The 72089-nt window shown below is 42.8% G+C and overlaps 1 protein-coding gene across 3 annotated transcripts; it reads left to right on the forward strand.

The window, feature by feature from the left end:
* Positions 1–20081: 20081 nt before the first annotated feature.
* On the forward strand, positions 20082–45600 carry LOC139561878 (uncharacterized). 3 transcript variants are annotated; one of them, XM_071379255.1, is made up of 9 exons: positions 20082–20222; positions 22695–22804; positions 26167–26251; positions 30266–30461; positions 30751–30819; positions 30926–31962; positions 32185–33008; positions 35087–35263; positions 39951–45600. In XM_071379255.1, the coding sequence occupies exons 1-9, from the start codon at positions 20125–20127 to the stop codon at positions 40199–40201; spliced, it is 2847 nt and encodes a 948-aa protein (XP_071235356.1). In that variant the 5' UTR covers positions 20082–20124; the 3' UTR covers positions 40202–45600. The 3 variants fall into 3 exon arrangements, with proteins under 3 accessions (XP_071235356.1, XP_071235357.1, XP_071235358.1); XM_071379256.1 differs by lacking the exon at positions 30751–30819; XM_071379257.1 differs by lacking the exon at positions 22695–22804 and having other exon boundaries at positions 20097–20222.
* Positions 45601–72089: the final 26489 nt, after the last annotated feature.

The following is a 72089-nucleotide window of genomic DNA, read 5'->3' on the forward strand; positions in this document are numbered from 1 at the left end:
GATTACAAAGGGAAAACCAGCCACGTCGTGGACACCGACGTCTTGCGCCCCGACAAGCTAAACACCTCTTGAGAATAACACAGAGCCACTGACGCGGGCCGCTCTCGAGGACTGTGGGCTCTTGTTCTCCATGGCAGACGAAATACATTTAACCCTCGCAAGGCTGACGGCCCAGGCGGCATCCTAGCCGTGTCCTCTGTGCATGCTGGAGTGTTTATGGACATTTTCAATCTCTTCTTATCCCAGTCTGCTCTCCCCATCTGCTTCAAGATGTCCACCATTGTTCCTGTACCCAAGAAAGCAAAGGTAACTGAACTAAATTACTATAGCCCTGTAGCACTCACTTCTGTCATCACACTGCCCTATCCCATCTGGACAAGAGGAATACCTATGTAAGAATGCTGTTCATTGACTACAGCTCATTCTTCAATACCATAGTACCCTTACCCTCTGAGCTCATCATTACATTTGGGGCACTGGGTCTGAACCACACCTTGTGAAAATGGGTCCTGGACTTCCTGACGCGCCGTCCCCAGGTGGTGAACACCGACACTACGCTGATCCTCAACACAGCGGCCCCACAAGAGTGTGTACTTCCTGTCTCCGTCCTGTACTTCCTGTTCACCCATGATTGCGTGGCACTCCAACTCAATCATCAAGATTGCAGATGACACAACAGTAGTAGGCCTGATTACCAACAATGACGAGACAGCCTACAGGGAGGAGGTTAGGGCCCTGGCAGAGTGGTGCCAGGAAAATAACCTCTCCTTAACGTCAACAAAACAATGAAACAGTTTGTGGACTTCAGCAGAGGGAGCATGACAGACCGCAGTGGAGAAGGTGAAAAGCTTCAAGTTCCTCGGCGTACACATCACTGACAATCTGAAATGGTCCACCCACATAGACAGTGTGGTGAAGAAGGCACAACAGTGTCTCTTCAACCTCAGGAGGCTGAAGAAATTCAGCTTTGCCCCTAAGACCCTCACAAACTTTTACAGATGCACCATTGAGAGCATCCTGCCGGGCTGTATCACCGCCTGCTACGGCAACTGCACCGCACACAACCGCAGGGCTCTCCAGAGGGTGGTGCTGTCAGCCCAACGCATCACCGGGGGCACACTGCCTACCCTCCAGGACACCTACAGAACTCAAAGTCACAGGAAAGCCAAAAAGATCATCAAGGACATCAACCATCCGAGCCACAGCCTGCAATCTCGCTTTCTGGATGATAGCGGGGTTCACTACAGCTGCATAAAATCTGGGACCGAGAGTCTGAAAAATGTCAAGGCCATCAGACTGTTGAATTAGCCATCACTAGCCGGCCTCCACCCAGTACCCTGCCCTGAACTTAATCACTGTCACTAGCCGGCTACCACCTGGTTACTCAACCCTGCACATTAGAGGCTGCTACCCCATCTACATAGTCATAGTCACTGGTCACTTTAATAATGGAACACTGGTCACTTTAATAATGTTTACATACTGTTTTACTCATTTCATATGTATATACCATATTCTAGTCAATGGCATCCTATTCAACTATTCTATACTATTATATATTATTCTGACATTTCACATTCTTAAAGAGACATGTCATGCGTTGTCTGGGCTGTGTGCTCAGGGTCGTTGTCCTGTTGGAAGGTGAAGCTTCACCCCAGTCAGGTCCTGAGCTCTCTGGAGTAGGTTTTCATCAAGGATCTTTCTGTATTTTTCTCTGTTCATCTTTCCCTCAATCCTGAATAGTCTCCCTGTCCTTGCCGCTGAAAAACATCCCCACAGCATGATGCTGCCACCACCATGCTTCACTGTAGGGATGGTGCTAGGTTTCCTCCAGATGTGACGCTTGGCTTTCAGGCCAAAGAGTTCAATCTTCGTTTCATCAGACCAGGGAATCTTGTTTCTCGTGGTCTGAGAGTCTTTAGGTGCCTTTTGGCAAACTCTAAGCATGCTGTCATGTGCATTTTACTGACGAGTGGCTGCCGTCTGGCCACTCTACCTAAAAGGCCTGATTGGTGGAGTGCTGCAGAGATGATGGTCTTCTGAAAGGTTATCCCATCTCCAGAGAGGAACTCTAGAGCTCTGTCAGAGTGACCATCGGTTCTTGGTCACATCCCTGACCAAGGCCCCTCTCACCTGATTCCCTAGTTTGGCCGAGCGGCCAGCTCTAGGAATAGTCTTGGTGTTTCCAAACTTCTACCATTTAAGAATGACGGAGACCACTGGGGAGCTTCAATGCTGCAGAATTATTTTGGTACCCTTCCCCAGATCTGTGCCTCGATACAATCCTATCTTGGAGCACTCCGGACATCGTCGCCGAAGGAACCAGATCGTTCCTTGTAGATCGTCGTAGGGGACTCCGGACCGTGGATCGTCGCCGGAGGCTACAGACCGTGGATCGTCACCGGAAGCTCCGGACATACCTGTTTATATAAGGTCCCTGTCACGCCCTGACCTTACCGGTCCTACGCATCAGGCCTCAAGTGCGCCTCCAACGAGCTGGAGGCTCTGGACTGCCGACCGTCGCTGGAGGCTCTGGACTGCCGACCGTCGCTGGAGGCTCTGGACTGCCGACCGTCGCTGGAGGCTCTGGGCTGCCGACCGTCGCTGGAGGCTCCGGACTGCCGACCGTCGCTGGAGGCTCCGGACTGCCGACCGTCGCTGGAGGCTCCGGACTGCAGACCTTCTCAGGAGGTTCCATACTGCGGACCGTCTCAGGAGGTTACGGACTGCGGGCCGTCTCAGGAGGTTCCGGACTGCGGGCCGTCGTTGGAGGTTCCGGACTGCGGGCCGTCGTTGGAGGTTCCGGACTGCGGGCCGTCGTTGGAGGTTCCGGACTGCGGGCCGTCGTTGGAGGTTCCGGACTGCGGGCCGTCGTTGGAGGTTCCGGACTGCGGGCCGTCGTTGGAGGTTCCGGACTGCGGGCCGTCGTTGGAGGTTCCGGACTGCGGGCCGTCGTTGGAGGTCCCGGACTGCGGGCCGTCGTTGGAGGTTCCGGACTGCGGGCCGTCGTTGGAGGTTCCGGACTGTGGACCGTCGTTGGAGGTTCCGGACTGTGAAACGTCGCCGGAAGCTCTGGACTGGGAACTGTCGCCGGAGGCTCTGGACTGGGAACTGTCGCCGGAAGCTCTAGACTGTGGAGGCGCACTAGAGGCCTGATGTGTGGGACCGGTAAGGTCAGGGCGTGACAGGGACCTTATATAAACAGGTATGTGACTTTCCAAATCATGTCCAATCAATTGAATTACCACAGATGGACTCCAATCAACTTGTAGAAATATCTCAAGGATGATCAATGGAAACAGGGTGCTAATAAGCTCAATTTAGAGTCTCATAGCAAAGGGTCTGAATACTTATGTAAATAAGGTATTTCTGTTTTTTATTTTTAATACATTTGCAAAAAATATATTTTAAATACTGTTTTCGCTTTGTCATTATGGAGTGTTGTTTGGAGATATTATTTGTAGAAAATATTTTATTTAATCCATTTTAGAATTAGGCTGTAACGTAACAAAATGTGGAAAAAGTCAAGGGGTCTGAATACTTTCCAAAGGCACTGTATTTGACAAATTGATGCAGAAACCATAAAGTCATTGGATGACAAAGCTATCTTCTGTCACACCCTGATCTGTTTCACCTGTGATTGTCTACAACCCCTCCAGGTGTTGCTTATTTTCCCCAGTGTATTTATCCCTGTGTTTCCTGTCTGTCTGTGCCAGTTCGTCTTGTATGTTTAGTCAAGTCAACCAGCGTGTTTTTCCCGTACTCCTTTTGCTATTCTCCTTTTTCTAGTCTTCCCGGTTTTGACCCTTGCCTGTTTCTGGACTCTGTACCCGCCTGCCTGAACATTCTGCCTGCCTTGACCACTGATCTGGTTTTTACCTTTTGCCTGTCCACGACCATTCTCTTGTCTACCCCTTTGGATTATTAAACATTGTAAGACTACAACCATCTGCCTCCTGTGTCTGCATCTGGGTCTTGTCTTGTGTCTTTATATCTTCCTGCCCTTGGTGACACTGTGGCCCAATGTAGGCACGGTGAGACCACCAGAACACATCAAGGTAAGTAGAAAAAGAAAGATGGACCTCTTGGAAGTACTTAGGAAGAAAATAATAATGCGCACCAACGAAAAGTCTAGAGAGGACTCCAGCGAAGATGAACAAGTGGAACCAGAATGAAGCAGAAGACTAAGTGTGGGAAACAAGAATGTAGCCAGGAGCACTCGAGCAGTTGAGTTGGGATGGATCCATAACGGACAAACAGGTTAGGACCAGAAGTGGTGGAGGAATCACGATGGGGTTTAAAAATTGGTAAAAGCCATTCCACTAAAGGGCCAGAAAGCGATTTCTCCTTCAAAGTCTGGGACGTCAAAGAAAAGAGATGCCTCTTGGCAACTGAGGAAATAGATAAATACTATAACACATCTGATGACAGTGAGGAATCAAGGTTGTTTGGAGGCAGAGGAGTATGGGAAAGAGGAGAATTCTGCAGGTGAATAGGACCCTTCTGTAGAAGAGGCATCTGTGGATGAAGAAGAGCATTCCGCAAGTGGAGAGGAAGCTTCTGCAAATGAAGAGGTTAATGTGGGTGGAGAGGAGGCTTCTGCAGGTCCCATATCTTCTGAATCATATGTAGTATCTGATGATGATGGTGCAGATGATGAGGTACAATTTGGCCCTGTAACTGATGGTGATTACACCTCCAAAACCACTGTTAACACAAGTAACAATTGTCCTCCAGACATTCCCAGGTACTCACTAGTGCGGGACCAAGACTCAGTACCTGTGCAATCACTCGTGTCTCCAGAAATTACAGTGAAGAGTCAGAAATGGAAACTATTGTGGCAGACCAGGGGGTTTCGTCAAAAACGTTTACACAGATCAGACAGAGTAGGATTAGCTCGGTTTCAAGGGTGTTTATTTAAATAACAAACAAAAAGAAAAGGTCTCCCCTATGAGACCCTCTCCGGGAGACTGCCTTCTGGGTTCTGGGTCTTGCTGTATCCTGTGGGGAACAAAAACTCGACGGGCCAGAGAGCCCTGGCACATCCAGCAGAGGGAGCCTCCTGATGTAGGACTCCGTCTGTCACCAGGCATCGAAAAGTCTCCCCCTGGTGGCTGACCTGCTGCACACCACACTATGGGAAGGCCTACATCCCAGTGTTAAAGAGAAACAACCTGAAACCGTAGTTCTGAAATTACGAATGGTCAACATACTGAAAGACAAACTTCATGAATTCCAAAATCCAAACCTAGTGAACAGTCTTCTAGCGGTGAGGTTTATTGACGAGAGCGGAGTGGATACATCAGGTATCACCAGAGATGCATTTGCAGCCTTCTGGGAAACTTTTTCCCAAAACTGTTCAGAGGGCTAGATAGATAACATTCCATTGCTGTGTCCTGACTATGGACGTGAGCAGTGGGAAGCTGTTGGCTGCATACTAGTTAAAGGATGCCTTGAATTCAGCTACTTCCCCATTAATCTGTCTATGTCCTTCATGGTAGCTCACATACACGGAGAAGCTCATTTAACCCCAGAGATAATGATGGAGTCCCCCCATAACATCCTTTCATCCCTACATACAATCATACAACCTGAAGAGTAACAATACACCTCTTGAGTTGTTATGGCTTTCAAAACCTTAATGCTCTTTTTCAATTGGTGCATCACTCAATTTGAGAGAGACCTTTTCTGCAGCTGGGTGTGACGAAGATTAACAGCCAGATGTTCTTTCGAGAATGGGCAGCCATTCCATCCCAACTGAGTGAAACATGAAATAAGCCATGGTCTAGGTGGCGCTTAAGCAGCTGATCCAAGAACCCAGGTATGCTGTTGGACATGATGGCCACCACAGCCCGACCCACCATGAAGACCGCTCCTGCAAGTGTAGCTGACATAAAACACATGTATGCAGTGCAAAAGCCCACCAACAAGAACATGGTCGACTTACTCTCTGCCAACGTAAAAGATGCAGCTCAAAATCACTTAATGCAGTTCAGGAAGTTGTTGGTCAAATCACTGGACAGTGAGAGGATGACAAACATTTTGCAATTTGTCACTGGCTCAGATGTGGTGTGTGTCAACAAGTTGAATTCACAGACCTGAAGGGACTTCAAAGATGCCCTGTGGCCCATATCTGTGGGCCACTCCTGCAAGTGCCAAGTACCTATATAAACTACACAGCGCTCCACCGTGAGTTCTGCAACGTCCTTGGTGGACAATGCCTGGCACTAAACATTCTGTAGGCGTAATGACTTGACATTGCTCTCCCACAGGCATAGCAACACGCCCTACATGTGGGCTATTTCCTTTTTGGTGAGACTTTATGCTAACATTTTGATAATTTAACTGACTGGCACTTCCTATTCCTATATGAATGCACATTAACTATATGAATGCACATTAGCTGACTGGCGCTTCCTCTTCCTATATGAATGCACATTAACCAAATGTTAAGTTACAGGACAAACTATTAAAATCCAGGTTTCGAGCACTGTCAATGTTGAAAGATTGTGCGTCTGAATATGCCAGTATAGTTAGGAGGTACTCACTTTTTATAATTAATTTAATAATAACCTCTATGTGCAGTGGACATTCTTTTTATAAATTTATGCAAGGATGTGAACTGGGATCCTCATCTCTCCCAAGTGGACATTCTCTCTTTCTCCCCTGACCCATCTGTCTATCGCCTCCTTTGAATTCCATGCTGTCACAGTTACCAGCCCTTTCAAGCTTAACATCCTTATCATTTATCGCCCTCCAGGTTCCCTTGGAGAGTTCATCAATGAGCTTGACGCCCTGATAAGTTCCTTTCCTGAGGATGGCTCACCTCTCACAGTTCTGGGTGACTTTAACCTCCCCACGTCTACCTTTGACTCATTCCTCTCTGCCTCCTTCTTTCCACTCCTCTCCTCTTTTGACCTCACCCTCTCACCTTCCCCCCCTACTCACAAGGCAGGCAATACGCTTGACCTCATCTTTACTAGATGCTGTTCTTCCACTAATCTCATTGCAACTCCCCTCCAAGTCTCCGACCACTACCTTGTATCCTTTTCCCTCTCGCTCTCATCCAACACTTCCCACACTGCCCCTACTCGGATGGTATCGCGCCGTCCCAACCTTCGCTCTCTCTCCCCCGCTACTCTCTCCTCTTCCATCCTATCATCTCTTCCCTCTGCTCAAACCTTCTCCAACCTATCTCCTGATTCTGCCTCCTCAACCCTCCTCTCCTCCCTTTCTGCATCCTTTGACTCTCTATGTCCCCTATCCTCCAGGCCGGCTCGGTCCTCCCCTCCTGCTCCGTGGCTCGACGACTCATTGCGAGCTCACAGAACAGGGCTCCGGGCAGCCGAGCGGAAATGGAGGAAAACTCGCCTCCCTGCGGACCTGGCATCCTTTCACTCCCTCCTCTCTACATTCTCCTCTTCTGTCTCTGCTGCTAAAGCCAATTTCTACCACTCTAAATTCCAAGCATCTGCCTCTAACCCTAGGAAGCTCTTTGCCACCTTCTCCTCCCTCCTGAATCCTCCTCCCCCTCCTCCCCCCTCCTCCCTCTCTGCTGATGACTTCGTCAACCATTTTGAAAAGAAGGTCGACGACATCCGATCCTCGTTTGCTAAGTCAAACGACACCGCTGGTTCTGCTCACACTGCCCTACCCTGTGCTTTGACCTCTTTCTCCCCTCTCTCTCCAGATGAAATCTCGCGTCTTGTGACGGCCGGCCGCCCAACAACCTGCCCGCTTGACCCTATCCCCTCCTCTCTTCTCCAGACCATTTCCGGAGACCTTCTCCCTTACCTCACCTCGCTCATCAACTCATCCTTGACCGCTGGCTACGTCCCTTCCATCTTCAAGAGAGCGAGAGTTGCACCCCTTCTGAAAAAACCTACACTCGATCCCTCCGATGTCAACAACTACAGACCAGTATCCCTTCTTTCTTTTCTCTCCAAAACTCTTGAACGTGCCGTCCTTGGCCAGCTCTCCTGCTATCTCTCTCAGAATGACCTTCTTGATCCAAATCAGTCAGGTTTCAAGACTAGTCATTCAACTGAGACTGCTCTTCTCTGTGTCACGGAGGCGCTCCGCACTGCTAAAGCTAACTCTCTCTCCTCTGCTCTCATCCTTCTAGACCTATCGGCTGCCTTTGATACTGTGAACCATCAGATCCTCCTCTCCACCCTCTCCGAGCTGGGCATCTCCGGCGCGGCCCACGCTTGGATTGCGTCCTACCTGACAGGTCGCTCCTACCAGGTGGCGTGGCGAGAATCTGTCTCCGCACCACGTGCTCTCACCACTGGTGTCCCCCAGGGCTCTGTTCTAGGCCCTCTCCTATTCTCGCTATACACCAAGTCACTTGGCTCTGTCATATCCTCACATGGTCTCTCCTATCATTGCTATGCAGACGACACACAATTAATCTTCTCCTTTCCCCCCTCTGATAACCAGGTGGTGAATCGCATCTCTGCATGTCTGGCAGACATATCAGTGTGGATGACGGATCACCACCTCAAGCTGAACCTCGGCAAGACGGAGCTGCTCTTCCTCCCGGGGAAGGACTGCCCGTTCTATGATCTCGCCATCACGGTTGACAACTCCATTGTGTCCTCCTCCCAGAGTGCTAAGAACCTTGGCGTGATCCTGGACAACACCCTGTCGTTCTCAACTAACATCAAGGCGGTGACCCGTTCCTGTAGGTTCATGCTCTACAACATTCGCAGAGTACGACCCTGCCTCACGCAGGAAGCGGCGCAGGTCCTAATCCAGGCACTTGTCATCTCCCGTCTGGATTACTGCAACTCGCTGTTGGCTGGGCTCCCTGCCTGTGCCATTAAACCCCTACAACTCATCCAGAACGCCGCAGCCCGTCTGGTGTTCAACTTTCCCAAGTTCTCTCACGTCACCCCGCTCCTCCGCTCTCTCCACTGGCTTCCAGTTGAAGCTCGCATCCGCTACAAGACCATGGTGCTTGCCTACGGAGCTGTGAGGGGAACGGCACCTCCGTACCTTCAGGCTCTGATCAGGCCCTACACCCAAACAAGGGCACTGCGTTCATCCACCTCTGGCCTGCTCGCCTCCCTACCTCTGAGGAAGTACAGTTCCCGCTCAGCCCAGTCAAAACTGTTTGCTGCTCTGGCACCCCAATGGTGGAACAAACTCCCTCACGACGCCAGGTCAGCGGAGTCAATCACCACCTTCCGGAGACACCTGAAACCCCACCTCTTTAAGGAATACCTAGGATAGGATAAAGTAATCCTTCTAACCCCCCCCCTTAAAAGAGTTAGATGCACTATTGTAAAGTGGTTGTTCCACTGGATATCATAAGGTGAATGCACCAATTTGTAAGTCGCTCTGGATAAGAGCGCCTGCTAAATGACTTAAATGTAAATGTAAATGTAAAGACATGTTTGTTCCAACACTTTTATGAAGTTGTGTTTTTGCTAGTGTCTGTTGTCATTGCAGTCTCAAACAGTTAACAGAGGTAACTCCATTGGTGGTGCATTGGATGTTCTTGGCATATGAGGACGGAGAGATTTATATTCTGACACTTTAATAAAGGTGTGTTTTTGCTATTGTCTGTTGTCATTGCAGTTTTAACAAGCAAACCATGTGGCTGTAATTTGATGTAGGCTATTACTCTAATCTCACGTTATTATCAGGTAACAGCTATTTTACACCGCTGTATCTCAGAAATTTGATAAGATGTGATTTGAAAGAGGCTAGTGCACACATAGAATCAATGGCAGTTTAAGTTTATTTGTTAAGCTTTTGGTCTAAAAGACCTCATTAGAACATACAGCGTACGTACAGCACACCGCCACTTTCCCGGGACTCTATAACACCCGCGGCTATTTTCTTTGTGTGTTTGGGATCAGTTTGAATGTGATATCTTACTATATGCTATTAGTTCAGTAAACAGGAATGGGTTATTCCTTTTCGGTAGTTTATTCCATCAGTGCACTGGGCGTGACCTACAGGGTGCCATTATATTCCTGCAGATGGCAGTATTGTCTCAAGACCTGAAGGAGTGACTCCATACTGCTTTCTGAAGGAAGCTAACGAGATTCCAACATAGCAAAGTACTCTATTACATTTAAGTTGGGACCAGCACACCGTCCAGTAGGATAGTGTCACAAGGCTACATAGTCAAAGACTTACATTTGACCACTGCTGGGGGGAATACACAGCCATCCTTGATTGCGAGCTAGAATGAAATGTTGAATGAAATATGTGAGACACAAGAGGTAAACAATGGTTTTCCATCAATAGAATCAATGTAGGGAGGTCACATGATATCAAAAGGGAATCGCTTAGACCACACTTACCGGTAGGACTAGTTATCTTGTGCTCTGGCAGAGAAGTAGCCTATGTGAGCGCTTTTACCGTAGCCTAAACATACAGTTAAAGTATCCATCACCAACAAATGAATGAACTTCCGAGATAATAGGCTGGTTTTTGCTGATATTGAACAACATGCGTAACTTTTTTTTGTAAGATTTTAGTAACAATATTTTTTTAACAATACAAAACGTACGCATATGCAAACAACATACAGATACACACAAACATCCATAACATCACCCATGCCTAGACCCACTTGCTCATACTCCAGCGCTTTTCACTTTTAAAACCTGCACACATTATCCAGACTGTTAGCAGTTGATGTTATTCAGTGGAAGAAAAATAGGTTTCTTCAAAGAGAACAAAACATAGTAGTTATGCTGGGAAGTAGATGGTCGATGTTCATTCTTCCCTGTCCTCAATGATTCTCCACAGAACAAAGCGACAGGATGTAATTTATAACCCAACCCTAGCCTGTGGTTGACCAATTAGAATTCCATACAGTAAAATGTCAGGCTCAATATATAGACCATTCGAACCAATGAGAACTTGAGTGAGTCCAGGACTGAAACCCCTACACAGATTCTAAACAGATGTTGAACTGAAAAACAACTATTTCCATTGATCATTAATTTCCTATTGACCTCTAGTCTTCTGTGTTGTGTTTAAAATATTCTTACAAGACTGTGCCACTACCAGTTGGGGAGAGGAAATCACGTGCAACCACCTCTAGCGATACGAAAAGTACAGTTGAAGTCGGAAGTTTACATACACTTAGGTTGGAGTCATTAAAACTTGTTTTTCAACCACTCCACAAATTTCTTGTTAACAAACCATAGTTTTGGCAAGTCGGTTAGGACATCAACTTTGTGCATGTGTCACGCCCTGGCCTTAGTATTCTTTGTTTTCTTTATGTTTTTTAGTTAGGTCAGGGTGTGACATGGGGAATGTATGTGTTTTTGGAGTGTCTATGTGTAGTGTTTGTGTCAGCACTATTGGTTGATATAGCTTCACGGTCGTCAGTTTGTTATTTTGTTAGTTGTGTCTAGTGTTTGTTTCGTGTGTTTTTTCTCTCTTCAAATAAAAGAAGATGTATTTTGCACACGCCGCGCCTTGGTCCTCTCTCTCACCCATAGACGATCGTGACAGCATGACACAAGTAATTTTTCCAACAATTGTTTACAGACAGATTATTTCCCTTATAATTCACTGTATCACAATTCCAATGAGTCAGAAGTTTACATACACTAAGTTGACTATGCCTTTAAACAGCTTGGAAAATTCCAGAAAATGATGTCATGGCTTTAGAAGCTTCTGTTACGCTAACTGACATCATTTGAGTCAATTGGAGGTGTACCTGTGGATGTATTTCAAGAACTACCTTCAAACTCTTTGCTTGGGAAAATCTAAATAAATCAGCCAAGACCCCCAAAAAATTGTAGAGCTCCACAAGTCTGTTTCATCCTTGGGAGCAATTTCCAAGCACCTGAAGGTACCACGTTCATCTGTACAAACAATAGTGCGCAAGTATAAACACCATGGGACCACGCAGCCATCAAACTGCTCAGGAAGGAGACGCGTTCTGTCTCCTAAAGATGAACGTACTTTGGTGCGAAAAGTACAAATCAATCCCAGAATAACAGCAAAGAACCTTGTGAAGATGCTGGAAGAAACAGGTACAAAAGTATCTATATCCATAGTAAAACAAGTCCTATATCGACATAACCTGAAAGGTCGCTCAGCAAGGAAGAAGCCACTGCTCCAAAACCGCCATAAAAAAAGCCAAACTACATTTTGCAACTGCACATGGGGACAAAGATCATACTTTTTGCAGAAATGTCCTGATGAAACAAAAATAGAACTGTTTGGCCAACATGACTATCGTTATGTTTGAAGGAAAAAGGGGGAGGCTTGCAAGCCGAAGAACACCATCCCAACCGTGAAGCACTGGGGTGGCAGCATCATGTTGTGGGGGTGCTTTGCTGCAGGAGGGACTGGTGCACTTCACAAAATAGATGGCATCATCAGGCAGGACAATTATGTGGATATACTGAAGCAACATCTCAAGACATCAGTCAGGAAGTTAAAGCTTGGTCGCAAATGGGTCTTCCAAATGGATAATGACCCCAAGCATACTTCCAAAGTTGTGGCAAAATTGTGGCTTAAGGACAACAAAGTCAAGGTATTGGAGTGGCCATCACAAAGCCCTGACCTCAATCCTACAGAAAATTTGTGGGCAGAACTGAAAAAGCGTGTGTGAGCAAGGAGGCCTACAAACCTGACTCAGTTACACCAGCTCTGTCAGGAGGAATATTCACCCAACTTATTGTGGGAAGCTTGTGGAAGTTAAACAAGTTAAACAATTTAAAGGCAATGCTACCAAAAACTAATTGAGTGTATGAAAACTTCTGACCCACTGGGAATGTGATGAAAGAAATAAAAGCTGAAATAAATAATTCTCTCTACTATTATTCTGACATTTCACATTCTTAAAATAAAGTGGTGATCCTAACTGACCTATGAAAGGGAATTTTTACTAGGATTAAATGTCAGGAATTGTGAAAAACTGAGTTTAAATGTATTTGGCTAAGGTGTAACTTCTCAAATCAAATCAAATTTATTTATATAGCCTTTCGTACATCAGCTGATATCTCAAAGTGCTGTACAGAAACCCAGCCTAAAACCCCAAACAGCAAGCAATGCAGGTGTAGAAGCATGGTGGCTAGGAAAAACTCCCTAGAAAGGCCAAAACCTAGGAAGAAACCTAGAGAGGAACCAGGCTGAGGGGTGGCCAGTCCTCTTCTGGCTGTGCCGGGTGGAGATTATAACAGAACATGGCCAAGATGTTCAAATGTTCATAAATGACCAGAATGGTCAAATAATAATAATCACAGTAGTTGTCGAGGGTGCAGCAAGTCAGCACCTCAGGAGTAAATGTCAGTTGGCTTTTCATAGCCGATCATTAAGAGTATCTCTACCGCTCCTGCGGTCTCTAGAGAGTTGGAAACAGCAGGTCTGGGACAGGTAGCACGTTATCTAGTCACTTTTACCCCTACCCACATGTACATACTGTATTACTTCAATTACGACAACTATCTTGTACCCCTGCACATTGACTCTGTACTGGTACTCCTTGTATATAGCCACATTATTGTTTTTATTGTGTTACTATTTCCATTTTTATATTTTTTATTTGTCTTACTTGTTATCTCTGCACAGTTGGGAATGGGCTCGTAAGTAAGCATTTCACTGTAAAGTGTCACTGTAAAGTTGTAAACCTGTTGTATTCGCTGCATGTGACCAATAACATTTGATTTGATTTGACCAGCATGCAAAGAGCCTTTTATTACACACCAGCCTTCAAGGCCCCTATTTACATTGACCAGCCTTGCTCGGAGCCTTTAATTATTGTCACGACTTCCGCCGAAGTGTGGCAAGCTGTCCAGATCCTGAGGCAGCAAAGCAGCCTCAAACCATGATGCTCCCTCCACCATACTTTACAGTTGCGATGAGGTTTTGATGTTGGTGTGCTGTGCCTTTTTTCTCCACACATAGTGTTATGTGTTCCTTCCAAACAACTCAACTGTAGTTTAATCTGTCCACAGAACATTTTGCCAGCAGCGCTGTGGAACATCCAGATGCACTTTGCAAACTTCAGAAGTGCAGCAATGTTTTTTTTTGGACAGCAGGGGCTTCTTCCGTGGTGTCCTCCCATGAACACCATTCTTGTTAAGTGTTTTACGTGTCAAAGACTCGGCAACAGAGATGTTAGCATGATCCAGAGATTTCTGGAAGTCTTTAGCTGACACTCTAGGATTCTTCTTTAACCTCATTGAGCCTTCTGCTCTGTGCTCTTGCAGTCATCTTTGCAGGATGGCCACTCCTAGGGAGAGTCGCAACAGTGCTGAATTTTCTCCATTTATAGACAATTTTTCTTTCCGTGGACTGATGCACATCAAGGCTTTTAGAGATACTTTTGTAACCCTTTCCAGCTTTATGCAAGTCAACCATTCTTAACCTTAGGTCTACTGAGATCACTTTTGTTCGAGGCATGGTTCACATCGGGCAATGCTTCTTGTAAATAGCAAATTCAAATTTTGTGTGTGTTTTTTATAGGGCAAGGCAGCTCTAACCAACATCTCCTATCTCGTCTCATTGATTGGACTCCAGGTTAGCTGACTCCTGACTCCAATTAGCTTTTGGAGAAGTCATTAGCCTAGGGTTTCACATACACATTTTTATAACCTACACTGTGAATGTTTAAATGATGTATTCAATATAGACAAGAAAAATACTATTATTTGTTTTTATTAGTTTAAGCACACTATGTTTGTCTATTATTGTAACTTAGATGAAGATCAGATCAAATTTGATGACCAATTTATGCAGAAATCCAGGTAATTCCAAAGGGTTCACATAAGAAGCCTTTTATTATACACTAGCCTGCGAGGCACCTAGTTATCCTTACCAGCCTGTGAGGAGACTTCAATTATACTCAAGCCTGCGAGGCAGCTATTTATCCTTACCAGCCTGTAAGTGCTAGTAAGATGAAAATACACTGAGTATACAAAATAAGAACACATTACATAGACTGACCAGGTGAATTCAGGTTGATGTCACTTTTTAAATCCACTTCAATCAGTGTATATGAAGGGGAGGAGACAGGTTAAAGAAGGATTTATAGACATGGATTGTGTATGTGTGCCATTCAGAGGTTGAATGGGCAAAACAAAAGATTTAAGTGCTTTTGAATGGGGTATGGTAGTAAGTGCAAGGCGCACCGGTTTGTGTCATGAACTGCAATGCTGCTGGGTTTTTCATGCTCAACATTGTATCAAGAATGGTTCAACACCCAAAGGACATCCAGCCAACTTGACACAATTCTGGGAAGCATTGGAGTCAACATGGGCCAGCATCCCTGTGGAATGCTTCCGACACCTTGTAGAGGCCATGTATATTTAAGCAATAAGGCCCTAGGGGGTGTGTTATGTGGCCAATATACGACGGCTAAGGGCTGATCTTAAGCAAGACGCAACACGGAGTGCCTGGACAATACCCTTAGCAGTGGTATATTGGCCATATATCACAAAACCCTGAGGTGCCTTATTGCTATTATAAACTACCAACGTAATTAGAGAAGTAAAAATAACTATTTCGTCATACCTGTAGTATACGGTCTGATATACCACGGCTGTCAGCCAATCAGCATTCAGGGCTCGAACCACCCACTAATGATATATCATCTAGGTAAGATATAGCTCGCTATATTAGCTCATTGCTTCAGAGAAAATAGCTAGCTAAGCAGTTAGTAAAAGTAGTAGCTGTACTTGCTGCATTATGGAGTTAGCTAGATGAAAAACATTAGCTAGCTAAATAGCCAGTCAATATGCAGCTAGCTCACGAGCTAAGTTAGCTCCTTTGAAAATATAACTAAAAAGCAAAGCTGTTTAGCGAATCTAGATGTCAGCCTGTATAATTTGGAAATAGTCTTGCCATTTCAGTGTTTTAGAGAGTTAGCCAGTATAATATGAAAATAGTGATTTATCTTGTGTTATTTTTGACACAATTTGCTTAATTAACTTTTTGATGTGCTAAAGTTAGCTAGCTGTGAGAAATGAGTTAGTCTTTCTCAAGCGTGGCGATGGCACGTTTGTTATTTGAATTTGATTGGCTGATGGGGAAGAATGGGCAGAGTTGCTGAAATATCAGCCTGTGAGGAAGCAGCTCCTCCCAGGCGTCATAGAAGGACCCTAAATCACTTGTGCGCTTGAGACAAACAGGATGGTGCTGTGTTGACCAATAAAAAATGTCCATCTGGCACAAAGATCGGTGACCTAAATATTGACTGGCTTTCACCATGCTGCCCACTCAAGAAAAAGCTTCAAACTGTAACCAATGTCTACAACCTGGTTCAAGTTTTCAGCCAACCTACCAGGGTATTTACAAACAGCACAGGAATGAAATCCACATGTATTGATCACATCTTTACTAATGCTGCAGAAATCTGCTTTAAAGCAGTATCCAAATCTATTGGATGTATGGTAGCCATATCTAGGATAACCAAAGTTCCAAAGGCTGGACCTAATATTAAAGAGGTCTTACAATAGGTTTTGTAGTTATTCCTATGTTGATGATGTAAAGAATATTTGCTGATCTGGTGTGTGTAATGAGTAGCAACCAGACACTGCACGTGACACATTTATGAAATTGCTTACACTATTTACTAATAAGCATGCACCCATTAAGAAAATGACTGTAAAAACTGTTAAATCCCCATGGATTTAAAAATGATATGTTTGAGAGGGATGAGGCAAAAGGAATGGCAAATAGGTCTGGCTGCATAACCAATTGGCAAACCTACTGCAAATTCAGAAATCATGTGACTAAACAGAACAAAAAACTATACTATGAAACAAAGATACATTATAAAAATAATTATAGTAAAAAGCTTTGGAGCACCATAAATGAAATCTGACCAAATTATAAAAGACAAGCATTGTAATTTTGAATTATGTAAAGTGAGTGTGGAAGAGGTGAAAAAAGTATTGTTATCTACAATGACAAGCCACCTGGGTCTGACAACTTGGAGGGAAAATTACTGAGGATGACAGCGAATGATATTACCACTCCAATTTGCCATCTTTTCAATATAAGCGTACAAAAACGTGTGTGCCCTCAGGCCAGGAGGGATTTCAACATGCACAGCACTTACACAAATAACGGATGATTAACTTAGAGAAATTTATAATAAAATAGTTGTGGGAGCTGTTTTGTTAGAATTCAGTGCGGCTTTTGACATTATCGATCATAATATTCTGCTGGGGAAAAAATGGTTTTGTCATGGCCGTCATCTAGGTGGAAATGACCGGACCAAGGTGCAGCATGGTGAGCATACATTTTATTTTATTAGAATGTCGCCAACAAAACAAGAAACAAAGAAACGACCGTGAAGCTTACTAGGGCTATAGTGCCACTAACAAAGTCAACTACCCACAAACACCAAAGGAAAAAAGGCTGCCTAAGTATGATTCCCAATCAGAGACAACGATAGACAGCTGTCCCTGATTGAGAACCATACCCATCCAAAACATAGAAATATAACACATAGAATGCCCACCCTAATCACACCCTGGTCTAACCAAAATAGAGACTAAAACCCTCTCAATGGCCAGGGCGTGACAGGTATGGCTTTACACCCCCTGCTATCTTGTGGATTGAGAGTTTCCTGTCTAACAGAGCACAGGGGGTGTTCTTTAATGGTAGCATCTCCAACATAATCCAGGTAGAATCAGGCTTTCCCCAGGGCAGCTGTTTAGGCACCTTACTTTTTTCAAACTTTACTAATGTCCTGCCACTGGCTCTGTGCAAAGCCTGTATGTCTATGTATGCGGATGACTCAACACTATACACGTCAGCTACTTCAGCGAGTGAAATCACTGCAACACTTAAAGAGCTGCATTCAGTTTCAGAATAGGTAGCAAGAAATATGTTAGTCCTAAATATTTCAAAAACTAAAAACATTGTATTTGGGACAAATCATTCACTAAACCTCAACTAAGTCTTGTAATGAATAATGTAGAAATTGAGCAAGTTGTGGTCAAAACATATTGATGCAACAGTAGATGGGGAGAGGTCTGTCCATAATAAACCGCTACTCTGCCTTCTTAACAACAATATCAACAAGGCAGGTCCTACAGGCCCTAGTTTTTCATACCTGGACTACTGCCCAGTCGTGTGGTCAGGTGCCACAAAGAGGGACTTGAAAAAATTACAACTGGCCCAGAAACGGGCAGCATGGCTGGCCCTTAAAGGTACACATAGAGCATACAATGATGATCATATACATGTCAATCTCTCGTGGCTCAAAGTAGAGGAGAGATTGACTTCATCACTACTTGTTTTTGTAAGAAGTATTGACATGTTGAATGCACCGAACTGACTGTTTAAACAACTAGCACACAGCACAGACACCCATGCATACCCCACAAGACATGCCACCAGAGGTCTCTTCACAGTGCCCAAGTCCAGAACAGACAATGGGAGGCGCACAGTACTACATAGAGCTATGGGTACATGGAACTCTATTCCACATCAAGTAACTTATGCAAGCAATAAAATCAGATTTAAAAAACAGATAAAAATACACCTTATGGAATAGCGAGGACTGTGAAGAGTCACACACACATACAAACACACACAGCATACACACTGTACACACACGTACACCTGGATTGTGTGTTGTAGTAGAGTAATGGCCGGAGGGCACACATTTAACATATTGTGAAATCTGTTGTAAAATGTATTAGAATGTTAAAAAATGTTATTATATTATGTATTACTGGCTTAATTTTTGCTGGACCCCAGAAAGAGTAAATGCTGCCATCTTTATAGATGAAGAAATCCTAAATGTAATCAGCTGTTTATAATAATGTAACTGTAATACGGTTACATTTTTGGGGGGGTCGATTACACTAACAAATTGCTGTAAATTTACAATTTACAAATGGCAGGACTTGGGGTGTCACACTGACTTTGCAACCCTTGAGTGACGGGCAGGTTCTCCACTGCTAGGCAAGGAGAGACATCCACTAGCTTGGCGTTGTGGCACAGTGTGACCGGGTTCAGTGATGCGTTCAGGACTTTCTTTGGGACCCAGCGATCTCCCCACATGGGTGTTAGGTCTTTCCCTAACAGAATGTCCTTAAGGGCTGAGGATGCGGAGGTGGGCCTAACAATGACAGTGCTCCCAGGTGAAACACGAGCACAGTTTGGCAACTTCCCCCATACGAGGTACTCCTTCTGTGAAAGGAGAGTAACAGCTGGCCTAAGCTTTACCGTGCCAATCTTGCTTGTCAACTTGGGGCCTGCCCTGCCTGAGAAACCACTCAGGAGCTTGAGGAACTGCTCACACTCTGGTCAATGTATTTATGCACCAGTACCAGTTAAACGTTGAATGGAATGTTGGACTCAGGCTCTATGTCATGCACAAATCAGTGAAGAGGAAGGGTTGAGACTTAAAGCTGCTGGCGTTCTTCCTTGTTCTCAGCTAGCCCCCAGCAATATGGAACTCGTCAGTTGTGGTGGTCTGACTACAAAGCCCAAATGTAAATATGACCTGGAAATCTAAGTTTATGAATCAAAGTGAAAGCTCAATCAAATGAAAGTGACAGAATAAGATTACTTCCCAAGCAAAGCCAATGTTTTGTCTCCTCAACTATAGAGGGTTGTAGCTCAACCAAAGAAATGAAACATATCCCCATATGTATCGGATTCAAGTCTTTTCTGGGTATTTTACAGCTTTTTCTCTAGCATTATCGAATCCATTTTATTTTCTTAAATATTAACCCAACAAAAAGAAGGGATGTGATTACGAATTGACAAGGCTTTACATCAGTATAACAAATCAATAATTTAATTATTGGGAATTTATTGACGTCCCATAGTAACCAGCTCATGGTGCTGAAAGTAGGCATAATTCATTTCAACAGTCTTCATTTTCATTAGACTTACGAACAACAAAAGGGCTTGTGTTGGAGCCTATTTCTTCCTATTTAAGAAATGAGGTAGGTCTACCTGTTTGACAGACGAAATTAGGCTATGGGCTGCTATATCCATAGATTCAAGACAGTATGACCTTTTATTAAAGAAATTGGCAAACAAAAAGTACATGCCTACCCATTGTATTTGTGCTATTCTACCCCCATTTTGCCATATATAAACCTCTGCATACTCGCACATGCGCGTTGGGCAATCTACCGGAGCGCGAGGACGGGTAGGAGAGCAGTCCTAATGGCGGAGAACGTACGGTCGCCTTTTGACTACCGGGAGCCACCGACCCTCGACAGTGACGGGGATGGGAGCAAGCCGCCACCGCCGCAGCCCCGGGGGTGAGCTAAATAGCTTATTGGGAAATACATTTTTGTTGTGTATCTGGTCACTTGCTAACGTTACTTTGTTCGAAAGTGAAGTAGAACGCAAGCCCTGCCTGAACGTGTGTTTGTTTAGTTCCAGGCTTCCATCCGCGTGATGATTCTGCTGACAAAAATGAAACACAGCAAAAGTGCTTTTTCGCTTCGGAATCACTAACTAGTTTAGTATGTGCAAGCATCCACAATTACGGTCACCCACTTCTCTTAACGCCGATTAAGCCGTATGATTTTGCTCTTTCGTTTGGTAGTTAGCCAGCTGTAATGCGCTGTCTGTTATTTCAATAGCCAGCCAGCCAACTAGCTAGCCATTTTATCTTGTCCGGCCAGCTAACGCGTTACGTTAGTTATATCGGCAGAACAGTAGTCTTCGCTAACTGACTAGCTATCTAGATTTAATTGCATTTAGGATATGCCTTACTTGATTCTGATAACTAACGTTTGCTAACTAGCGAGATACATTATTCATAGATAATTCGTTAATTGTGAATATTTCATTAAAACCACACCTGCATACCAGATGTTTTGGTAGCTAGTTAGATCATCTTTATTCAAACTGATGTTGTTGGGGGGGGAAGCCCCAGTTAAATTCAGGCATCATTTTCACTGTGTTGATGATCTGACTGACTTGTGGTCTACTGTATCAGAGAGAGCGAATGAGGGATACAAAGTTATCTCAGGTGTGTGTGGAGTGGGGCGCATTTTATATAGGTTTGCTATTAGGGTTTGTCAAATGTTTATTTTATAAAGCTATTATTTTGTGTCTTTATCAGATTATTTAGATTATTTATGGATTTGATTCAATTTGTTGATAGTATCAGTATAATTTTAACATCTGTCTATGTCACCCCAATTGTTAATGCCATATCTATTTCACTGCCGTTTTGAATTTAACTTTAGAAACAATATTAGAATAACATTGTTGTGATTAAATTATTCAATACGGTAGTAGAAAATGACTTACTACGAGTGGCTGTAGACCTTTCTTGGGGTTGTTTGATAGCAAGAAATTGCCTATTCAGAATGTGGTAGATGTAAATGCAAGTTATTTTACATGGCCAAAAGTATGTGAACACCCCTTCAAATTAGTGGATTCGGAAATTTCAGCTTCACCTGTTGCTGACAGGTGTATTAAATCGAGCACACAGCCATGCAATCTCCATAGACAAACATTGGCAGTAGAATGGCCGGTACTGAGGAGCTCAGTCACTTTCAATGTGGCACCGTCATAGGATTCCACCTTTCCAACAAGACAGTTAATACAATTTCTGTCCTGCTAGAGCTGCCCCGGTCAACTGTAAGGGCTGTTATTGGGAAGTAGAATGTCTAGGAGCAACAACGGCTCAGCCGTGAAGTGGTAGGCCGCACAAGCTCAGAGTACGGGACCGCTTAAGCATGTAGCGCATAAAAATCATCTGTCCTCGGTTGCAACACTTACTACCGAGTTCCAAACTGCTTCTGGAAGAAACATCAGCACAATAACTTTTCGTTGGGAGTTTCATTAAATGGTTTTCCATGGCCAAGAAGCCGCACACAGGCCTCAGATCACCATGCGCAATGCCATGTGTCGGCTGGAGTGGTGTAAAGCTCGCAGCCATTGGACTCTGGAGCAGTGGAGACGCGTTCTCTGGAGTGATGAATCCCGCTTCACCATCTGGCAGTCCGACGGAAGAATCTGGGTTTGTTCGGATGCCAGGAGAACGCTACCTCTATCTAGAAATGTAATTATTGTCATGCACAACATAAATCTGTCTGCTCTATGCAGTACATTTTTAATCTGAAATGTTCTTAATCTGAAGGGAACCCTAGCCCAAGATGTACTCTTAAGGAGCCTGCCGTTACTCCTTAAGGTCCAAGGACCTTATACGATATCTTCAGAGGTAGACTTTCTCTGGCAGCCAAATACTCAAGCTAAACGTGAATGGATTATAAATTGCGATACAGTTTCTAGAAACATAAAGCCCCTTTTATATCACATCAAAGTAATTTCACAAATGCAAAATATACACTGTTTTATACGGCTTTATCACAGTTGTGTTCAACAGTATGTTTCTGGTGACCTTCTTCCGTTACACACAGGTGTTCGGTGCATGCTACATAGCTAATTAGCACAGGTAGTCCCTCTGTCTTCCATCTGTCTGCCGTCAACACTCGCTGTAATGGCGATATGGCCACGTGGGAACGATAACCCTATAAAGGTGTGTATCAATGCAACCTTTTTATTTATGTATTATTTCTCGCTGATATGAAAGATACGGTCCTTATGCTCCCAAAACCTGTACCGCAAGCGATGCATGTTACTATTCAGACTGAGCGTTTGGGCACTTAACAAAACTCCCACGTACAGAAGACTCCTTTGTCCTATGACTCTTATGTGTAATGGAACTGAGAGTCATGGACAAGGGCTAAAGGAACCCCGCGTGTGTTTTGTAGGCGGGTGTGTGGGAGAAAAAGGAAGGGTACACCTGTGAAGGTGTGTGACCGGGCCTACGTGACCGAGGATGAAGAGGAGGAAAGTCTGTCTGAACACAGCTACAGTCCGGGTAAACACACGCACAGACAGACACCCTATCACGTGCCGTCAGAAAGTATTCACACCCCTGGACTTTTTCTAAATGTTGTATTACAGTATGACTTTGTTACTGGCCTACACACAGTACCCCATAATGTCAAACTGGAATTATGTTTTTGAAGTTTTTACAAACTCATAAAAAAATGTAAAGCTGTATTCAACCCCTATGTTATGACAAGCCTAAATAAGTTCAGGAGTAGAAATTTGCTTAACAAGTCACAAGTTGCAACAATAGTGTTTAACATGATTTTTGAATGACTACCTCATCTCTGTAGCCCACACATAATTCTCTGTAAGGTCCCTTAGTGTTGCAGTGAATTTCAAACACAGATTCAACCAAAAAGACCTGGGAGGTTTTCCAAGGCTTTGCAAAGGAGGGCACCTATTGATAGATGGTTAAAAGAAAGCAGACATTGAATATCCCTTTGAGCATGGTGAAGTTATTAATTAGCATGGTGAAGTTATTAATTACACTTTGGATGGTATCAATACACCCAATCACTACAAAGATACAGGCGTCCTTCCTAACTCAGTTTCCGGAGAGGAAGGAAACCACTCAGGGATTTCACCATCAGGCCATTGGTGGCTTTAAAACAGTTGGTGTTTAATGGCTGTGATGGGAGAAAAACTGAGGATGCATCAACTTTGTAGTTACTCCGCAATACTAACCTAATTGACAGAGTGAATAGAAGGAAGCCTGTACAGAATAAACATATTCCTAAACATGCATCCTGTTTACAACAAGGCTCTACTGTAATACTGCAAAAAATGTGTCAAAGCAATTTAACTTTTTGTCCTGAATACAAAGTGTTTTGTTTGGGGCAAATCCAATACAACACATTACTGAGTACCACTCCCCATATTTTCAAGCATAGTGATGGATACATCACGTTATGGGTATGCTTGTAATCGTTAAGGACTTGGGAGTTTTTCAGGATTAAAACAAACGGAATGGAGCTCAGCACAGACAATATCCTAGAGGAAAACCTGGTTCCTTTCAGCAAGACAATAACCTTAAACATAAGGCCAAATCTACACTGGAGTTTCTTACCAAAAAAGACAGTGAATGTTCCTGAGTGGCACAGTTACAGTTTTGACTTAAATCTACTTGGAAATCTATGGCAAGACCTGAACAATGGTTGTCTAGCAATTTTCAACAACCAATTTGACAGAGCTTAAAGAATTTTGAATAGATCAATTGCCAAATGTTGCAAAATCCAGGTGTGGAACGCTCTTAGAGGGGGCTCCCGAGTGGCATAGCGGTGTAAAGCAGTGCATCTCAGTGCAAGAGACGTCACTACAGTCCCTAGTTCGAATCCAGACTGTATCACATCCGGCTGTGATTGGGAGTCCCGTAGGGCGGTGCACAATTGGCCCAGCGTCGGCCGGGTTGGCCGTCATTGTAAAGAACAAATTCTTATTAACTGACTTGCCTAGTTAAATAAAGGTTACATTTAAATAAAAAATAATAATAATTGAGACTTACCCAGAAAGACTCATGGCTGTAATCACTGCCAAAGGTGGTTTTACAAAGTACTGACTCTGCGTGTCAATGCTTAGGTACATTACATATTTCTATATTTCATTTTCAATGAATGTGCAAAAATGTCTTAACATGTTTTCACTTTGTCATTATGGGGTGTTGTGTGTAGATGGGTGAGCAAAAATGTATGTGTAAGTACAGTGCCTTGCAAAAGTATTCATCTCCCGTGGCGTTTTTCATATTTTGTTGCATTACAACCTGTAATTTAAATAGATTTTTTATTTGGATTTCATGTAATGGACATATTATAATATTACATATTATGGGCATGTAATGGAGATATTATAATATTACATATTATGGACATATTGGTGAAATGAAAAAAATAACTTATCTAAAATAAAAAACGGAAAAGTGGTACATGCATGTGTATTCACCCCCTTGGCTATGAAGTCCCTAAATAAGATCCGGTGCAACCTATTACCTTCAGAAGTCACATAATTAGTTAGATTGCACACAGGTGGACTTTATTTAAGTGTCACATGATCTGTCACATGATACACCTGTTCTGAAAGGCCCCAGAGTCTGTAACACCAAGCGGCACCATGAAGACCAAGGAGCTCCAATCATGTCAGGGACAAAGTTGTGGAGAAGTACAGATCAGGGTTGTGTTATAAAAAAATCTCCTAAATGTTGAACATCCCACGGAGCACCATTAAATCCATTATTAACAAATGGATAGAATATGGCACCACAACCTGCCAAGAGAGGGCCACCCACCAAAACTCACGTGCCAGGCAAGGAGGGCATTAATCAGAAAGGCAATAAAGAGACCAAAGATAACCCTGAAGGAGCTGCAAAGCTCCACAGCGAAGATTGGTGTATCTGTCCAAAGGTCCACAGAGCTGGGTTTTACGGAAGAGTGGCCCGAAAAAAGCGATTGCTTAAAGAAAAAGTAAGCAAACACGTTTGGTGTTCGCCAAAAGGCGTTTGGGAGACTCCCCAAACATATGGAAGAAGGTACTCTGGTCAGATGAGACTAAAATTGAGCTTTTTGGCCATCAAGGAAACCACTATTTCTGGCGCAAACCCAACACCACTCATCACCCCGGGAACACTATCCCCACAGTGAAGCATGGTGGTGGCAGCATCATGCTGTGGGGATGTTTTTCATCGGCAAGGACTGGGAAACTGGTCAGTATTGAAGGAAGGATGGATGGTGCTAAATACAGGGAAATTCTTGAGGGAAACCTGTTTCAGTCTTCTCGAGATTTGAGACTGGGACAGAGGTTCACCTACCAGCAGGACAATGACCCTAAGCATACTGCTAAAGCAACACTCGAGTTGTTTAAGGGAAAACATTTAAATGTCTTGGAATGGCTTAGGCAAAGCCCAGACCTCAATCCAATTGAGAATCTGTGGTATGATTTAAAGATTGCTGTACACCAGCGGAACCCATCCAGCTTGAAGGAGCTGGAGCAGTTTTGCCTTGAAGAATGGGCAACAATCCCAGTGGCTAGATGTGCCAAGCTTATAGAGACATACCCCAAGAGACATGCAACTGTAATTGCTGCAAAAGGTGCCTCTGCAAAGTATTGATTTTGGGGGGGGTGAATAGTTATGCACACTGAAGTTTTCTGTTTGTTTGTCTTATTTCTTGTTTGTTTCACAATAAAACATATTTAGCATCTTCTAAGTCAAATGACACAAACCCCCCAAAAATCAATTTTAATTCCAGGTTGTAAGGAAACAAAATAGGATAAATGCCAGGGGGTGAATACTTTCGCAAGGCACTGTATACATTGGGTTAAATGTGTGCTGTTGTTCTTACCTGTGTGTAACTCTCCTAGGTGGTGGGCAGTACCCAGAGGGAGCGGAGGACAGACTGCCTCCACCCGGAAGCCCTTACTACCTTGCTGACCCCTCCCAGCTCTGGTGAGAGAGACAATAGGATTACTCAATTACACTTTAAAAAATGTGTTCTTCTGAAACATACAGCCAATGTCTGATAATGAGAGGTAGAGGATATCATGCTTGATGAGAAATAAATTAAATGTTTCTGGTCTTATCTAGAAATCGCTCAATGAAATATTGATGCAATCACATTGTTTTTGTAGTTGCATTTTTGGTTTTGATTTATTTGATAATAAAAAAAACCCCAGAAACAACCACATGTGGATAATGCATTTAAAATCATGAGTATTACACAGTTTGAAAACCTAATTTTGGTCCTTCTACATATAAAGGCAACATGCAACAATTTCAAAGATTTTACTGAGTTTACAGTTCATATAAGGAAATTACATTTATTAGGCCATAATCTATGGATTTCACATGACTGGGAATACAAATATGCATCTGTTGGTCACAGATATAAAAAATAAAATAAAAGTAGGGGCGTGGATCAGAAAACCGGTCAGTATCTGGTGTGACCACCATTTGCCTCAGTCAGCGCGACACATCTCCTTCGGAAAGTGTTGATCAGGCTGTTGATTGTGGAGTTTTGTTCCACTCCTCTTCAATGACTGCATAGTTGCTGAATATTGGCGTGAACTGCAACACACTGTTTTACATGTCAATCCAGAGCATACCACACATGCTCAATGGGTGACATGTCTGGTGAGTATGCAGGCCATGGAAGAACTGGGACATTTTCAGCTTCCAGGAGTTGTGTACAGATCCTTTCGACACGAGCCATGCATTATCATGCTGAAACATCAGGTGATGGCGGTGGGTGAATGGCGTGACAATGGGCCTCAGGATCTTGTCACTGTATCTCTGTGCATTCAGTTGCCATCAATAAAATGCTATTGTATTCATTGCCCGTAGCTTATGCCTGCACATACTATAACCTCACCGCCACAATGGGGCACTGTGTTCACACTTCTTCAGCGTGCCAGTGGCCATCGAAGGTGAGCATTTGCCCACTGAAGTCGGTTACGACGCTGTACTGCAGTCAGATCAAGATCCTGGTGAGGATGACGAGCACGCAGAAGAGCTTGCCTGAGACGGTTTCTGACAGTTTATGCAGAAATCCTTCGGTTGTGCAAACCCACAGTTTCATCAGCTGTCCGGGTGGCTGGCCTCAGGCGAACCCGCTGGTGAAGAAGCCGGAATTGGAGGTCCTGGGCTGGAGTGGTTACACGTTGTCTGCAGTTGTGAGGCTGGTTGGAGGTACTGCCAAAGTTCTCTACTTCGGCTAATGGTAGAGAAAGGAACATTAAATTCTCTGGTAATAGCGATGGTTGACATTCCTGGAGTCAGCATGCCAATTGCACGCTCTCTCAACTTGAGACATCTTTAACATTGTGTTGTGACACAACTGCATATTTGGCCTTTTATTGTCCCCAGCAGAAGGTACACCTGTGTAATGATCATGCTATTTAATCAGCTACTTCATATGCTAAACCTCAGATAGATGGATTATTTTGGCAAAGGAGAAATTTTCACTAACAGGGATGTATCAAAATTGTGCACAACATTTGAGAGAAGCTTTTTGTGTGTATGGAACGTTTTTGGTGACTTTTTTTTCGGCTTCATGAAACACGGCAACAACACTACATGTTGTGTCTTATAATTTTGTTCAGTACAAATAATTGGTAAAAACATTAACAAACATAAACACATACATAAGTAGGCCTAGGCTACACAGTACACCTAGCCTAGTAGGCATACCTGGGTTACACATAACCAGGGGTTGGTTTTTAGGAACAGAACCGGGAACGAAAGTGAACTGTTATTTTAAAAGCATGGGAACTGGTTAATAACGTTATTTTACGTTTAGGGACTCTTTTTTTTCAGTCCCACAAAAAAACATTACAAGGCACCTATGCAAAGCCCTCAATCTGTCACACAAACGTATTCCAGTGTCTGCCTGCCAGCTGAAAATCTTTCTGTCCGTGTAGGCTACCTGCTCCTCCCACCTCCGAAGCATAGGCTACTGTAGCCTACTGACATTATTCACACTCCTTTACTTTTTCTGCATTTTGTGTTACAGCCTGAATTAAAAAGGGATTAACTCTGCAAAATGTAATTTTTTGGCCACCCAACCAAATTCACATAGAAATGTGAGTAAAAGATCTGTTGTTCTCATTGATAGCAGGTCTAAGATGCTGTAGATATTTTCTATGCGCGCTATTTCTAGGCATCGCGTTGTTACATTTTTGCATCTTTTACTTTCGGTTTTGTACACCAGCTTCAATAATATATCCAATATTTTTGCTTATTGAAAGATTATAAAATAGAGCACACAGCCATGCAATCTCCATAGACACACATTTGCAGTAGAATGGCCATACTGAAGAGCTCAGTGACTTTCAATGTGGCACCGTCATAGGATGCCACCTTTCCAACAAGTCAGTTTGCAAAATTTCTGCCCTGCTAGAGCTGCCCCAGTCAACTGTAAGTGCTGTTATTGTGAAGTGGAAATGGCTCGGAGCAACAACGTCTTCAGCCGCGAAGTGGTATGCCACACAAGCTCATAGAACGAGACCGGTGAGTGCTGAAGCGCGTAGCGCGTAAATAATGTTGTTTTCGGTTGCAAAACTCACTACTGAGTTCCACACTGCCTCTGGAAGCAATGTCACCACAAAAACTGTTTGTATGGAGCTTCATGAAATTGTTTTTTTCCATGGCCGAGCATCCGTACACAAGCCTAAGATCATGCGCAATGCCAAGCGTTGGCTGGAGTGGTGTAAAGCTCGCCGCCATTGGACTCTGGAAAGGGTGGAAATTCTCTGGAGTGATGAATTATGCTTCACCATCCAGCAGTCCGACAAACGACTCTGGGTTTGGCTGATGCCAGGAGAACGCTACTTGTCCGAATGTATAGTGCCATATGTAAAGTTTGGTGGAGGAGGAATAATGGTCTGGGGCTGTTTGTCTATGGTTCAGGCTAGGCCCCTTCGTTCCAGTGAATGAAAATCTTAACGCCACAGCATACAATGACATTCTACATGATTCTGTGCTTCCAACTTCGTGGCAACAGTTTGGGGAAGGCCCTTTCCTGTTTCAGCATGACACTGCCCTCATGCACATAGCAAGGTCAGTACAGAAATGGTTTGTCGTGATCGGTGTGGAAGATCTTGACTGGCCTGCACAGAGCCCTGACCTCAACCCCTTCAAACACCTATAGATGAATTGGAACGCCGACTGCGAGCCAGGCCTATTTGCCCAACATTTGTGCCTGACCTCACTAATGCTCTTGTGCTTGAATGGAAGCAAGTCCCCGCAGAAATGTTCCAACATCTAGTGGCAAGCCTTCCCAGAAGAGCGGAGGCTGTTATAGCATCAAAGGAGGGACCGGCTCCATATTAATGCCCATGATTTTGGAGTGAGATGTTCGGATAGACTACAGTACTGAGTACAGCACAGGATACACACACGCTAGCCCACACGCTGTACGTTTTAATATTGTTGTATGGTGGTATTGTACATTTTGTGCTGTGGATATGTATTGATGTGGTGCCTTGGCAGCAGCTAATGGGGATCCAAAAAATAGCTTACATCTTTGAATTTTAATTTGGAGCAGATAATTAGGAGTTTTTGGAAATGTGGTCGCATAAACCTGAGGGAGATTTTACATTAAATTCCATGATCAAAGTTTGCATCTGCACAATCCTTCCACTAAATTCGTTTTAGAAAAATGTTCAATGGAAATTGTCACAATTAGTCCTTTTGCATAGCATTGTATGGTTTGTTCAACTTTTGAAATCAATATTTTTTGTTTGGCATACATTTTTTTAAGTAAAAACAACTGAGTCAAAGCGCAAATCCGTTACCGTAGAATAGCCCACACCTCACCAAGACCTTGATCAGTGAAATCCGGTGTGTCAGCGCTAGAATAGAGCAAAAGGCAGCACACCGTGTATCTCTCCGGGACCGGGCTTGGTGACGACCAATCCAATGGTGAGTGGATGGTATGTAACGTTACTGTGTTTCTCCGTACAGCGTGTCGGAGCTGGGTGAGGAGGGGGCGAGTGGGGTCCGGGGGCCAGTGCTCTTCCACCCCCCGCCTAACTGCAGAATCCGAGAGGTGCACTGTGGAAGCCAGGTGCGACTGGTCGTTATAGCGATCCACGACATCGCCAAAGGGGAGGAGATCACGGTGGACTACAGCCTGACGGACTGGGGAGAGAACACCATGGTGATTGACTTGCTGATAACATCACCAGCTTTCCTCATCACAATCCCATTTCGTCCATTCTTAAATATACTTGGGGAATGAGTTGTTAGAGGTCATGACGTCTGACTAACAGCAACCTTATACACATCAAAATTGACGTTGTTCATCTGTAGGCATTACTAGTTGCATTCATGTTGTCTCCTTGTTCTAAGAAAAAACATTGCAATGCCCAGTGTAACTGTTGTGGCACTCAGATAATAATGCTCTGAATCCATATTGAAGCCTGTTGGTTGTGTTATGAATATTCTAGGGATTCCATAGCTCTGTGTCTTCGCGAGGGTTTGACTGCAGCTTTAACCCAGACAATAACATTAAGAAGGTAATCAAAACGGTCGTGACCCTACCTCAAGTTCATTTAATCTATTGGTTACAGAGGGTATTTACAAAGTCTCTTTTGTCTTGTTTTGGGGTTTGTCTCCGAAAAGGAGGAAGAGCCCGGCCCCCACCCTCTGTCTCTCTCTGACTACCTCACCCCCTCCTGGTCCCTCTCCCCTTCCTCCTCCCCGCTCACCCACTCTGAGCCCAGCGACTCGGACCGAGAAGAAGATGAGGAGGAAGACGACGACGATGATGATGACGATGAAGAAGAAGAGATGGAGGAGCTGAGGGGCCGTATGCTCCGTCGCCGAAAGAAGCGCAAGATAGCTGTCACGGTCACCACCAAGAAGAACAGCGCCGCTAACCCTAGGGCGGGACCCGGCCACCCCTGCTCGTTGTCGTCCTCCCAACTGGCCGCCTCCCCGGCCCAGACCCAGTCTCAGCTCGCCACGACCCTGGCGCCCCCCACCACCAATATCAACAACAACATCAACATAAACATTGGTAGCTCCAGTGGGGCTACGGTCAGCCGACGGCAGCACTGTTCCTACTGCGGCCGCCACTACCGTTCGCTGGCGCGCCACCTGGAGAAACACCATGCCAACCAGCCAAAGGTCAGGGCGGCCATGGATCTAGCCACACGCCACACACACTCCTCCTCTACCTCCTCCCATCCTCACTCCTCCTCCACCGCCTCCTCTCATGGCCACACCTTCGCCTCCCCCCAGCCCTCCTCATCCTCCGCTACTGCCCCTCTCCCTCCCCCTCCTTTCTCCAGGGAGAGAGCGAGGGATGCGCCGGCCACTCGAAGTTCCTCGGGGGCGGTCTCCTTTTCGCTCTCACTGTCTGCGCAGTCGGCCGTGGCCAAGAAAGGCTCCAACTTATCGGTGCAGACGCCAAAGCAATGCTTCGCCCCTGCAGTGGCACCGGTTAAAAGTCTGCCCACACCAGCCAGGAGGGGCCGCAGGCCGAAGAGAGCAAAGGAGGAGCAGCAGAAAACAGAGGAGTGCTTCAGAAGCAAGGAGGAAGAGATACCTCCACGTTCTACCCCCGAGCCGGAGGAAGAAGAGCCGGGTGAGGAGCTGGAGCTGTGTGGAGCTGGGGAAGGGGAGAGTCCTGAGAATAAGAGTGCCGAGATGGCTAGGTATGTGATGGATAATATGGTTCTGCTGCATTGGGGAGAAAGTCGGGCCTAACTGAAATGTGAAATATGAAGTTCTGAATCAAAACTGCTTGAGAAATGACAGCATATTCTGCAATTCTATCATTATTATTGTGATAAAGATAAAGTAAAAATATTACTTTTTGACATGTTATTGTTTTTACTTTCTCTCTCTCCCTCTCTCTGCCTCTCTCCTTTTTCTAGCTCTCACAGACATCACATGCCCCCTCTCCTATCCTCCCTCTCCTGCCTGGTGCTCTTCCTCCGCCGGCAGCAGCACTCTTCCTTCTTGTCCCTATCTCGCTCCTCCAGTTCGGCCGAGGCCTGGCGCCTACTTTGCCACTCCAGCCTGGCGCTACTTATCCTCTACAACCGGCACCGTGAGTGCGAAGTGGCCAAGCTCACCACCCAGGACTACCACAACCGCACCACCACACCGAGCCCGACCCAGGCTAACTTGGCCAACGACCCCCCCACTGGCCTAGAGGCCATCCTCTCCCCCTTCGAGCGCCAGGTACTTTGCCACCTCCCCCGGGCAGGTGTGCTGGGTAAGCGGGGGCGTATCCAGCCCCTCATCCTGCCCCCGCACTGCGAGCCCTGCATGGAGCTGCTCCTTCAGACCTCTGCCAATGTGGGCGTGGACCCCCACAGCCCCTACGTCTTCTCCCGGCCCTTCCACTCGCCCGCCACGCCGCTCCGGGGCACCGACCTGCTGCGCAACCTGGCACGTGCCAGCGGCGCCAAGAACCCCGGAGTGCTGACCCAAACGCGAGTGCGCCGGCAGGTGGCCATCCTTACCCAGTTACTGCTCCTGGAGGAAGGTGAGGGGCAAGGCCTGCCGGGCGGGGCGGCTGGCAAGCGCCTGGAAGACTTCCTGCAGCGGGAGTACCACGTAACCCAGAGCTGCACCACGATAGGCCGAGACCCTGCGTTGATGGGACATGTGGGCAGGGTGGTGCTTTATGGGGAGCGGCAGGGCGTGCTGTTCAGAGGGATGAGCCTGCAGCACATTTGTCTGGAGCTGGATGGTAAGGAGACACTGCCGGGAACTCGGCTCTGGTATGACGAAACTAGCACTCACTACTAATTCATGACAGAACGCCATCCCTAAAAAAATTACGTTTCTGTTCATGAAGGGTTTGCACCAGTTACCTTCAGAAGGGAATACAAGATAAAAGTTGCATTTAGGTGTGAACTATTCATCTCCCCAATTTTCTCTCATTGTGATGTTGGAGGAGAGGAGGAAACAAGGAGGTTCTGAGATGGATCAGCAGTAGAGTAATTGATAGCTTTGTTTAACATGAGTATGCTTGTCATGCTCACTAGGGGTATGTTTACTTGTTGTAAGTTGTTAATAAAGCAGTAATACGGGAGGCTTTACACTGAGGGAGGCGACACAAGGGCAATTCTTCTCTCGCTATGACACAGCTGTGAGCAAACTAATCATATCATTTTAAATAGATGGGAGCTCTTAATACTGCACCTTGCGATTCCATTGCCTGCAGTAAAACAATCTGTCCTTATCAGACATTGTTAACGGACTATGTGATATGTTACTGTTTGCTCATTACAAGTGTGTAAATTCCAGAGGAAAACGTTGCCCTGAGTCTCCAAGTCCTTTACATTGTAAACTCAGCAAAAAAATAAATGTCCCTTTTTCAGGACCCTGTCTTTCAAAGATAATTCGTAAAAATCCAAATAACTTCACAGATCTTCATTGTAAAGGGTTTAAACACTGTTTTCCATGCTTGTTCAATGACCCATAAACAATTAATGAACATGCACCTGTGGAACGGTTGTTAAGGCACTAACAGCTTACAGACGGTAGGCAATTAAGGTCACAGTTATGAAAACGTAGGACACTAAAGAGGCCTTTCTACTGACTCTGGAAAAACACCCCAAAAAAGATGCCCAAGGTCCCTGCTCATCTGCATGAACGTGCCTTAGGCAGGCTGCAAGGACGCATGAGGACTGCAGATGTGGCCAGGGCAATAAATTGCAATGTCCGTACTGTGAGACGCCTAAGACGGCGCTACAGGGAGACAGGACGGACAGCTGATCGTCTTCGCAGTGGCAGACCACGTGTAATAACACCTGCACAGATCGGTACATCCGAACATCACACCTGTGGGACAGGTACAGGATGGCAACAACAACTGCCCGAGTTACACCAGGAACGCATAATCCCTCCATCAGTGCTCAGACTGTCCGCAATAGGCTGAGAGAGGCTGGACCCACCATCGCTGGACCAGACAGGACTGGCAAAAAGTGCTCCTCACTGACGAGTCGCGGTTTTGTCTCATCAGGGGTGATGGTCGGATTCGCGTTTATCGTCGAAGCAATGAGCGTTACACCGAGGGCTGTACTCTGGAGCGGGATTGATTTGGAGGTGGAGGGTCCGTCATGGTCTGGGGCGGTGTGTCACAGCATCATCGAACTGAGCTTGTTATCATTGCAGGCAATCTCAACGCTGTGTGTTACAGGGAAGACTTCCTCCTCCCTCATGTGGTACCCTTCCTGCAGGCTCATCCTGATATTACCCTCTTGCATGTCAATACCACCAGCCACACTGCTCGTTCTTTGCGTGATTTCCTGCAAGACAGGAATGTCAGTGTTCTGCCATGGCCAGCGAAGAGCCCGGATCTCAATCCCATTGAGCACGTCTGGGACCTGTTGGATCGGAGGGTGAGGGCTAGGGCCGTTCCCCCCAGAAATGTCTGGGAACTTGCAGGTGTCTTTGTGGAAGAGTGGGGTGACATCTCACAGCAATAACTGGAAAATCTGGTGCAGTCCATGAGGAAGAGATGCACTGCAGTACTTAATGCAGCTAGTGGCCACACCAGATTCTGACTGTTACTTTTGATTTTGACCCTCCCTTATTTCAGGAACACATTATTCAATTTATGTTAGTCACATGTCTGTGGAACTTGTAAAGTTTATGTCTCAGTTGTTGACTCTTGCTATGAAAATGAACGCAGTTGACAGTGAGGACATTTCTTTTTTTGCTGAGTTTGAAAGGCAGGTGTTGGTGAATGAACAAAGCATGTTGTATGTTATATTCCTGTTGACATATGTGCCCTCTCCCTCTTCTATCCCTATTCAACAGTGATGGTGGGTAACTCTGCAGACTCCTTCTCAGTTGACTCCGACGGGGAGGCAGAGAAGATGGAGGTGGTGAAGAAGCGACCAGGTCGACCCCCCCGCAAGAAAAAAGGACCCCCTCCCTCTGTCAACCCTCCGCTCCCTGGTGCCCACAAAAGGAGAAGCATCCAGCCCAAGTCCGGTATGTACCATTGTATTTCTCGGCCTACCCAATGCTTGATATATTAATGCATATTTTGGTGAATTGTTTTGAACAAAAGCCTATTTTTGTGAGCCACTGTGTGCTAGCGTCAGACAAATTTGATCAACAAGGGACTCGACAAGCGACTCGATTACTTCCTTAACACCTATCGATCTTTTCAAATCTAGAAATCTTAGTCACATTCTAGTCATTTCATCCTTCGTTAGTTTTTGTTTTCAGTCGACTAAAACTCTGGACAATTTTTGTCTTGTTTTAGTCACATCCATTTTAGTCACATAATAGTGTAAATAATGAATGTTTAGGCAACCTCTAACTTCTAACTCTTATACCTTAGCTGGCAACATTGATATTGTGGCAGATGGTAACCAATGCCAGACATAATTAAGCATATAGGCTATAAAGCCTTGGCTACAGGTTAAACAATTTACAGCTCTGATTTTCTCCCCATCATAACCATCAAGGGGGGAAATAACAGTGGTTTCCTTGAAAAGGGGAGAATTTGAGCTTTCCGAGTATTACTTTACTCCTAATATTCAACAAATGGCACATGTTTTTCCAATCTGAAAAAGTTAACTGCAACTCTCATTTGAGGACCGTGGTGCGAGAGCGGCAACGCAGATTAATGAATAACAGCGCACATTGTGATCAAAGCAAAAATAGCCTACATGAAAGTGAGATCAATCAGACCACGCAACTGAAAGATGTAAATTCTGCCAATGAGAGGATTGCATAAAATATTTTGCATGCATGCTTATGGTTGGACAAAACAATTGAAAAGTAGCTTCATGTCAAATGAAATGGCACATGGAATTCTCATCTGGTCACATTTTCGTACACTAAAATGAAAAGTAATTTGTAATAGTTATCGTTTTTCCCCCCCAGGGCGTCTCGTTATCGTCAATAGATCGTTGAGTATTTTTCATCATAAAAGCTATGCATGAACCTCTTTAGTCAGAAGTCACACATTTGACAGATAGTTAGGACACCTCATGAGCTTCCCTAACCAGTCAAGTATTTACCAGCAGCTGTCTTGATAATAGAAAAATGCAGGGTATCAGTGGTTGCTGCGCCACAAGCAATTTCTATGGAGTTGTTAAAAAAATATTTTGATAATTTATGGATTGATCATATAATTATCTACATGCAACAGTGTCTCTTGTGCCCTTCACAATAATTTCACAAGGCTTATTTCACATGATATGCCTAAATACCTAATAACAAATGAGCTAACAAATAAAGATGATTTTCTATCGGTTTATTGTATTACCTACATTGTATTATTGGAGCGCAATATCACATTGTTTAAAAAATGCAGAGGTCGGGCATGACTAAGTTGGGCAATTGAAGGCATCTAGAACTTATGTTGACTTTGATTGTGTTCGATGAAAATGAGAGACCTTTCAAACATGGTATGCAGCATTGTTTGCAACATTATCGTCAAGTGACTTGAGGCCGACTGTGCCAAAGCGATTTAGTTGTTAAATGGGAGTGACTAGTGGGTTGATATAACAGTAATAGTGTCAGAATTCAGCTTTAAACAACCATAAATTGTTTTATGCATGCCAACATACAGTGCATTCGGAAAGTATTCAGACCCCTTGACTTTTTCCACATTTTGTTATGTTACAGCCTTTATTCTAAAATGTATTAAATAGTTTTTCCCCCTCTTTTCATCAATCTAAACACAATACCCCATAATGACAAAGATATTTTTTTTTTTTGCAAATTTGCCTGAAATATCACATTTACATAAGTATTCAGACCCTTTACTCAATACTTTGTTGAAACACCTTTGGCAGCGATTACAGCATTACGTCTTCTTGGGTATGACTTTACAAGCTTGGCACACCTGTATCCGCCCGGCCAAACTGAGCAATTGGGGGAGAAGGGCTTTGGTCCGGTAGGTGACCAAGACCCCGATGGTCACTGTCAGAGCTCTAGAGTTCCTCTGTGGAGATGGGAGAACCTTCCAGAAGGACAACCATCTCTGCAGCACTCCACCGGACGGAAGCCACTCCTCAGTAAAAGGTACATGACAGCCCGCTTGTAGTTTGCCTAAAGGCACCTAAAGACTCTCAGACCATGAAAAATAAGATTCTCTGGTCTGATGAAACCAAGATTGAACTCTTAGGCCTGAATGCCAAGCGTCACGTCTGGAGGAAACCTGGCACTGTCCCTACAATGAAGAATGGTGGTAACATGGCAGCATCATGCTGTGGGAATGTTTTTCAGTGGCAGGGACTGGGAGACTTGTCAGGATCGAGGAAAAGATGAATGGAGGAAAGTACAGAGCGATCCTTGATTTTAAACCTGCTCCAGAGCGCTCAGGACCTCCGAACTGGGGCGCAGCTTCACCTTCCAACAGGACAACGACCCCTGGCTTCGAGACAAGTCTCTGAATGGCCTTGAGTCGCCCAGCCAGAGCCTAGACTTGAACCTGATCTAACATCTCGGGAGAGACCTGAAAATACTGTGCAGCAATGCTCCCCATCCAATATGACAGAGCTTAAGAGGATCTGCAGAGAAGGATGGGAGAAACTCCCCAAATACAGATATGCCAAGCTTTAGCGTCATACCCAAGAAGACTCGATGCTGTAATCGCTGCCAAAGGTGCTTCAACAAAGTACTGAGTAAAGGGTCTGAATACTTATGTAATATTTCATTTTTTTAAATAATAAATATATTAACAAAACATTTTTGGCTTTGTCATTATGGTGTATTGTGTGTAGATTGAGGGGACAAAAATGAACAATTACATTTTAGAATAAGTCTAACGTTACAATATGTGAAAAAAGTGAAGGGGTCTGAATACTTTCCCAAAGACAGAATGTGTGTGTATATTACATATCAGCAAAAAAAAATTACCTCTCATTGTTAACTGTTTATTTTCAGCAAACTTAACATGTGTAAATATTTTTATGAAGATAAGATTTAACAACTGAGACATAAACTGAACAAGTTCCACAGACACCTGACTAACAGAAATTGAATAATGTGTCCATGAGCAAAGGGGGGGTCAAAATCAAAAATAACAGTCAGTATCTGGTGTGGCCACTAACTGCATTAAGTACTGCAGTGCATCTCCTCCTCATGGACTGCATCAGATTTGCCAGTTCTTGCTGTGAGATGTTACCCCACTCTTCCACCAAGCTCACTGACATTTATGGGGGGAATGGCCCTAGCCCTCATCCTCCGATCCAACAGGTCCCAGACGTGCTCAATGGGCTTAAGATCCGGGCTCTTTTCTGGCAGAACACTGACAATCCTGTCTTGCAGGAAATCATGCAAAGTACTGGAGGGTCAAGATGAGCCTGCAGGAAAGGTACCACATGAGGGAGGAGGATGTCTTCCCTGTAACACACAGCGTTGAGATTGCCTGCAATGATAACAAGCTCAGTCTGATGATGCTGTGACAAACCGCCCCAGACCATGACGGACCCTCCACTTCCAAATCGATCCCTCTCCAGAGTACAGGCCTTGGTGTAACGCTCATTCCTTCGACGATAAACGCGAATCCGACCATCACCCCTGGTAAGACAAAACCGCGACTCGTCAGTGAAGAGCACTTTTTGCCAGTCCTGTCTGGTCCAGCGTTTGGTGGGTTTGTGCCCATAGGCGACGTTGTTGCCGGTGATGATTGGTGAGGACCTGCCTTACAACAGGCCCACAAGCCCTCAGTCCAGCCTCTCTCAGCCTATTGCAGGCAGTTGTTGTTGCCTTCCTGTACCTGTCCCGCAGGTGTGATGTTCGGATATACCAATCCTGTGCAGGTGTTGTTACACGTGGTCTGCCACTGCGAGGACAATCAGCTGTCCGTCCTGTCCCTGTAGCTCTGTCTTAGGTGTCTCACAGTACGAACATTGCAATTTATTGCCCTGGCCACATCTGCAGTCCTCATGCCTCCTTGCAGCATGCCTAAGGTGCCTAAGGTGTTTTTCAGAATCAGTAGAAAGGCCTCTTTAGTGTCCTACGTTTTCATAACTGTGACCTTAATTGCCTACCGTCTGTAAGCTGTTAGTGTCTTAACGACCGTTTTACAAGGATTAATGTCAGGAATTGTGAACTGAGTTTAAAAGTATTTGGCTAAGGTGTATGTAAACTTCAGACTTCAACTGTATATATAATTTATTATTAGAATAGATGTTATAATTTTTTTTGTGTGTATTGTTAGATATTCCTGCACTGTTGGAGATAGGAACACAAGCATATCGCTACACCTGCAATAACATCTGCTAAATGTGTATGCGACCAATAAGATTCTATTTTTTTTACTGCACACAGACTGAGTCCACTCAACTTATTATGTGACTTGTTAGACACATTTTTACTCCTGAACTTATTTAGGCTTGCCATAACAAAGCGGTTGAGTACTTATTAACGCAAGTCATTTCAGCTTTTAATTTGTAATTAATTTGTAAACTTAAAAAAAGAAAACATTATAATAATTATATCTGCTTTGACATTATGCGGTGTTGTATTTAGGCCAGTGACAAAACATCTAGCTGTAATCAATTTTAAAATCAGTCTGTAACACAACAAAATGTGGAAAAAGTAAAGCGGTGTGTACACTTGCTGAAGGCACTGTATCGATTAGGGGTTCGGTGCTCTGTGGGGATGGATTTGGAATTGGGTAATTGATACACATGAGTCTGTCCTGTGTTCCCAGGGAAGCGTGGGGTGCTGAAGCGGCCCTGGTCGGAGGCGGAGCGAGTCGCCGTGGAGACGCACCTGAAGAGGAACATCATGGAGCTGCGCGTGCCAGCCAAGGCAGACTGCGAGCGCTGCTTGCACCTCTGCCCTCTTCTGGTCAGCAACCAGCGCGACTGGAGGGCCATCAAGTTTTACTGCCACAACCGCATCCAGCTACTGAAGAAACAAGGTCGGAAGGAGAGTGCAGGACGAGGCACACTCTGTTAGATAGGGATGGGGAGAGAGAGAGAAAGGAAGTGAGAGATGGAAGAGGTCGAGAACCGACTGCTATGATCTGGAGTGACCTGTTTCTGGTCCTGGCGACGTAAGTGCAGTCTACTGGTTTTCTACTGAATTAACCTGACCTCTGACTTCATTTTAAAGACTCGTACCTGGGACTAGAAGTTCAATATTAGTCCATATTTGTAATGCGGTGTTGACTTAATCAAGAGTCAAAACGATAACTAATTGAGATTAGTTGAAATGTCTCCTGTAACCCGGGGCCATATCCACAAAGCGTCTCAGAAAAGGCCCAAGGAATCCTGTTAAAACCTGTTGTAAAAGAACTCCTAGCTCAGAGTAGGTTTTAGGATGTTAAGTCACTGCTCCGACAAACTCAATGTCTTATCTTGTTATCACAACAGTTTGAGGTACTCCAAAGGAAAGATAGTGATGGCGCTTTTTGACATTGTTGCAAATGATTAATCCGTATGAGGCATTGCCAGCTGTGAACTCTATAGCACGCTTCAGACGTGACTGTATGTTGCAATAGTGTAGTGTTTGACATAATTTTTGCCCGACACGGTCAGCCTTCTCTTAATTCTTGCCTAATATGTTGGCATGCGAAATATATATATTTTTTACCAATTCTGATTGTTGTTCAAATCTAATTAGCATAATAGAAAAATACCCATCAAATTCGGTCTTTTTTTTCTTCTTTTCGGTAAGGAGCAGTTTTTGGCATAGGCTGTGTCTCAATCCACCGCATCCTACAATGTCGCCCTTCCACATTTGCAGTGAAAGGTGGCAGAGCTAAAGCGGTGTTTGTCAGGCCATGAGACATCCCGAAAGTTGGTCTTCTCACAAACGTCTGTAGCGTATTATGACCCCCCCCCCATGTCGATTTTAGGTGCGACTCATCACCTAAGAGGCTTCATGCAAAGCTTTTATTTTTACCCATACGGTCGTTCCATATGAATTCACTTCCTGCACCCCTTTAGATTTGAACGAAACCTTCCAAACATGTTTGTCCATGGTAGAAGTTGTCTGAAAGTGACTTTTTGGACCTGAATGCCAAAACATTCAGGAGATAGAGTTGCGCAAAGTTGACCCATTTTGCATTTCCCACCCTACCGTAAGACATCCATGTCTTTATGACTGAAAAATATAACTGTTGAGTTTGATATCATTTGAAAGCTTTCAAACAGGGTTGTCAAGCTATTTGATAATTTTTTTACAATATACATATATATATATATATATATATATATATATATATATATATATATATATATATATGTGTGTATATATATATATATATATATATATATATATATATATATATATATATATGTGTGTGTGTGTGTGTGTGTGTGTGTACACACACACAGTACCAGTCAAAAGTTTGGACACCTACTCATTCAAGGGTTTTTATTTATTTTGACTATTTTCTACATTGTAGAATAATAGTGAAGACATCAAAACTATTAAATAACACATTTGGAATCATGTAGTACCCAAGAAGTGTTAATCAAATCAAAATATATTTGATATTCTTCAAAGTAGTCACCCTTTGCCTTGATGACAGCTTTGCACACTCTTGGTATTCTCTCAATGAGTAGGTGTGTCCCAACATTTGACTGGTTCTGTATATATACAGTGCATTCGGGAGAGTATTCAGACCCCTCGACTTTTTACACATTTTGTTAAGTTTACAGCCTTATTCTAACATTGATTAAATCTTTTTTTCCCCTTCATCAATCTACACACAATACCCCATAATGACAAAGCAAAACAGGTTTGTAAAATTTTTGCACGTTTATAAAGAAAAACTACTTAATACTTATGACATTTACATACGTTTTCAGACCCTTTACGCAGTACTTTGTTGATGCACCTTTGGCAGCGATTACAGCGTTGTCTTCTTGGGTATGACTCTACAAGCCTGTCATGTTGAATGGGGATTGTCGGGGCCACTCAAGGACATTCAGAGACTTGTCCCGAAGCCACTACTGCGTTGTCTTGGCTGTGTGCTTAGGGTCGTTGTCCTGTTGGAAGGTGGTCTTGAGCGTTGATGAAAACCTGCTCCAGAGCGATCTCTCTGTACTTTGCTCTGCTCATCTTTCCCTCTATCCTGACTAGTCTCCAAGTCCCTGGCGCTGAAAAACATCCCATCAGCATGATGCTGCCACCATGCTTCACCGTAGGGATGGTGCCAGGTTTCCTCTAGACATGACGCTTGGCATTCAGGCCAAAGAGTTCGATCTTGGTTTCATCAGAACAGAATCTTGTTTCTCATGGTCTGAGAGTCTTTAGGTGCCTTTTGGCAAACTCTAAGCATGCTGTCATGTGCATTTTTACTGACTAGTGGCTTCCTTCTGGCCGTCATTATGGGGTATTGTGTACACGTTGAGGAATTTATTTTATTTTATATTTTTTTTATTAGGGCTGTAAAGTAACAAAATGTGGAAAAAGTCAAGGGTTCTGAATACTTTTCGAAGGCACTATATATATATTTTTTCAATTTTTTTTGCGTTAAAGGAGAAGCTTACCCAAAATTGAGGAACTTTCCCGTTTGTTTTTTTGGAATACAGAAAAACATTTCCAGTACACCAGAGTGTATGGGCAGCAAAATCCCTGTGGTCTGTTAGGTTCTAAATGAACCGAGTAAAACTCGCGGATGCTTAGTAAAGCTCAAACCAAGTTTATTCACCCACTTGGTCAAACAGCTGCATAAGACAACCTATTCACACAAGTACTGTTATTTAACTCTTTCTCCTATGCTGAGTCTCCTACACATCTGAACAGCCAATTACGTCTCTGTTGCTAGACAGCACCTTAGTGAAATCCGTTCTTCCTCACTTCATCTGACCTGACCTCGGCCCCAAACTCCTCACTCCTCCCCATAGGATCCCTGATGTCCAACAATAAAACATTCTGACAGAATGTATACGTTCTACATTCCCCTCTCCCTCTGTGATATGAATAAGAATATTTCGTATTTTCAAGTTTAGAAGTCAGAACCCATCAGGTCGCAAAAGCAAACGAACTGTTCCTCATTACATTACTCCATTACTGTACGAATTGTAGACCCGTATTCTCATTCTCTGCAGCACAAACATTTCTCATTCACGGCATTGGAGCGCAATTGCCACAACTGCACCGCCAGTCTGTGTTGATTCTCTGGGTGGGTTGGGGCTGTGGTCCGGCTACTGCTACGGTCTCAGTGGTTAGAGCGGCGGTGACCATCTGAAGGTCAATTTGCCTTAATTCTTTGTCCGAATACTCGGGCTCAAATAAATACTGTTAGACGACACCATCGACCCACCCCCTCTCCTTCACTTGTTTTCTTCATCACTAGCGATTATTTTGTCGTCATACATATTTGTAGATTGCTGTTTACATTGTATAACTAATACAGTGGGGAGAACAAGTATTTGATACACTGCCGATTTTGCAGGTTTTCCTACTTACAAAGCATGTAGAGGTCTGTAATTTTTTATCATAGGTACACTTCAACTGTGAGAGACGGAATCTAAAACAAAACCTGAACCCAATAGAAAATCTTTGGAAGGAGCTGAAAGTCTGTATTGCCCAGCGACATCCCCGAAACCTGAAGGATCTGGAGAAGGTCTGTATGGAGGAGTGGGCCAAAATCCCTGCTGCAGTGTGTGCAAACCTGGTCAAGAACTACAGGAACATATGATCTCTGTAATTGCAAACAAAGGTTTCTGTACCAAATATTAAGTTCTGCTTTTCTGATGTGTCAAATACTTATGTCATGCAATAAAATGCAAATGAATTACTTAAATATCATACAATGTGATTTTCTGGATTTTTGTTTTAGATTCCGTCTCACAGTTGAAGTGTACCAATGATAAAAATGACAGACCTCTACATGCTTTGTAAGTAGGAAAACCTGCAAAATCAGCAGTGTTTCAAATACTTGTTCTCCCCACTGTATGTTACGCTGTCTTCACTTCTCCGCCGAGTGAGCTGGGGAGAGGGCAAACTCCACTGAACTAGTTTGAATGTATGGAATCACTTGGGAGTTTCTGTATTTTGGGTAAACTTATCCTTTAATGTCAATTTTCAAATAATTTGTAAACTAATTTTTTCCATTTTCACATGTAGCTTAGACCCTCCTATGTTACATAGTCTGAGTGTTTGTGTTGTGCACTAAATCGGTTGAGACACATCATCTCATGAATACAGGGTGGGTGTAATTTCAATCATAACCATGACTCATAGAATGGACCTATCCCTTCAGTTCACTGCCATTTAGCTGGTACACAATTGAATTTGAAATGGCATTTATCAAGTTACTACCTGAAAGATGTATACAGCCTTCCATACATGCTTGCCCATGGTATTAGTGGTCAGAAAGTGTCAAACTAATAATTTAATACAAAGGTATTTTTTTACCTTTAACATAAAGGTAAAAACATAATTTCTCAAAATATGTTTAAACAAATAATTAGTTTGACAACCCTTTTTATAAGCTTTCAAGTTCAACCATTTATCTTTTTCAGTGATGACATAGATGTTTTCATGGTCGGGTATGCAAAATGGGTCAACTTTGAGCACCTCTATCTCCAGAATGTTTTGTCATTCAGGTCCCAAAAATCACTTTCTGTCCTTCTACAATGGGCAAGCTTGTATTGAGGGTTTCATTCCAATCAAAAGGGATGGAGTCAGAAAGTGATTGAGATTATATGGAACGACCCCATAAGAGTAGGAGTAAAATGTCTCTATTTTCGGTACTTAAGACCAATTTTCTACTCTGACACTTTATGGATACGGGCCCTGGATTGGGAATCATCGGTTCTAGAAGTGTGGAAGAGTATCCGAGTTTTAAAGACTCAATTTCAATGTGAGCGAGTTCAGGATCGGAGAATGTTTGGAAGTCTAGCATCCACCTCCATTGAAAGCTGAAGATGAAACGTGAATGTTATTTTGTCTTTACAAAGATGGAAGAAGAAACATTATGGTTTTAACCCATAAGATCCACCCTAGAATTAGCCTACATGTCATATGGACTGGGACACCTATGAACTGTAAAGTTTTTGTGTTTGATATCGATAACTGACTGGCTTGTACCCCAACCATTGCTTTCATGGTCAACTGTATTGATCAAAGTATTGGACCGTGATGCACCAGTGAACTTGTTCACATGTACCTTTGTACCCCGGTCTAAGTCAAACTAGTATGAAACATGGCACTCATTGTTCAAATTGTTTATCATGTGTTTTTTGTTGTTGTTTTTTTCAACTATCATATGGTCTTATTCGTAACAAATGTAAATGTGTACTAATCAACAATGAAATTGGACATAGTAGGGGTTATTAAGGTCTTATTGTGCTTTGGTGTACATAATGTAAATACTACTTATTAAAGTGTATCACATTTTGAAGTGTTTTCTTAACCACAATTGCAAAGTGAGATTTTGCACTAGGGTAACACATGCAACATAAAACATTTTTTATTTTATTTTTATTTCACCTTTATTTAACCAGGTAGGCTAGTTGAGAACAAGTTCTTATTTGCAACTGCGACCTGGCCAAGATAAAGCATAGCAGTGTGAACAGACAACAACACAGAGTTACACATGGAGTAAACAATAAACAAGTCAATAACATGGTAGAAAAAAAAGAGAATCTATATACAATGTGTGCAAAAGGCATGAGGTAGGCAATAAATCAAATAATTACAATTTAGCAGATTAACACTGGAGTGATAAATCATCAGATGATCATGTGCAAGAAGAGATACTGTTGTGCAAAAGAGCAGAAAAGTAAATAAATAAAAGCAGTATGGGGGGTGAGGTAGGTAAATTGGGTGGGTAGTTTACAGATGGACTATGTACAGCTGCAGCGATCGGTTAGCTGCTCGGATAGCAGATTTTTAAAGTTGTTGAGGGAGATAAAAGTCTCCAACTTCAGAGATTTTTGCAATTCGTTCCAGTCGCAGGCAGCAGAGAACTGGAAGGAAAGGCGTCCAAATGAGGTTTTGGCTTTAGGGATGATCAGTGAGATACACCTGCTGGAGCGCGTGCTGCGGGTGGGTGTAGCCATCGTGACCAGTGAACTGAGATAAGGCGGCACTTTACCTAGCATAGCCTTGTAGATGACCTGGAGCCAGTGGGTCTGACGACGAACATGTAGCGAGGGCCAGCCGACTAGGGCATACAGGTCGCAGTGGTGGGTCGTATAAGGTGCTTTAGTAACAAAACGGATGGCACTGTGATAAACTGAATCCAGTTTGCTGAGTAGAGTATTGGAAGCTATTTTGTAGATGACATCGCCGAAGTCGAGGATCGGTAGGATAGTCCGTTTTACTAGGGTAAGTTTGGCGGCGTGAGTGAAGGAGGCTTTGTTGCGGAATAGAAAGCCGACTCTAGATTTGATTTTGGATTGGAGATGAGTCTGGAAGGAGAGTTTGCAGTCTAGCCAGACACCTAGGTACTTGTAGATGTCCACATATTCTAGGTCGGAACCGTCCAGGGTGGTGATGCTAGTCGGGCGTGCGGGTGCAGGCAGCGAACGGTTGAAAAGCATGCATTTGGTTTTACTAGCGTTTAAGAGCAGTTGGAGGCCACGGAAGGAGTGTTGTATGGCATTGAAGCTCGTTTGGAGGTTAGATAGCACAGTGTCCAAGGAAGGGCCGGAAGTATACAGAATGGTGTCGTCTGCGTAGAGGTGGATCAGGGAATCGCCCGCAGCAAGAGCAACATCATTGATGTATACAGAGAAAAGAGTCGGCCCGAGAATTGAACCCTGTGGTACCCCCATAGAGACTGCCAGAGGACCGGACAACATGCCCTCCGATTTGACACACTGAACTCTGTCTGCAAAGTAGTTGGTGAACCAGGCAAGGCAGTCATTAGAAAAACCGAGGCTACTGAGTCTGCCGATAAGAATATGGTGATTGACAGAGTCGAAAGCCTTGGCCAGGTCGATGAAGACGGCTGCACAGTAATGTCTTTTATCGATGGCGGTTATGATATCGTTTAGTACCTTGAGCGTGGCTGAGGTGCACCCGTGACCGGCTCGGAAACCGGATTGCACAGCGGAGAAGGTACGGTGGGATTCGAGATGGTCAGTGATATGTTTGTTGACTTGGCTTTCGAAGACCTTAGATAGGCAGGGCAGGATGGATATAGGTCTGTAACAGTTTGGGTCCAGGGTGTCTCCCCCTTTGAAGAGGGGGATGACCGCGGCAGCTTTCCAATCCTTGGGGATCTCAGATGATACGAAGGAGAGGTTGAACAGGCTGGTAATAGGGGGTGCGACAATGGCGGCGGACAGTTTCAGAAATAGGGGGTCCAGATTGTCAAGCCCAGCTGATTTGTATGGGTCCAGGTTTTCCAGCTCTTTCAGAACATCTGCTATCTGGATATGGGTAAAGGAGAAGCTGGGGAGGCTTGGGCGAGTAGCAGCGGGGGGGGCGGGGCTGTTGGCCAAGGTTGGAGTCGCCAGGAGGAAGGCATGGCCAGCCCTTGAGAAATGTTTGTTGAAGTTTTCGATTATCACGGACTTATCAGTGGTGACCGTGTTACCTAGCCTCAGTGCAGTGGGCAGCTGGGAGGAGGTGCTCTTGTTTTCCATGGACTTTACAGTATCCCAGAACTTTTTGGAGTTAGAGCTACAGGATGCAAATTTCTGCTTGAAAAAGCTGGCCTTTGCTTTCCTGACTGACTGCGTGTATTGGTTCCTGACTTCCCTGAACAGTTGCATATCGCGGGGGCTCTTCGATGCTATTGCAGTTCGCCACAGGATGTTTTTGTGCTGGTCGAGGGCAGTCAGGTCTGGAGTGAACCAAGGGCTATATCTGTTCTTGGTTCTGCATTTTTTGAACGGAGCATGCTTGTCTAATATGGTGAGGAAGTAACTTTTAAAGAATGACCAGGCATCCTCAACTGACGGGATGAGGTCAATATCCTTCCAGGGTACCCGGGCCAGGTCGATTAGAAAGGCCTGCTCGCAGAAGTGTTTTAGGGAGCGTTTGACAGTGATGAGGGGTGGTCGTTTGACCGCGGACCCGTGGCGGATACAGGCAATGAGGCAGTGATCGCTGAGATCTTGGTTGAAGACAGCAGAGGTGTATTTGGAGGGCAGGTTGGTCAGGATAATGTCTATTAGGGTGCCCATGTTTACGGATTTAGGGTTGTACCTGGTGGGTTCCTTGATGATTTGTGTGATATTGAGGGCATCAAGCTTAGATTGTAGGACTGCCGGGGTGTTAAGCATATCCCAGTTTAGGTCACCTAACAGAACAAACTCTGAAGCTAGATGGGGAGCGATCAATTCACAGATGGTGTCCAGGGCACAGCTGGGAGCTGAGGGGGTCGGTAGCAGGCGGCAACAGTGAGAGACTTATTTCTGGAGAGATTAATTTTTAAAATTAGAAGTTCGAACTGTTTGGGCATAGACCTGGAAAGTATGACAGAACTTTGCAGGCTATCTCTGCAGTAGATTGCAACTCCTCCCCCTTTGGCAGTTCTATCTTGACGGAAAGTGTTATAGTTGGGTATGGAAATCTCAGAATTTTTGGTGGCCTTCCTAAGCCAGGATTCAGACACGGCAAGGACATCAGGGTTGGCAGAGTGTGCTAAAGCGGTGAGTAAGGCAAACTTAGGGAGGAGGCTTCTGATGTTGACATGCATGAGGCCAAGGCTTTTTCGATCACAGAAGTCAACAAATGAGGGTGACTGGGGACATGCAGGGCCTGGGTTTACCTCCACATCACCCGAGGAACAGAGGAGTAGTAGGATGAGGTTGCGGCTAAAGGCTATCAAAACTGGTCGCCTAGAGCGTTGGGGACAAGGAATAAAAGGAGCAGATTTATGGGCGTGGTAGAATAGATTCTGGGCATAATGTGCAGACAGGGGTATAGTGGGGCACGGGTACAGCGGAGGCAAGCCCAGGCACTGGGTGATGATAAGAGAGGTTGTATCTCTGGACATGCTGGTCTCAATGGGTGAGGTCACCGCATGTGTGGGGGGTGGGACAAAGGAGGTATCAGAGGTACGGAGAGTGGAACTACGGGGTCCATTGCAAACCAAAACAATGATAATGATAACTAGCCTGAACAACAGTATGCAAGGCATATTGATATTTGAGAGAGACATACAATAAGGCATAAAGTGATTGCAGGTCTTGATTGGGAGAGCTAGCTAAAACAACAGGTAAGATAACAGCAGCTAGTCCACTAACACAGCAACAACAGAGCATTTGTAAAGGATTCAGACCCCTTGACTTTTTAGTTACAGCCTTATTCTACAATTGATTAAATTGTTTATTCTCTGCATCAATCTACACACAATACACCATAATGACAAAGCAAAACAGGTTTTTAGAATTTTTTGCGCATTTATTTAAAAAATATATAGTTATGACATTTACATAAGTTTTCAGACCCTTTACGCAGTACTTTGTTGAAGCATCTTTGGCAGCGATTACAGTGCCGAGGCTTCTTGGGTATGACTACAAGCTTGGCACACCTGTATTTGGGGAGTTTCTCCCATTCTTCTCTGCAGTTAATCTCAAGCTATGTCATATTGAATGAGGATCGTCGCTTTACAGCTATTTTCAGGTCTCTCCAGAGATGTTAAATCGGGATCAAGTCCAGGCTCTGGCTGTGCCACTCGAGGACGTTCAGAGATTTGTACCGAAGCCACTACTGCGTTGTCTTGGTTGTGTGCTTAGGGTTGTTGTCCTGTTGGAAGGTGTACCTTCGCCCCAATCTGAGGTCCTGAGCGCTCTGGAGCACGTTTTCATCAAGGATTGCTCTGTTAATCTTTCCCTCAATCCTGACTAATCTCCCAGTTCCTGCCGCTGAAAAACATCCCCACAGCATGATGCTGCCATCACCATGCTTCACTGTAGGGATGGTGCTAAGTTTGTTCCAGACGTGACGTTTGGCATTTAGGCCAAAGATTTCAATCTTGGTTTCATCAGACCAGAGAATCTTGTTTCTCATGGTCTGAGAGTCCTTTAGGTGCCTTTTGGCAGAGTCCAAGCTGGCTGTCATGTGCCTTTTACTGAGGAATGGCTTCCATCTGGCCACTCTACCATAAAGCCCTGATTGGTGGAGTGCTGCAGAGATGGTTGTCATTCTGGAATGTTCTCCCATCTCCACAGAGGAACTCTGGAGCTCTGTCAGAGTAACCATCAGGTTCTCGGTCACCTCCCTGACCAAGGCCCTTCTCCCCCGATTGCTCAGTTTGGCCAGGCGGCCTGCTCTTTACCACAGGTGGACTCCAATCAAGTTGTAGAAACATCTCAAGGATGATCATTGGAAACAGGATGCTCCTCAGCTCAATTTCAAGTCTCATTGCAAAGGGTCTGTAAATAAGGTATATCTTTTTTTAGACATTTGCAAACATTTCTTAGCCTGTTTTCGCTTTGATTATGGGGTATTGTGTGTATATTGAGGATTTTTTTTTATTTAAGGCTGTAACGTAACAATGTGGAAAAAGTCAAGGGGTCTGAATACTTTCCGAATGCACTGTATTAGCTACAGTAATGCAAAATATAATTTCAGAATAGTCTAATGAATAAGAACAAGTGTTAGAACAACATTCCAAACTGTTTCAAGAAAAAGTATTAGAGCTAAGTTTTACATTATTACATACATTATTTGAATACATAGTCACAAGGTGTTTATCATATTAAGAATATATTAAACATCTTAGGTTGGGTTTCTGCCTTTAGTAAATAAGCAAGGTCTTACCTGGGTTGAACAGGTAATACAGTATGAAGTCACTTCTACAGATACAGCAGGAAATTTCCTCGCTAGATTCTTGTTGCAGGTTATTGTCTTGCTGGAGGATCCAGTTGCGTTCATGTTTTAGCCTCCTGTCCATGACGCTGTTGACCTTAACAAGGGCCCCGGGGCCAGTGGAAGCTCCCTAACATCAACATCACCATCATATTTTTCAGTCGTTTTTGGGTTCTTTTCTGCTTATACATTCTCATTTCAATGCCAAACCGGCCACTGGTGTGCATGGCCAAAGAGCTATATTTACTTGTCGACTGACCAAAGCACCGGTTCCAGTCCAAGTGCCAATGCTGTTTAGCAAACTCCAGGCTTTTACATTTGTTGGATGACATGAAAATAGAGCTCTTTGGCCACACATACCAGTGGAGGGTTTGGCATCAAAATGAGAATGCATGAGCAGAAAATAACCCCATACCTACTGTAGTGTTCTGAAAGTATGAAATGTACTTATTCATGTCACTGAGGGAGAGGGGGGACTGTATAACGTTTACATTCTGTCCGGATATATTATTGTTACCCATCGGGGATCCTATGGGAGGAAAAGAGACCGTCTGGTACAAGTCAACATGACAGCTGTGAGTTGGGGAGGAGTGAGCACTTTGGTGTAAAGGTCAGGTCAGATGAAGTGAGGAAGAACCGATATCACACTGTAAAATATGGTGGTAGATCTTTGATGTTATCGGGCTAAATACTAACCTATTTAGTATTTATTAGGATCCCCAATTAGCTGCTGCCGAGGCAGCGGCTACTCTCCCTGTGGTCCAAACAGGAAACATCACCACAAATAAAATGCATAACTGTACATACATAGCACTACATTTACATTACAATTTAGCCTTTCAGAAGACGCTCCCATTAGGAGTGACTCACAGCTCGTTCATTCATCTTAAGATAGCTAGGTGAGACAATCACATTTCACAGTCATATCCCAACCATGTATCACATAGATAATACAAAATGCATAAAAATGTCTGTCTTCTCACAGTCCTAGGCTAGCTTGAGTTACTTGGGGTGGCAGAGTTCAATTTAATCATGTCGCTATTTAATGCTGTGTGTATCCCAGCCTTTTCTGGGGACTGTGAAAAGACCTCTGGTTGCATGTCTTGTGCTATGCCGATGAGTGTCCGAACTGTGTGCCAAAGGCTTGAACAATCAATCAATTGTATTTATAATGCCCTTTTTACATCATCAGATGTCACAAAGTGCTATACAGAAACCCTGCCTAAAACCGCAAAAGCAAGCAATGCAGATGTAGCAGCACTAACTAGGAAAAACTACCTAGAAAGGCAGGAACCAGGCTCAGTATTCACCCCCTTGGCATTTTTCTTATTTTGTTGCCTTACAACCTGGAATAAAAATAGATTTTTTTAAAATCTTTATTTACTTTTTTTGGGGGGGGGGGGGGTTGTATCATTTGATTTACACAACACACCTACCACTTTGAAGATGCAAAATATGTTTTATTGTGAAACAAACAAGAAATAAGACAAAAGAACAATTTGAGCGTGCATAACTATTACTTTGTAAAAGCCACCTTTTGCAGCAATTACAGCTACAAGTCTCTTGGGGTATGTCTCTATAAACTTGGCACTTGGAGTCTCCCACATGCCTTTTGGCGAACACCAAATGTGTTTGCTTATTTTTTATTGAAGCAATGGATTTTTTCTGGCCACTCTTCCGTAAACTCCAGCTCTGTGGAGTGTATGGCTTAAAGTGGTCCATGGACAGACACTCCAAACTCCGCTGTGGAGGTTTGCAGCTCCTTCAGGGTTAACTTTGGTCTCTTTGTTGCCTTTCTGATTAATGCCCTTCTTGCCTGGTCTGTGAGTTTTGGTGGTTTTGGTGCCTCTCTTGGCAGGTTTGTTGTGGTGCCATATTCTTTCCATTTTTAAAAAATGGATGTACAGTTGACATTGTGTTTCCGAATGACATCACCAAGAGGTAGAATATATAGTGAAAACAATAATACTTTTTGAGATTTTTTAAAATTATTACTTGTTTAAGAAAATCCCTTTCTCTTAGCAATTGTATTAGTATAAAATAGTTTCTCATTTTTTTTCAGCATTTGATTTTTTTTAAATGGTGTACTTTTTGCTCATCTATAACAAGGGTATCAATACTTTCTGACCCAACTGTACAGTTGAAGTCGGAAGTTTACATATACTTAGTTGGAGTCATTAAAATTTGTTTTTCAACTACTCCACAAAGTTGGTGAGGACATCTAATTTGTGCATGACACAATTAATCTTTCCAACTATTGTTTACAGACAAATTATTTCACTTATAACTCACTGTAACACAATTCCAGTGGGTCAGAGGTCTACATATACACTAAGTTGACTGTGCCTTTAAACAGCTTGGAAAATTCCTGAAAATTATGTCATGGCGTTAGAAGCTTCTGATAGGCTGACATCATTTGAGTCAATTGGAGGTGTACCTGTGGATGAATTTCAAGGCCTACCTTCAAACTCAGTGCCTCTTTGCTTGACATCATGGGAAAATCAAAAGAAATCAGCCAAGACCTCAGGAAGAAAAATGGTAGACATCCACAAGTCTGGTTCATCCTTGGGAGCAATTTCCAAGCGCCTGAAGGTACCACGTTTATCTGTGGTAAACGATAGTACGCAAGTGCAAACAATAGTACGCAAGTGTAAACACCATGGGTCTTCCAAATGGACAATGACCCCAAGCATACTTCCAAAGTTGTGGCACAATGGCTTAAGGACAACAAAGTCAAGGTATTGGGAGTGGCCATCACAAAGCCCTGACCTTAATCCTATAGAAAATTTGTGGGTGCGAGCAAGGAGTGTGTGCGAGCAAGGAGGCCTACAAACCTGACTCAGTTACACCAGCTCTGTCAGGAGGAATGGGCCAAATTTCACCCAACTTATTTTGGGAAGCTTTTGGAAGGCTACCCAAAACAATTTAAAGGCAATGCTACCAAATACTAATTGAGTGTATTTAAACCTCTGACCCAATGGGAATGTGATAAAACTCCCTCACGACGCCAGGTCAGCGGAGTCAATCACCACCTTCCGGAGACACCTGAAACCCCACCTCTTTAAGGAATACCTAGGATAGGATAAAGTAATCCTTCTAACCCCCCCCCCCCTTAAAAGAGTTAGATGCACTATTGTAAAGTGGTTGTTCCACTGGATATCATAAGGTGAATGCACCAATTTGTAAGTCGCTCTGGATAAGAGCGTCTGCTAAATGACTTAAATGTAAAAATGTAAATGTAATAAAAGAAATACAAGCTGAAATAAATAATTCTCTCTTATTCTGACATTTCACATTCTTAAAATGAAGTGGTGATCCTAACTGACCTAAGACGGGGAATTTTTACTAAGATTAAATGTCAGGAATAGTGAAAAACTGAGTTTAAATGTATTTGGCTAAGGTGTATGTAAACTTCCGACTTTAACTGTATATGTTGGTGAACCTGCATGACTTTCCTCCGTGTGTCTCGTGCGCTTCTATTTGTTTGGTTTGCGAGTGTTTTTTAAAACTTATAATCATTCCAAATACTCTGGTAATGTTTTGATATAGCGGAGAAAGCAATACCGGAGAAAGCAAACGGATATCAATCGCTCTGGTGCCATTGCTGAAAGCTTCTCAACCACACACCTATCTGGTTGAAAGCCTCCTCTCTTACACAGCCTCCACGACACAAGCCTCTCCCAAGTGGGTGTGATACCTAGGCGTCTCCTGTGGCGATTACATAAATATACAATGAAGGTTGGTGCGTAATGTGGAATTGCTTCAATTGATGTTTATATGGACTAGCTGAAGCAAAACTTTCTTAGCAGAGGAAGGATTTCAACTATCAACCTATGGGTTATGGGCCAGCACGCTGGGACTCGAACCCACAATCCATTAAGCCACTGGGGCTGTGTGAAATAGGGACATATTATATGAACTGACAGAACAAGGGATACTTGTGAGAATTCAGCATTGAAGCGGCAGAGACCTGCCAATGAAACTATTAAAAAAATGTCATTCCTGTTTGCACTTCATAGCTAAATTCCAACTAAATAGCAGAGGATGATTTCGATCCATCAACCCCTGGGTTATGAGCACATCCACTATGGTTCACGTCTCATGTCTTCCTTCCAGAAAGGAGGCATATAGCAGGGATGGTGGGTGCGTAATGTCGAAATGCTTCAATGGATGTTTATATGGACCAGTTGAATCAAAACGTTCTTAGCAGTGGATGGTTTAGATCCATCAGCCTCTGGGTACAGCACACTTCCGCTGTGCCACTTTGCTTCCCATGTCTTCTGCTGAGGAAGGAGGCATATAGTAGGGATGGTGGGTGCGTAATGACGATATGCTTCCAGGATGATTTCGATCCATCGACCTCTGGGTTATGGGTCCAGCACTCTTCCGCCACTGCTTTCAGCCACTCCAGATGGGACTCAAACCCACAATCCATGGCTTAGGAGGCCAGTGCATTAATCATTAGGCCACTGGGGCTGTGTGAAGTAGGGTCAGACTATATGAACTGACAGAAGCTGGGAAAATTGTGGAAAATTCAGCATTGAAGGGGCTGAGACCTGCCCCAAAAATGCGTATTTTTTTCATCCCTGTTTGTTACTTCATAGCTAAAGGACAACTGGATAGCTTCGATCCATCAACCTCTGGGTAATGGGCATGCTTCCATTACACAGAGGATGCTTCCACTTCCACCTCTCTGCTTCTGTTGTTTTCTCCTGAGGAAGGAGGCATATAGCAGTGAATGTTGTCACATAATGTCAAAATTCTTCAATGTTTATAAGGACTAGCTGAAGCAAAACTTTCTCAGCTTAAGATGGTTTTGATCCATCAACCGCTGGGTTATGGGCCCAGTACACTTCCGCTATGCCAATCTGCTTTCAGCCACCCCAGATTTGACTCAACCCAGACCCACAGTGTCCGGTCTGGAGCATGAAGTCAGGAGCTCTGCTGGTCGGCTAGAAAGCCTATATAAATTACGATAGCCAGAACGGCCAAACCCAAATATTTTTTACGGACATTTTGGTGTCTCAAATGTTGTCTTTCAAAAGTTCGATCCCCATTGTGAATGATTTAAAATGACGCTACAAATCAAGATATTTAATTAAATAGTGATCCATTCTGACTGCTACATTTGTCGTCACACAGGACCACATGCTGACACAGACCAATCACGGGCCAGCAGGCTAAGAGGAGGCTCCATAGTTGACTCTCGGGCAGGATGAAAACAACTACATTGACCATGATCCTTTTGTATTTACTGACACTTTCCGTCGCCATCAGATGTTTTCCACAGTAATATGTGGATGACGTCAGTGCTACCACTATCTACTGGTTTTAATGTCTATGACTCAAACCCACAATCCATGGCTTAGGAGGCCATTAGGCCTCTGCGAAATAGGGTCAGACTATATGAACTGACAGAAACAGGGAAACTTGTGGGAGATTCAGCATTGAAGGGGCTGAGACCTGCCCGTGAAAAGTGTATTTTTTCGTCCCTGTTTTCACCTCATATCTTAAAGACAACTGGATAGAAGAGGTGGATTTCGATCCATCGACCTCTGGGTTATGGGCCCAGCACACTTCCACTGCGCCACTCTGATTTCAGCCACCACAGTTGGGACTCAAACCCACAATCCATGGCTTAGGAGATGCCAAAGCTGGGGAACAATAGTATGTTAATAAGGATTTTTAAAAAAGGGGAGAAGAAAAGGGAGGGAAAAATATAGAAAGAATAAGAAAACAGGAAACATGTATGGTTCTTCGTTATTTATTATGATTAGCTGAAAAACATTTTATTTTTTCCTGTGTTTGAGGAAGGGGAACAAGTCCCCAGTTTGAATCCTGCCTCAGCCAGAAATAACATTTCAATACAACCACTATATTCTCCAAAAGTGTCATTTTTCACATTGATTAATTTAAGATCACCTGAGTTAATGTAATGATTATGGTAGTATAATCCTAACATATAGAAATGTTGTTCTAATGAGATTGGTTTATTACTGTATTATACTCCCGTTACCTTGTTTATGCAATTAGTATCTTAAATGATCAGTTATCTGTTGCAGTTTCTTGTGTACTGCATATTTCCTGATATAATTATGAACATTCTAGGGCTCGATTCAATCAGATTAGTGTTGGTCGACACCATCAATAGCGATTGTTTTTGCGTGTCAGAGGTGGTCAAATCTACAAGCGGCTCCTTGCGTTACCTTACCGCCTATACTGCCACTGGATGCAACAAAATCACCCAACTTCGTATCCGAATCCCATGCAGTCACGTTAGAAGTTCCTGCAGCCATGTTACAGGTTCAAACACTTGAATGTGAGAGGTTCTATTGTAGGCTATATAGGCCCTACTCCCGATTAGACTGATAGGCTTAAAATCCCCCCCATCCAAATGAACATATATTATGCAATAGCCTGCACTTTCTATCACTGTTTTAAACTTCTAATGCGGTAGGGATAATAATAATAATAATAATAATAATCCACTGGGCACAGATGTCACTTTGTATGCTCCCTTTGTTACAATATGCAATGACAATTTGATGACCAAATATTATAATAAAGTTGCTGTTCGTTAGCAGTTAAGGCCTACATTTAATGACAGGTATTTCTAGTAATACAGTCTGTCTTATAACCCCTCCCCTTCTATTAATAAAACATAAGCATAATCAAGTATTCTAATACATCAAACATTTTGGTACAGCCCTTATCATGACCCCTAGGTGAACCCAACAACACCATCTGACATCACCTTCCATGTTAACCTCGAGAGGACAGATCAGAACAAAAGTTTAGTTCATTTAATTTCTGTTTCAGGAATTCCAGACAGGTATTGACTATATGACAAATTATTACATTCCCAATTTCTTAATTATCTCTACGACAAATGTCAAAGAGCATAACAACATACTGTTACTGTTGATACCATTTTCAAACTTGGTTCATGCTCCCTTTTCTTACTGGCGACCTCTCGGGAGAGTTACCGGATCAGGGAGTTAGCACCCTAACCAATAGGGGATCCCAACAATCCAGCAGACCCAATCTGGAGAAATTTGTATCAAAACAAAGACAAAAAAATGAAATCAGCAATAAACATATCACAATCCATTTGGAGTAACTGTCAACCCTCATTATCATATTTTTACTTCTATATGCAGACTGAGCAAAATACATTTGTATATTTACCCAAAGACCAGGACCCCAAGGAACTGGTAATTTCCCCTTTGAACACATGATTCACATCGTGATGAAAAAATAAACACATTTGAATAATCAATCACCTTAGAATTACAACTCTTGATCACTCCATAAGGAAATAATGGTATCTCATTAAAACTTTTCTTGGGTAGGGGGCACTTTTCACCTCCGGATGAAAAGCGTGCCCAAAGTAAACTGCCTGCTACTCTGGCCCAGAAGCTAGGATATGCATATAATTGGTAGATTTGGATAGAAAACACTCTACAGTTTCCAAAACTGTTAAAATAATGTCTGTGAGTATAACAGAACTTATTTGGCAGGCGAAAACCTGAAAAATCCATCCAGGAAGTAGGATCTTTTTTATTTTTGTAGTTTTCTATTAAATGCCTTTACAGTATCCATTGACTTATGACTCAAATTGCACTTCCTATGCCTTCCACTAGATGTCAACAGTCTTTAGAAATTGTTTCAGGCTTGTATTCTGAAAAATTAGGGAGTAAGAGCCCTCTGAATGAGTGGACACTGCAGTGGCCCAGAGCTTTTTCATGCGCGAGACCAAGAGTGCGCCTTTATTGTTTACCTTTTATATTGATGACGTTATTGTCCGGTTGAAATATTATCGATTATTTAGGCTAAGAACAACCTTAGATTGATTATAAACATCGTTTGACATGTTTCTACAAACTTTATGGATACTATTTGGATTTTTCGTCTGCCTGTGACTGCGTTTGAGCCTGTGGATTACTGAAGAAAACGCGCGAACAAAACGGAGGTTTTTAGATATAAAGAGAGACTTTATCAAACAAAACTAACATTTATTGAGTAAATGGGAGTCTTGTGAGTGCAACCATATGAAGATCATCAATGGTAAGTGATTCATTTTATTGCTATTTCTGATTTTTGGAACTCCTCTACTTGGCTGGTAAGAGTCTGCAACACCACTAAGCACTGGGCACCACCATGCAAGCGGCACCATGAAGACCAAGGAGCCCTCCAAACATGTCAGGGACAAAGTTGTGGAAAAGTACAGATCAGGGTTGGATTATTAAAAAATACCAGAAACTTTGAACATCCCACAGAGCACCATTTAAATCTATTATTAATAAATTGAAAGAATATGGCACCACAACAAACCTGCCAAAAGAGGGCCGCCCACCAAAACTCACGGAATAGGCAAGGAGGGCATTGATCAGAGAGGCAACCAGAAGACTGAAGGAGCTGCAAAGCTCCACAGCAGAGATTGGACTATTTGTCCATAGGACCACTTTGAGGCTAACACTCCACAGAGCTGGGTTTTACAGAAGATAAGCCAGAAAAAAGCCATTGCTTAAAGAAAAAAATAAGCAAACATATGGAAGAAGGTATTCTGGTCAGATGAGACTAAAATGTTTCTTTTTGGCCATCAAGGAAAACTCCATGTCTGGCTCAAACCCAACACCACTCATCACCCTTAGAACACCATCCCCACAGTGAAGCATGGTGGTGGCAGCATCATGTTGTGGGAATGTTTTTCATCGGCAGGGACTTGGAAACTGTTCAGAATTGAAGGAATGATGGATGGTGCTAAATACAGGGAAAGTCTTGAGGGAAACCTGTTTCAGTCTTCCAGAGATTTGAGACTGGGACGGAGGTTCACCTTCCAGCAGGACAATGACCCTAAGCATACTGCTAAAGCAACATTCGAGTGGTTTAAGGGGAAACATTTAAATGTCTTGGAATGGCCTAGTCAAAGCCCAGACCTCAATCCAATTGAGAATCTGTGGTATGACAAAGATTGCTGTACACCAGCGGAACCCATCCAACTTGAAGGAGCTGGAGCAGTTTTGTCTTGAAGAATGTGTAAAAATCCCAGTGGCTAGATGTGCCAAGCTTATAGAGACATACCCCAAGAGACTTGTAGCTGTAATTGCTGCAAAGGTGGCTCTACAAACTATTGACTTTGGGGGGGTGAATAGTTATGCATGCTCAAGTTGTCAGTTTTTTTGTCTTATTGTTTGTTTCACAATAAAATATTTTTTTGCATTTTCAAAGTGGTCGGCATGTTAAAATCAAATTATAAAAACCGCCCAAAAATCGATTTTAATTCCAGGTTGTAAGGCAACAAAATAGGAAAAATGCCAGGGGGGTGAATACTTTCGCAAGCCACTGTAAATATAAGAACACTTATTTCAATCCATGCATCAACCACTGTTTGAGGAGCATGCTCTTGCTGCCCGACAGGTGATATTCCTCCCAAACTCTTTATGCCATGGGCTCTCCAACCTTGTTCCTGCAGCTACTCGGTGCTTAATTTGGGAAACCAAGTGAAATCTATAGTAACATGTTTTTTGCAACGAAACATAGTTCACTAAACTGTTGACAGGCTGACTGTGCTAAAGGATGGAGAGGAGGAGATGAAAACGCAAGATGGTATGTCACCCAATTAATTATGAAATATTTAAATATCCCTATTACTAGGCTATTCAAAGTCAAATTCCATTTTTAAATTTGATTTATTAGGATCCCCATTAGATGACGCCAATGGCAATAACTGGTCTTACTGGGGTCCAACACATAACGATAAAGACATTACAGACAAAATACTTTACAATTTACATACACTTTAAAACATTAACATGTAGTGCGTGTGTGGGTGCATCTATCAGTTACACAGACATGTCAGTACATACACACAACAAGTAGGTCATATGGGGCTGAGGGGTTGTGCCATGAGGTGTTTGCTGTACAATTGCACTATATAAGAGGGGAGTTCCATGCACTCATGGCTCTGTATAATACTGTACGTTTCCTTGAATTTGTTCTGGACATGGGGACTGTGAAAATTCCCCTGCTGGCATGTTTGGTGGGTTAGGTGTTTGTGTCAGTGCTGTACAAATGCAGTAATTGTAGGCTAACATTAAGCCGCCCTGCACAATCAATGAACCAACAGCATCGCCTAAGGCTATACTTCTCTCCCACTCATGGATAGAAATTTTGGAGCATAAGGTAACCAGTCCATCCAGTATGCATAATAAAACTCTTCACACTCAAATATGATTACTCTAATTTATTTAATTTTGAAGTAGAGGCTAGACCAATTATGTACCAAAGGCATCTTAAATCAGTTTTGTTTTGTTTTTCCTCCATGCGTAATATGCGGTAGGCTATGTATTGTTTAACAGCACAATCATAACTTAAATTCGGGTTTTTCTTTCTTGCTTGGGCTCATAAGCCTATGCATGAGCTCAAATATGCTATGGGTGTTTTGAATTAATCATCACCTTAGAAAGCGCTGTCCATTTTGCTGTTAGGCTATGAAACAACAGCCACACTTTCATCCTGCTGTTGAACTTCTTTATTCAAATTGATCATCACAGTGAGGTGAGTTTTAAAAGTAAGATAGGCCAACTGTTTTGATAAGCATTTGTTGTGATTTTTGATTACATTTGAATCGTTGTTAGATGCACAATGGAGCCCCGGAGTACCAGGCCATTAGGACTTGATGGTAGTTAGCAGGTTCGGTACTACCAAAGCATGTCCAGAGTTCATAAAATAAGATTACCGGGACTCAACGGTCAAGTGGAATCTTACTGTGGTCATGACTCATGACCTGTGTGGCGGTAATATGGTCACCGCCAACAGTCTTTCTCATGACAGATTGTATAACACTCTTTACCTGCTGGATGAGCCATTCCCACACACCGCTATGGGGAGCACCATGAGGAGGGTTAAATCTCCACTTTATGCCACCCTGTAACAGAACCTTTCAAATGTTGTCTTGGTTAAGCTCCTTCAGAGCTTCTCTTAGCTCAAGGTTAGAGCTGTTAGATCTGTTCCATTGTCTGATCTGATCTCTTTCACTTGTACTCTCCCACAAATGAACCGCCGATAGCGACTGATGCATGAGTCGGTGTCAAGGGAATGAGCCATTTTAAGATGGATGGCTCGGCAGGTCAGACTTGAACATCACTCTATACCTCTTTACATTAGTCCGTCCTCTCTTAACCTCAATAGGTCCGATGTGGTCGATGCCTACATGAGTGAAAGGTGGTAGATCTGGAGAAATTCTGTCTTTAGGAAGATCAGACATTTTCTGCTCCCCTACCTTTCCAAATCAAATTTTATTGGTCACATACACATATTTAGCAAATGTTCTTGCGGGTGTAGCGAAATGCTTCTGTTCCTAGCTCCAACAGTGCAGTAGTATCTAAAAACGAGTCACAACAATACACACAAATCTAAAAGTAAAAGAATGGAATTAAGAAATATATAAATACTAGATTGAGCAATGTCGGAGTGGCATTGACTAAAATACAGTAGAATAGACTACAGTATATACATATGAGATGAGTAAAGCAGTATGTAAACATTATTTACTATTTAAACATTATTAAAGTGACTAGTGTTCCATTATTAAAGTGGCTAGTGATTGTGATAGAAAAATTACAAGATTATGCTTTAATACTGTTAATGCATTGAATGATTGTTTTATGCAATAGAATAGGCTTTCTCAGTACTGTCATCTGTGTCTGTGTGAACTCAGTTGAGCCTCTGAAGCTTGGGCTGGCTGCTGATTTATGATGGTCTTGTCCTCTCTCGGAGCATGCATTTCATAGAATGAATTGATGTTTGTGTATTATGAGGTACCAAGGAGAGATGGCTTGGGTATGGATAATAATGAGAGCAACCTTGTCTTAGGGGCCAAACTCTGGTTTCTGTACAATAAGAACATTCTTCACGGCCAATGCCATCTGGTTGGGGGATACTACTTTCTCACATATCATGTCTCACCTTGTGTCCCATTCAACAAATCTGTTTGTCATGAACATTCAGGAGGATGTACTTTGCTATAAAATGCTGTGGCTCAAATCGGCCAGCTTCATTATTGTAATAATTAATCGATGTTATTAATACGTTTTGAATAAAGTAATTTCTTGATTGGTCATTGACCTTGTATCTCCTCATTATTGATTAGAATTTCCACGGCAATTTTGTCGACCAGGAGGTGATCTGCAACTTCACATGTTGACCGCTCCTGAAGATCTGGGTAAACTGCACAGGGGGATCAGAAATTGGGATCCCAAGGAAAGCCACACTCGTTATTGAGCAGCTGGAGCCGCCTATCATCTGATAAGGAAGCGTGCACGGGTGGATACCAGATCCCGAACTTAGTACTGAGAGAGGTGAGCGTGGATAATCTATCAATAAGTGATGAAAAATTTAAATAATAAAAACATAAAAGCCCCTGTTGAGGGTATGCTCAGAGCGATGTCTTCCTTAAGAGGGCCACAGCTGGGGTAACTAGCAGGACTGAGTTGATAAGTGTTCTTACGCGAGGTATCCTTGGACATGATTGTTAAAAGTTCAGATCCTTCGTACTGGGTTGATCACAGTAGGACTGGTGAGGTTAAGGTATTGAATGAGGAACTAGAGTGCAGGTGACGCCTTGCGAGGGCATCTGGCTTGGTGAAGTTCTAATTCTAACGTGTCATGTTTTGATGAAATGTTTTGATAAATGAGGTAAACAGGTATGCCCTGGGTTACTATTGTTAGAGGCTATTGTGAGTGTTTAGTTTTTTTGTCACCACTAATTAGGCAATATTTTGATATTGGTATGGGTTTCCCTGTTCATATAAACAGGGTTTGAAATCTAAAAACAGCACTAACCGGTTTTCCTCGTCTCTCATTCCCCTCTATGTTTGTGTTTTCTGTGAATGTGATATGAGAGTGTGTGAGGGTAGAAATATATTTGGATCTTAAATTTGGATAATAAGATATAGAAATGTGCATAATAAGATGATTGAAATGTGGATATTAAGTTTTGAGATAACGTTATCTTGGGGTTCCGTCCATCACTGCCCATCAACGAATATCATGGGGTGGTATTGAGAGCGGGATGTTACTTTAGACAAATAGCGGCAAGTCTATCATTTCTGGAAGTCTAGAGAACCATTGAGGATACGTGAAGAGCGTTATTTCTATGACCCGCCGGCCAGCGTCCAGGAAACAAAAGTTTTTTTTTGTTCCACTGGGAGTATGTTTGAAAGGCTGCTTTGTGGCGACGGAGAGTCGTTGAAAACGCAAATGGATTGGTTGATGTGAGTACGTAAGAATTTCTAAAGTTCTATGTGGATTCTGTGAAGATATGAAAATATTATGAATTGTATGTGTCTATAATCGATTACTAGAGATTTGATGAAGTAATGATGAAACTAAACGATAATAATATACTAACTTGCGCACCCAAACGATGTAACTATAAAAACGCTTATGGGATTTTACATATAAAATAAAACTGCCCGTAAGCCCTGAAAATGTGTTTTTCCCCCTCGCAGTATGAAAGGAGTTGCTATATTTATTGAATAAACCCTTTTTTCTATACAGTCAGAGCGAATTAAGGTGGAATCTCTACATAACTTATTGTCGTAGCACAAAGCCTAACTTATTGTTTTTCATCAAGATAATAATAATTACGGAGCGAATGTGATGTAAAAAAGGAATTTCATTATGTCACAAGGGAAAAGATCATCCGTTTTTATTAAACTCGCCAGATCTGTTTCCAAATCAATGGATGTTGATTGAATCTGTTTGACTGCTATGATTGTGAATAAGTCCCATTTGCGCATGTGGCTTGAACACTTGAACAAACTTTAAGCATTTTTTCTAGGAATTTGCGTCGTTATTATGTGCCAGATGTTAAGACTACAAACCATTATGCTTTGGTTATTTGCGGAATTTCTTTGTCATTTCAATAGCATTGGGTCTATGGAATTGCCTAAAATCGTAGTTTCTGATTTATTCAACAAGAATGGAGGACCCTACAGAGAATGGTGTTGTAATTTAAATCACTGAATCAAATATTAATAATATGAATCATGAACTGAATATATGCTTGTCAACAATAGTGTTTGTTTTATTACCTGTAGCCTAATCAGAAGGGACAGTTACCTAAAACGAATGAATTCTAATAATGGTGGATAGGCAATTGCGATAGTGCTGTGACCATAATTGATAACTAAACATGGGTATTAATTATTGCATGATAAAACAAGGCTACAGTTGAAGTTGTGGGTAGTAAGGGGCTGTAGTATTGTGCCCACCGAAATGTATCTTTTCCTTAAGAATTGAATGATGTATTTTATACATTTGGTGCATTACAGGTTAATCATAATATAATAGACGTTTAATAAGTGTGAAGCAGAGGTTGGTATTAAAATATAGAGTAATATTGTTTGGGTAGACTGAAATGAAAACAATGCCTTCTAATAATTTTAATGGAAATATGCTATTAGTTATTGTTTGTTTTTGGATAGACTACTAATGCCATGTTTTAGTATGTGGGAGTTAGCGACAGGTGTCGCTGAACTCGAGCGGGCTGTAAGAAACGAAGTGGCTTAGTTTGGTGTAGAGAGATGACTAAGTTGAATGGGAGATGTTATTTGACAAATTTGAATTATTATTACTCAGTTCTATAGTTTATCCTGTCTAGGACTGGGCCAACAGCCAATGAAATTGCAGCCAATGAAATTTCTCAAACATACAAGTATTAGGCACCATTTTAAAGATACAATTCTCGTTAATCCAGCCACAGTGTCTGATTTCAAAATGCTTTACAGCAAAAGCTCCACAAACGATTATGTTAGGTCAAAGAAAAACCCAGCCATTTTTCCAGCCAAAGAGAGGAGTCACAAAAAGCACAAATAGAGATAAAATTAATCACTAACCTTTGATGATCTTCATCAGATGACACTCATAGGACTTCATGTTACACAATACATGTATGTTTTGTTCGATAAAGTGCATATTTATATCCAAAAATCTCATTTTACATTGGCGTGTTATGTTCAGTAGTTCAAAAACATGCGGTGATTTTGCAGAGAGCCACATCAATTCACAGAAATACTCATTATAAATGTTGATGAAAATTCAAGTGTCATGAAACTTTAGATAATTGTCTCCTTAATGCAACCACTGTGTCAGATTTCAAAAAACTTTACGGAAAAAGCATACCATGCAATAATCTGAGCACGGAGCTCAGAGCACAAAAACCAGCCAAAAGAAATATCTGCCATGTTGGAGTCAACATAAGTCAGAAATATCATTATAAATATTCACTTACCTTTGATGATCTTTGTCAGAATGCACTCCCAGGAATCCCAGTTCCACAATAAATGTTTGATTTGTTCCATAAAGTCCATAATTTATGTCCAAATTCCTCCTTTTGTTAGGGAGTTTAGTAAACAAGTCAAAACTCACGAGGCGCGGGCAAATCCAGCGGAAATGTCGGACGAAAATTCCAAAAAGTTATATTACTGGTCGTAGAAACAAATCAAACGATGTATAGAATCAATCTTTAGGATGTTTTTATCATAAATGTTCAATCATGTCCCAACCGGAGAATTCCATTGTCTGTAGAAAAGCAATGGAACGAGAGCTACCTCTCATGTGAATGCGCGTGACTGAGACCGAGGCTGCTGGCAGACCTCTGACTCATTCCCCTCTCATTCAGCCCCCCTTCACAGTAGAAGCCTGAAACAACGTTCTAAAGACTGTTGACATCTAGTGGAAGCCTTAGGAAGTGCAACATTACCCATATCCCACTGTATATTCAATGGGGCTGAGTTAAAAAATTACAAACCTCAGATTTCCCACTTCCTGTTTGGATTTTTTCTCAGGTTTTTGCCTGCCATATGAGTTCTGTTATACTCACAGACATCATTCAAACAGTTTTAGAAACGTCAGAGTGTTTTCTATCCAATACTAATAATAATATGCATATATTAGCATCTGGGACTGAGTAGGAGGCAGTTTACTCTGGGCAAGCTTTTCATCCAAACGTGAAAATGTTGCCCCCTAACCATAAGAAGTTATGTAACACCAGTGAATTTGAGCAAGAAGGTAATGTCATTTTTTTAAATGATCTGTTTCCATTACGTGGAACAGTGTCCAGTCATTAAAGTGGATTGCAGTTAGTTTTGACCATTACGCTGATGAGACAGGATCAACTTTTTTAAGGTTCTAGATTTTCTAAAGGGTAATGAATAAATAAATACTCCTTGCAAACTCAGAAAACCTTGGGTGTTTTAATCTCTTGAGAGATTTGATGTCTTATTCTGAAATAGATTTATAGAACGGACCAGTGGTGATTTTAGCATGTAAATCTTACTGGGCATACAAAAAAATGTGGGATGCATGCCAGCAAAGCAACAACACTAAACAATTCATTAATTGCACTATAACGATGACAAACGGTGCCCACAAACTGTTACGGCCTACATAAAGCTGTTCCAACAGCAGAGTCGCAACAGCAGTCGCAACACCTTACCACTGCTCCAGTTCATTCAGCCTCATTTACTGCCTTTTAAAAAAACATAGCTGATATGGCTGACTTGATTAAACAAATGTGGTTTCTACTGACAATTGAGAGGTACAAACTGTGGCCTAAAGGGACGATAAGAGGCAATCCGTAATTTTGATTAAGACATTAACGAGCGAGAGACGACGGACGTAGTCAATATAACTATTTGTTCAGCACTTTTGAAATGTACAGCGACAGAATTCAGAACATGGGCCGTTCTTACATATAAGCTCTTACAATATTAGATGATTACATTTCTCTAAAACAGGTTATAGGCAAACCAGCACACACCGGCCACGAACGAAGTGTTTACAATACCGCATTGGTGAAAATAGACCAAATTATTAGGGTGAGGCACATAGGCTACTAACAGCTTACTACACAATGTACACTTAGTATTACTTTAGCTACATTATACATATCTCTCTGGCATCCTATATAATTTATGAAGCAACGTAAGACATTTTTGGACTCACGTTGTGATGTGCTTGAACAGGAAAGGGGCGCGGCGGTCCTTCTTGGGCAATTTTTGTCATCAAAGAGAAAGATGCCAGATTTACAATTCCGAGTTAAGAGACCATTCAAAACGTATTTTCCCAGTCGTAGCTCGTTTTCCAGAATTCCCAGTTGTCTTGAACTCACAGTTAGCCATGAATTCCTTCCCAAACCACTCATTGTTGAATTTGCGATTTCCAACTTGTTGTGTAATGTTTATGTCCCACTTGCAGTATTTTCTCGTCCGGATGAAAAGCGTGCCCAAAGTAAACTGCTTGTTACTCAGGCCCAGAAGCTAGGATATGCATATACTTAGTAGATTTGGATAGAAAACACTCTGAAGTTTCTTAAACTGTTGGAATAATGTCTGTGAGTATAACAGAACTGATTTGGCGAAATCCCGAGCACAATCCATCCAGGCGAAAACATTTTTTGAGGTTATTGTGTTTTCAAATGCTTTTCTATGGGAATCCTGATTTATTAGGGCCCAGATTGCAGTTCCTATGGCTTCCACTAGATGTCAACAGTCTTTAGAAATTGGTCGTTGTTTTTCTTTTGAGAAATGAGGAAGTAGTGCTGTTCTTTGTACGTGTCACTCTGAAGGTCTCTAGTATTTTGGTGCGCCTGAACAGGAGCGCGCTCCGTGTTTTTTTTCTTCGGTATTGGAAACAGATTATCCCGTCTTAAATTTTATCAATTATTTACATTTTAGGATACCTGAGGTTGGATTAGGAACGTTGTTTGAAATGTTTGGACCAGGTTTACAGGTAACTTGTTAGATACTTTGTAGTCATGTTGGGAGAGTTGGAACCGGTGTATTTCTGAATCAAACGTGCCAAATAAATTGACATTTTGGGGATATAAAGAAGGAATTTATCGAACAAAACGACCATTCATTGTGTCACTGAGACATTTGGGATTGCAAAAAGAATGAGATCTTCAAAGGTAAGGCATTTATTATATCGTTATTTCTGACTTTTATGTCGCACCTGCCTCATTGAAAAATGATTTTCATGTGTTTGTATGCGGGGTGCTGTCCTCAGATAATCGCATGGTGTGCTTTCGCCGTAAAGCCTTCTTGAAATCTGACACAGCGGCTGGATTAACAAGAAGTTAAGCTTTATTTTGATGTATTACACTTGTGATTTTATAAAAGTTGAATATTGATATTTCTGTAGTTTGAATTTTGCGCTCTGCAATTTCACCAGATGTCCCACCTGCCCATAAGAAGATAACCTCTTTAGGATCCACCCCTTTTTTGAAATTTTCAACTAAAATGACATACCAAAATCTAACTGCCTGTAACTCAGGCCCTGAAGCAAGGATATGAGACCTGAGTCCGAGCCATCAACCTGTAGAGGGCATCAAGTTGCTATCAACTGGCTTTTGTCTCATTCCTTTTCTCTCAGGAGTGCGACATGAGTCCACGTGGAGTGAGCATGGAGGAGATCCCATCCAAACTTCTCTCATGCTGCTGGTGTACTGGTAGGAAAATGGACAAAGACATAATGGACTGTAAAGAACATTGTAATAACAGACATTTTGATATATCCTGTGAAATATGTAATTGCATTGAAAGTGCATTGTAATTACACTTATAGGTGCTGTAACAACAGTTATTCTACATTGAATTGTATTTTTCCAATGATTGTAATAAAAAGTTTACCCTTCTGTGTTTCATATTTCTTGAAGCTGCTTGCTCATGAGTACCTACATTAATACTATACATTATATTATTTTGAACAACATTTCACTTACATTACAACTTTGAAGCCAGATAAAGGCAGGTACATAGTATTTACAAAAGTTATACCATTATGTGTTTCACTTTACATTAATTTGCTTAAATCCTGGGTAGGTGAATTATAGTTAGATGCCCTTCTTTGCAAACCATTGGAAAACCTCCCTGGTCTTTGTGGTTGAGATTGGGCTGTCATTTAAAAATCATGTTGAACACTATTATTGCACAGAGTGAGTCCATGCAACTTATTATGTGACTTAAGCACATTTTTACTTCTGAACTTATTTAGGCTTGCCATAACAAAAGAGTTGAATACTTATTGACAATTCATTGACATTTCAGCTTTAAATGTTTAAAAAAAATAATTCACTGACATGGGGTATTATGTGTAGATCAGTGACACAAAATCAACTTTAAAATCAGGCTGTAACATAATTTTTTTGTTGAAAAAGTCAAGGGGTGTGATTACTTTCTGAAGGCACTGTAGCTATGACGTGTTCCTACACGATTTCCTGATTTCTCAGACTGACCACTTGGAAGTTGAATCATGGGGACATTTTTTATTTTACCCACTGATACAGTGCCTTGCAAAATTATTCATCCCCCTTTGTCAAGGCTGTGCGGAACTGGTGAAAGGAGTCAGGCGCAGGAGAGCTGAGATGCGTGGACAAGGTATTTAATTCAAGAAAACACCAATACAAACACAATACTATGGTGCTGGAAAAATACCGGTACCACGAAATGAACGGGCGTAATAACAAAACCCGTTAACAATATACCAGCCGTCAGATACAGCCTTACAATCAAACAAACACGCACACAAACATGTGGGAAAACAGAGGGTTAAATAATGAAAATGTAATGGGGGATTTGAAACCAGGTGTGTAAAAACAAAACAAATGGAAAATGAAAAGTGGACCGGTGATGGCTAGAAGGCCATTGACGTCGACCGCCGAATGTCGCTCGAACAAGGAGAGGGACCGACTCCGGCTGAAGTCGTGACACCCTTGGCATTTTTCCTATTTTGTTGCATTACAACCTGTAATTTAAATTGATTTTTATTTGGATTTCATGTAATGGACATACACAAAATAGTCCAAATTGGTGAAGTGAAAAGAAAAAAATTACTTGTTTAAAAAATAAATAAATAAAAAGAAAGTGGTGCGTGCATATGTATTCACCCCCTTTGCTATGAAGCCCCTAAATAAGATCTGTTGCAAACAATTACCTTCAGAAGCCACATAATTAGTTAAATAAAGTCCACCTGTGTGCAATATAAGTGTCACATGATCTGTCACATGATCTCAGTATATATACACCTGTTCTGAAAGGCCCCAGAATCTGCAACACCACTAAGAAAGGGCACCACCAAGCACGCAGCACCATGAAGACCAAGGAGCTCTCCAAACAGGTCAGGGACAAAGTTGTGGAGAAATACAGATCAGGGTTAAGTAATAAAAGAATATCAGAAACTTTGAACATCCCACAGAGCACCATTAAAACCTCTTACAGCTACCCCCCCCCTTCTTTCAATTTCTGCCTGAAGACATACCCAAATCTAACTGCCTCTAGCTCAGGCCCAGAAGCAAGGATATGCATATTCTTGGTACCATTTGAAATAAAACACTCTGAAGTTTGTGTAAATGTGAATTGAATGTAGGAGAATATAACACAATAGATCTGGTTTAGATAATACAATGAAAAAAACATATGTTTTTTCTTTTTAATTGTTGTATCATCATCTTTTAAATGAACAAGATAAAACAAACATTCAGATATGAATATGGGGACAATTTCAGTGAAAAACATAAGAGGGCAACAGTACTTGTGCAAAGTGTCAGAATGATAACTTCCAAAATGAGTGTGCTACATGACATTTATCATGAAGTCACCCAGGTGTCCCACACAAGTAGCCCAAATCTACCCAAGTGGCCAAATTGGTGAAGGTATACATTTTGAAACAAATAACTATATACAAAATACCAAAATGGTATTCTAACACACCCCCCAAAAAATGGAGAAGAAAATATGGGGGAAAAAATATGAAGAAAAAAAATATATACATTTACAAAATAACATGGGTAACTATTTACACACTTTCAATATTTGGAAGACCCTCAGTCCTCTATGAAATCAAATCAATTTATATAGCCCTTTGTACATCAGCTAATATCTCAAAGTGCTGTACAGAAGCCCAGCCTAAAACCCCAAATAGCAAGCAATGCAGGTGTAGAAGCACGGTGGCTCGGAAAAACTCCCTAGAAAGGCCAAAACCTAGGAAGAAACCTAGAGAGGAACCAGGCTATGAGGGGTGGTCAGTCCTCTTCTGGCTGTGCCGGGTG

Source organism: Salvelinus alpinus, chromosome 31 (assembly GCF_045679555.1).
Source record: "Salvelinus alpinus chromosome 31, SLU_Salpinus.1, whole genome shotgun sequence".
In the NCBI taxonomy this organism is placed as follows: Eukaryota; Metazoa; Chordata; class Actinopteri; order Salmoniformes; family Salmonidae; genus Salvelinus; species Salvelinus alpinus.

Excerpts from the sequence above, each read along its gene's own strand:
- LOC139561878 (XM_071379255.1), top strand. The coding sequence starts at position 20,125 with ATGGCGGAGAACGTACGGTCGCCTTTTGACTACCGGGAGCCACCGACC. Across the intron at positions 20,223-22,694 it reads CCACCGCCGCAGCCCCGGGG|GCGGGTGTGTGGGAGAAAAA; the intron begins GTGAGCTAAATA and ends TGTGTTTTGTAG. Across the intron at positions 33,009-35,086 it reads CATTTGTCTGGAGCTGGATG|TGATGGTGGGTAACTCTGCA; the intron begins GTAAGGAGACAC and ends CCTATTCAACAG.